We start from the raw sequence: 72089 nt of genomic DNA, 5'->3' as shown, positions 1-72089 counted from the left end.
TTGCAGCTGCTTCTGTCCGATCTGGTTCTGTAAAGCCTCCTGCTGCCGGGAGTGCTGCTTCATCAAGTACATCAAATTCTGCTGCAGTGAGTGCAGCAGCAACGGCGGCAGCAGCAGCAGCAGCCCCAGCAATGAGCTTCAACTACGCAAATATGACTGGGAATGAAACTCAGTATTTGGCAATTTTGCCGAATAGTCCATATCCGTTCCCAATTCCAGGTCATGTTGGTGCACCAGCTTATAGAGCAACCCATGGTCAGGCAATGCCATTCTTCAATTCCTTCTATCCTTCTCAAATGATCCATCATTCACAGATTCATCAGCAACAGCAGCAACCACCTGCTCAATCACAACAAAGCCAACAACAAGGTCATCAGAATGCAAGTATTTCCAGTGGTTCCTCGTCTTCTCAGAAGCACTTGCAGAATCAGCAGCAGAGGCAACATGGCAATGGAGTTAATGTTAGTAGTGGAAATTTGCAAGGGTTTCCTGCGCCCAAAAACCAGCCTTCACAGTCACTACAGCGGCAGCAGCAGCAGCAACAGCAGAATCAGCAGGTCCCTCATCAGGCACGCCAACTTGAGTCTGAAATGGATGGGGAAGATAGTCCCTCAACTGCTGATAGCCGTGTTTCTCGGGCAAATATGAGTTTTTATGCTCCCCCTAATTTTCCAATGCCAATGCACCCATCTAACTTCGCTGTGATGACTCCTGCAGCAATGGGTGGTGCCAGTGGCACCAATAATGCAAGTGGTAGTCATAATGAAAAGAAACAGCAGCAGCAGTCACATCAGCAGGGCTCAAAGGCTGGAGTGGAGCCTCAAGCTTTTGCCATGTCTTTTCCTTCCATTAATGGTACTAATACCGGGCCTAGCATTGACATCTCAACCATTCCACAGAATCATCATTTTCTTCAAAATTATCAGTATATTGCTGCCCCGGCGCAGAAGAGGAATTACCGTGTTTCTGAAGAAGGGAAAACTGGAGGTGATTCTTCTAATGTTGAAGAAGAAAGAAAAGCCATGCCAGGAAAGGGTCAGTCAATAGTTGGACAGTCTATTGCTTTCTCCTCTAGGCCAGATTTGCCTGATACATCCGTTACCACAATAACGGGCAGTACTGTTGTTGATAGCTCTGCAAGAACTCTTAATCTTGGGTCTGCTACTGCACGGGCTTCTGGTTCTGTTATGCCTACTTCCATTAGCAGTGTTACTGCTTCTCAGCAGTTAATGAATCAGCGGAATCCACAGCAGCAGCAAATGATTCTGATGCAGAAGCAGAATCAAATTGTACAGAATCAAATTGCGCAGAATCAAGCAGCAGCAGCAGCTCGGAGCAAAACTCAAGCAACGAGTAATGGTAGTGTTTACTCGGATCACCTTCCTTCATCGTCTTCTATGGGCACAAAGTTTGCTAATGCTCTCTCTTCTTTCCCCCAAAACCTTGTTCAAACCAGCTGCAGCCCAGCTCAATCTCCTCAGTGGAAGAATTCTTTAAGGACAACCACTTCCCAAGTTCCTTCTCCGTCTCTGTCCTCTTCAACCTCCTCATCCCTTAAAAACCATCCTCAACAGCAAGGTAGGACCCAACAAAGCCATGGGCAGATATCATTTGCGGCTAATACGAAATCATCAACAGCACAAGGGCAACAACCTCCCAGTAGCAACCAGTCTCCATCGCCACCAATTATGGTTGGCTCGCCCACAACTTCTATGTCAAAGAGTGCTGGTGGAAGCCCAAGGACAACTGCCTCCACTTCCACTGCTAACAAAGCTGGCCAAGCTTCTACATTGTCATCCCAGCAGGGCAAGAACTCACCTTCGGTGCCTAGCCGGAAGTCATCCCCGGTTGGGGGAAGGAATGTTGCATCAATCCTTGGAAACCCCCATATCACCTCTAATTCGAGCACTTCAACTAAATCTCAATTGCCACAGCAACAGCAGCAGCAGCTGCTGCCCCAGCAGTTATCAAAGCAATCGATCCCGATCCAAACCCAGATCCAAACCCACCAGATGTACTTAAATGGTTATTTTCAACAAGCCCAAGTAGCACAGTCAACTAATAACGCTTCCTCTGCATCAACTGCAAGTGGGTATTTTCATCAAAGAAACCGCCGTGAACAGCAGCAGCAGCAGCAGCCAAATGTGTCATCGGGTACATCCTCAACTGGGATGTTGTCGTTGTGCCCTCCAGTCACACTTGCTAACACCAGCACTTCTGATCCTGCCAAGGTAGTTGCGGCTAATAGCAACATGAAAGGTGGTATATCCTCACACATTCTCCAAGTTAGCCCATATGGTGTTGCACAATCCTCTGGGAACCCGCATCAGCTTTTGCCTGCTGGCTTCCCCTACGTTCATGCTGTTCCCACCTCAGTTCAGGTGAAGCCGGCAGAGCAGAAACAACCTGCTGGTGAGTGAAAATACCATTTCCCTTGGTGCTTTACATTGCAAATCACCCCCATATGGGGAAAACAAGGAAAAATAAATATGAAAAAAGTTCAATGAGGCTAGTTTGTATAAGGAAGCTGTTTCTTGCCTAGAACTTGACAATTTACATACCTTCTGGCAGCCTGAGAAGAAATGCAAGATGCTTACATTCGAGGAATCACGCCGCAGAGAAGGCATTAGGGACTCGAACCCACAATTTTGGGAACTTAGTTGAGCTGAGTGGGATAAATTGTCCTTTGTGGAATGTGCTTGGGAATGTGTATTCATCTGTATACGCTTGTGTTCATACTCTGACTGGGTTCTTCATGGATTCTAATTTAAAATTTGATTGATTTTGATGGGGTTGTGGATGGATGGGGGGCAATGCAAGGGAAAAGAAAGTGAAAGTTATAAAAAAAAAGAAAAAAAAGAAAAAAAAAGAAAATTGATGTTTTGTAGGGCAAGGGAGTAAAAAAAATGGTGTAGAAGGCTGAAGAGGAAGTTCCAAGTCTTCAAAGACCAAACTTCTCTTCTTTTTGGGGGCTGTAATGCAGGTTCTTTGCTTAGGTTTCTCTTTCCCTTTGTTTTGGGTTATTAGTTTTTAAGGAAAGGGCAGTAAGTAAAACTGTTATCTTTTTGACATATATATGCAATGGAGGGTATATATGTATATCCAATTTTTTTATTTAAAATTGCGGGTCAATCTTTATTGCCTTGCGTGGTGATGGTGCTACTATATATTATCTTACTAGTCTTTATTGTGCTGATGATGATGATGATGGTGATGATGATGATGCTATTTTTTTTCTTTAATACGCGTGTGCGTGTGAGTGAGTGTGTGTCTCTGATCATTTTTATTTTTTGACTTTACTCAGTAAATGATCCAATCCTTGTCCATTTTTGGAAAAAAAAAAAAAAAAAAACAGTTAAAGAATGGAAAGAAGATGCGTGTGAGTGAGTGTGTGTCTCTGATCATTTTTATTTTTTGACTTTACTCAGTAAATGATCCAATCCTTGTCCATTTTTGGAAAAAAAAAAAAAAAAAAACAGTTAAAGAATGGAAAGAAGATGCTGAGAGATTTGTGAGTTTAGTGTTGTGACCTTGGGTGCTCTCTGGCTAGTGATAAAAGAGATATGCGCAGAGAAAAAAAGTTGAGGTGGGTGCATGGTAAAGCCTAAGGAATTTCATATATTTTGGACTCTTGCTTGGTTTTATATATGGGAGAGAGTTGGCGTGGGCCATAATTTTTCTCTCTCCCCAGTCCTCACTATATTTATCGATACTGATTTGCCAAATAGTTAATACCACGAATGCTTAGTTCTCTCTCGTTCTTTTCAGACTTTGACAAAAAGTAGGTTAGGTTATAGAAAGGGTGCGTCTCTTTTCTTTGTTGTCAGTATCTTACACGTCGCTCATTCCTATTTTGCCCAAACTTTATCTTATCTTATGATTATATGTGTTTCGATATTATAATATTATTATGATAATTACTCTATCTATTGATTAGATTTAAATAATATCTATGCTTTTGATTTCACATGATTTAACATTCAGATTCCAATTTTGCCCCTACCTTCCTTATAGTGTGGTCCCACCCATTTGGGAAGATCAGGCTTTGGGCCCTATCTTTCTTTCTAAAACACAGAGCAGTTGGGACCTTCCAGAACTCTATTCAAAGTAGGACATGTAGTTCTGAGAGGCTTCTGACAACTTTGCCTGTATTGTGAATTTATGTTATGTGAGGATGACTTTTTAAGCTTTATCCTTGACTACACACGTGTTCCCACCACCTCTTTTTATATTCTTTCCAATTTTTGAAGACCAAAAAAAAAAAAAAACCCAACCCTATTCCACCTCACTTCATTTAAAAGAAAAAGTTCCATATTATATTTACACAAAAATGGAACCCACCAACCTTTCATTTTTTTTAAAAATATACTTAAATAAAATGTAATTTGTGAAGTGTTTGCCAATTATTTATTGTCAAAAATTTAATGGTGTGGGCCAAATAAACAAAATGGACCCAGAGAGAGAGAGAAGGGTGTGATTCTTTTTGAAGTTCTACCCCATCTCACCCAAAAGAAGGGAAATAGGATGTACCTTACTGCATTTTGAAGTTGCTGGAATAAAGAGGAGGTTAGAATAATTGAACGGTTCCATGTTACAAATCTTTCACTTGATTTCTCTTCTCTCTCTCTCTCTCTCTTTTGATGATCAGAAAGACAAAAGTATTTTCTTTCTTTTTTTATAAAAGGGACCCCACAAAAGGAATCAATCAACCATGCCGCACTAACCTATATTCAGCAAATTCAAATTTGGAGGATTAGGTTATCACTCACCTAAAGTCGGGTTATCACTTCCCTACTGTCTCCACAACCAAGTCCCCACTCCCCAATAGGTCCTTCCCTCAATTTTCGACTTAATTATTTTTTTTTTTGGACCTAAAAGGACAACCCTAGAAGCGAAAATTGAGAAATTCTTTATTAATGTGCTAAGTTTTGATTACATCAACGTCATTTTTATGGGTAATTATTGGATATTTTCGGAATACCAAAAATGTGTACTATTCTCTCTCATAAAACTGTAAGTTCCAGATTTATAGTAAGACTGACAACTTATGTGAGAGGGAAAAATACATATTTATGATACTCTCAGAGTATTCAATAATTTTCTCATTTTTATATATCAAAACTCATCATAATACGTCATAACAATTATGATGAAAAAAAACTTATCAAAATTTTATTGCAACCTAATTTCAAAGTGAAGATCTAGTATAAATGTATAATAATGGAAATACATGGAAGGTCAAGACACGTACAGTGGTAAGATGGTTTTTGGGTTTCATTGTTGTTTATGGGATATTTAATAATACACACTATCTTAAACCAATCATTTGTTAGGAGAGAGATAATGAATGCAACATGATACCGATACAATATTGAATGCAACATAGCCAATATAAGAATGATGAGATATAGGAACCGTGAGCAAGAAATTTCGAGGAAAATGTAGAAGAAAACTAGTGAAAAAAAAAAAAAAAAGTCAAAAACAATGAAATGAAAGTAATTGTGGAAAATTAAAGCAGGCATCAATGGAGGATAGAATGAAATAAAGTTGTTTTAGATTGGTCTAATTCATGTTGAATTGAATGTACTAAAACAGTTTGAGTCACGATAACTAAAAGGAAATGATGACCTTTATAGTGTCAGCAAAAGAAATGAAAACATTTATGAAAAGTTTGAGATGGCATCACTTTGAGAATTAATAAACAGATAATGATAGGAGTAATTTTACAGTATTTTGGTAGTAATATATTCTCCTATAGGATAATAATTTGTTTCTCTAATTGAATTTATAGTAGTATCTTTCAGTTATGTGAGAGAAGAGAATATTACTTCTTGAGTATTGACTAATGTTCTCTCAATTAGATAATTTACTCATATTGTAAAGAACAAATAAATTTTAGTAACACAAAATTTATCACAATAACTAAATTTCATGTTGAAATTAATTTATGATAAAAGTAGTGTTAATGATACCAAGAGCTTTGTAATTTAACTAGTGATGATGAATTGATCGTCAGTTGATTACGATCGTCCAGATGGAAGCCGTTCCTCGCCAAATCAATCCCCTGCAATCCGTGGACGAACGAAAGGAAGTAGTTTGCCGGCGTTGTGCTTGCAAAAAGGTCTCCGATGCCAAAGTCAGAAAGATTGACAAAGGAGAGCAATGAGAGTATTATACTAGAGTGTTTTTCTTACCCCACCCCTTTTGGGGTTCATTCTTTATATATGTGTGCTTGCAAGTCATTCCTTCTAGCCGTTGGTGGAGTCTTGATGGAGGCTTTAATCTAGCCTTGTAACGTCCATGCTGGGTGTTAATGATGAGCTGCCATTCCCAACGGTCTGAAGGTTGGTTAATGTCTTCGTAACCGATCCGCGAGGAGTGGGAACGAGTGTTCAGGTCTTTGGGGGACGACCTTCTCTTTCTGGACGATTTTAGTAAGGTCGTCCCTATCTTGCATCGTATGGACGATTTCCATTTTGGTCGGGCGTATCAACTAGCACTTCGTAGTATTTTAAATTGAGACGTCAACTGTTTAAATCTCCTCTCTCTCCTCTCCTAGCTATCGAACCATCAAAAAGAGAAAATGAAAAATTATCTTAATAGTAATTTTATATGAAATTAATATTGTATCAATTATAACTTGTCATCATATTAAATTTTTTTGCTAAATTTGTCATCATATTAAATTAGAAAATAAGTTGGGAAAATAATTATATCCCTATCCGTAAAAGAATCTAATCTTTAGTATACATACCACAGTTAAAAAAGGGTAAATAGATTATTAGTTGTGGTAGTGGAAAAGGCAAGACTGACTTAGAGCACCCACACTAAATGTGGGATATGTGCCAAATGCTAAATATTTGGCACATATCCCACACCAAACCCAATTTTAGCCCATTTAGGAGATGTGGTAATTTTTTTTTTTTTGCAACATTAAACAGTACCGTGGCAAATTTGCCACGGTACGGGAAAGATGTGGTATATTGTTTGTTGTTTGTTTATTGTGTTGATGTGTAGTAAATATTATTTTAATGTGTAGTAAATATTATTTTAATGTATAGAATTGAATTATAAAACATCTGATAAATGGGATGTTGTAAAATGATGTGGTAAAATAATAAAGTAGGCATTTGATGTGGTAAAATGACATAATTTTTGGAACATCTGCTACGGATGCTCTAAGATTTAGGGGTTATTAGTATTTAGCTTCCCAAAAAGAAAGAAAAAGTATAATGTGAAGAAGAAAAGGGTAAACTAGAAAAAGGAATATATCATATATGCTAATCTTAAAAGAAAATGCCTTTTAGGGAGATAACTTGAGATTATCATTTGTGTTTGGTTGCAATAAATCTGATTTGGCATTTTAATTCTAATATAGTACTTGAAAAACTTTCTGACTTTTTGAATTTTACCTAAAAACAAAATTAGTATAAAATGGCAAAATTAAACAAATATCATATATGCCAATTTGAAACGAAGAATTTTTTTTTTTTTTTTTTTTTTATAATTTTGTTGAAATAGTTATATAGTTTAGTGGCAAGTTGAGCAGAAATAAAATGAAGAAAAAAGATGTGGGCAACACTAGCTAGGAAGCATAATTATGGTACCTGACCTAATTGGAGGGCCCAGGTTTTTTTTGATATTTAGGTAAGACCAGATCGGTGGCATTGTTCCCGGTGGACATTGTGGTAGATTCATCAATGATGTAATTGGATAAGCAAACAAGAGTGTAAAGCCTTGTCAACAATGATGCAACAATTTTGTGTGAAAAGGAAAGGTTATGTTAGGAACGCAACTGTCAATTGCTGTTTTTGTTTTTGTTTTTGCTTTTGCTTTATTTCTTTATTTCTTTTTAACCTTTTATTATTATTATTATTATATTGCTTCAGCAAGGTCAATTCGTTTAAGTAGTAACCAGAGAAACTTCCTAAAATTTATTTGGGTAGGTAGGAGAGAAACTACCATTGCAATTAATTTAGTATTTAATGGTAAATTATTTCATCTATATGTAACTTCCAAATTTAAGAGGATGTTTATTATATAACTTAAGAAGATGCTATATAAAGTGGTTCTTTAAAATTCTTAAAACGTCACTGCGTAGTCTTAGTGTAATGGTCACTTTACTACCAAAAGTACAAAATTTTTGTGAGATAAAAGAGTAAGGGTTGGAGTTTAAGTCTACAGGAAAAGAACTTTATACATATATACACTTAGATTAAGTTAAAGTAGAATTTTTATTCTATACTTAAAAAAAAAAAAAAAAACTCTTGTTGAAAGACAATGCTTAACTCTAACAAGACCCTATATAACATGCTCGATACTATTTGATTTATTCAACAAGGACTTCTTTTAAAAAAAAAAAAAAAAAAAAAACAGTAGATATATAATTTCAATAGAAAAGTGAGATCCTCACGTATACATTGAGCTATGGAGGGAGGGATGCCTCTAAAGATAGGCTATTACTAGCATGAAATGCAAACGATTTGGCACCTAGTCAACCCTCGTCCATCAACCTTCACTTTCCATTGGAAAAGCCTAGGGGTCAATTGTGTGGGGATCATGCTCTCAGAACTATTGTTTAACCTTAAATCGGTTGCCATGCCCTCTACGGTAGAGTTGCCATTTCTGTTCAATTGATGACGAGTCTCATTCTCCACCATCTGACTTGAGTGGGTCGAGTTCCAAATTGATTCCAAAACTGGTTCAACCTGACTTGTGGACACCCTTAAGTAGGACACGGCCCATAGTTCTATAGGGATATGATATTTTGACAGTGTCCTTATAATGTCCCCTTGCGAATAATAGAGGACTCCCTATGAAAAGGTATGAATGAAAAAAAAAAAAAAAAAAAATAGCAACTTTGTTCTTTTGAGTACCTTTGATCAATCTCCTGAGTGTAGTGAGTAGGTGTTCTATTTCTTGTCGTTCATTGGTGTCCAGAGTGACCCCTTGAGAAAGCTGGAAATCAAAATAGCAACTTTCGCAAGAATCCATTTTTTCTTCGACAAGAAAAACTGGTTTTGCATTTCAATTCTACCATACTCAGACCTCGCATGCACTAAGTAGACCCAGAAAGGTTCATCTACCTTCATATTCCTTTAGGAGTACCAAATGTTTCTCAAAAGTTTTAAGGACTCCGACGGAGGACTCGTACCAATTCATCCCTATTTTGGTATGCAAATAAAAAGAGATTCGCTACTAATACCATTTACTGCTAAAAACTGATAATATTATAATAAAATAATTTTTAAATGTACACCGTAAAACTTAATTTTAAAGTTTAATTTGCTAAGTTCTGTAAACAGTGCACGTACGGGAACCACACAAAAAACTGAAAACGCCAGCACAGACGCGTTTGTGTTTGTATCCAAACTATGAGGCTGTTGGGATTTAGCGTTTTCTGTTAAATCCAAGCTGCGTTTTCTGAAATTTTTTTTTTACTTTAGCCGCACATTTTGACTAAATCAACTGTAAACAGTGCATTCGTGCACGGTTCACGGTCCATAAATTTCACTTTTCAGTAACTTTTTCATTAAAAATAGGTCCCATGATACTATTTACATATTTAAAAATTATTTTGCTACAGTATTTTTAGTTTCAGTAAAAATAAGCTCAATCCAAACGGAGTCTATTATATAACACTACATGGCCTCTGTATTGCCTTTCTTCTCTGCGGATAGCTTCTCAACCAAAACTCCTAGCTAGTTCTTTAGAGTAGCTAGAGCCTAGAGGCCAGAGGGTATCCTCACCTTTGTATGGACAAGACAAAAGCTCGTACTGGTTGTCAGATTATTCAACAAATTAATCATACATAGGCTCAGCCAAAAAAAAGTTCATTAGTTGCCCATATAATAAAAACGAAAAATGCGAGCACTGAGAATTGTCCTTCAGGTTGGTGAGAGGGTCACTTTCCTCATTAAATTGTCTGAAAACAAAATCCAGTAACATCTTGTCATTATTTTAATACTATAAATGATGTAACCACAATAATTTAACAACAAAATTTAGGTAATAAGTTATTTTTACACATAATATTATTATAAAAATACTCGATTTATAATATATTATTATAAAAATATTGTTGATACCATATTGGTTAAAATTAGGAAAACTTTGGATCAGCTTAGAAATTGAACAGTGATTTGACCAAAACGAAGAGGGAAAAAAAATGTGGATGGTGCTGTTGCTTAAGTCTTGACAGCACTTCACTAAGTTGAATTCAATTTGAACTAAAATCATTAATCAATGGGCCCACAAAAAATAATAAATAAATCATTGATCAAAGATAGAAAGAGACGCAACCCTCCAACTAATCTCGTTATAATAATAAATAAAATAAAATAAAAATTTAATGGATTGGCCATGTTTAATGGAATTAAAGTCCAAATCTACACATAATTAATAATAGTAATGCACTTTAACTTTGGTGTTTATTTTCGATCTGAATTGGACACGTGGAAAATACTGTTTGGGTTCAAGTCATGTGGTCAACAAAAAAATGTTTCCAAGATTGTTAAGAATACATTTTTTTTATTCTCTCTTCCATAGACAAAAGTTATAATTTCTAATTAAAAAAAATTCTTTACCAGAAAGAAAATGTTTTTAATATAATATATATATATATATATATATTATCATAGTCCACCCAATTCAAACAAACTTTTGCTCAATTCTTTATGGCTGGGCTGGGCTGGGCTTGAAATCCGGACCTAAGGAAACATGTATCGGATCTGCCACAGCCCATTTGCATTTAACCCGGTTCAGTGTCAATAACTCAATATTACATAACAATGATATCTTCTTACAAAAGAATAGAAGTCTATAAGTGATAATATATTAAATAGAAAATCAATTAAATATATTTTTAATTGTATTCCATTTTGATATCAAGCCTTTTAAGATTTTAAAATGCATTCAAAATTTTATGTCAAGGATTATTCTAATTACATTCTAATTTTATGTCAAGTGTCTTTACAAGTCAATTCTTGCATTTAAACCTAAAAAAAGAATATAAAGATCCAATTAGAATTTATTAGGTTTCTATATATATATTTTTTTATGTTTCTATATAATAAATCCCTTTTTTTTTTGAGAGAGAGAGAGTAATAAATCCTCTTTCCATGGTTGTGGTACATTTGATAGACTGTAATGATAAGTACATAGGAATATGTATTACAAGAAATATAAGATACTTTAATATAATATAATATTTATTACTATTCATTTGTTTGGTGACAACATAATAATAAAACCCTGAAGACAATGGAATGAAAGTATTTTAAACCAAACTTAAGATATATTTTAGGAAATATCTTACTCATATAATTATGTTTCTTGAAAAATAATATTTTTTAATTTGAAAGAGAGATTAGTTATTTTATTATGATTTTTTATTTTCATAATTTTTATGTGCATATGGAAAGTTTGTTTATTTGAAAATATATTAATTTTAGAAATTAATACACCTACTAAGGAATAACTATTACAATCCTTTTAGAGATAAATAGTTATTCCTCATTTTAAAGAATAACTATTCATAAGAAACAATCATTCCCTATAATAAAAACATAACTAAATTGCTATATAGTTAAACCATAGAAATAACTATTACATTACAGTGTCTATTACAGTTTACCAAACGTACCTTTAATATTTCACTAATTGCAATATGCCATTTTTTTTAAACTTGTAGCAAGTTGTGATTAATAGAGTTTAAACTATAAAGTGAAACATTAAGAATGGAACTGATGATTTTAAATCACATAAAAATATGATTATCTTTAATTGTATTTCTTGCATTTGTATTGGGTTATAATCTAGTGTATTATTATTATATTTTTTAATAAAGTTTTAACCTATGACGTCCGTTTCTAATGATAACTTTTTATCATCAGATTAGGACACCAATCGGTTTTTGGTGTAAGTGGGGATTGAAGTCCAAATCTCTTATTTAACTATCAAAGACTTTATCAGTTGAGCTAACTGGAACCCGCTCTATCTAGTTTATTATAGTTTCTTAAAATAAAAAAAATGTTTATCATAAAATACCTTTGTGCTTATGCATTTTGTCGTGCAGCTTGTTCCCCTGGGATGTGAATCCAGTGATTGCTGCCATATTAAAAAAGAAAAGAAAAGAAAAAAGAAGAGGTAAGAATTGAAAATGATTTAATGCAATGGTGATGGTTCTATCACCATCCTTAATCCTTGCAAGTGGCTATATTATATTTTTGGTAATGGTGCTCTTGCGATACAGATGGAAGTATCATATCTGGGTTTTTTTTTTTTCGGCTAAGACCATATGACCATATCTGCTAATCTATCTATCCCTTTATAAAATCTACTTGATGATCTTACTTGTATATCATATATCATAGAGTAGAAATTAAAAATGGACATTTTTGGATAATGATGTTATCAACAAACTTTTGGTTCTTCCTCAATTTCCGAATACTTTTTTTGTTAGTTAAGTAAATTGCATATTTGCAAGTAACTGTGGACCCAAAAATTAAAAATCCAACTTCACTCATGAAATCCTCCTCAGTTGGTATAGTTAAAGTTCAAAGAGAAACCTCTTTAGGTGCAAGTGGAACATTATAGTCTACTTGTATGTTTAAGGGGAAGGAGAGAGGAGTAGAAGGAAGAAAGTGTGAATAGTTTAATTCACTTTTTTTTTGGATTTTTTTTTTTAAAGGGAGGGGGAAAAGGGATTGATGGGATTTGGATGGCATTAAGATAAGTTTGTTTGTTTTTAATAAGATTTTTCTTTATTAATTGATCTTACAAACTTGAATATATGTTTCTGGTTGATTTCAAGGACAACCCAGCCTCCGCAAGAAAAGGGGTGAAGATTAGGAATGGTTAAGAGCAAAGAAGCATTACATTTCACATAATCCCCTGCCTAACCTTACAATCTTCTCTTATACTCTTATGCCCATCTCTAATTGACAAGTAACAGCCTAACTGCCTAACTACCTAATGCCAATGCATCAACACATGCTTCCTACAATTAGCACATGCTTATTACAATCGAGTACCCTTCCAACCAATCACATGTCTAAATACAATCTCAGCACATGCCAGCTATACAACTTGGTGCAGACCTGATGCAGCTAACTTCTTAACCATTTTTCTTTTTCTTTTTTTTTTTTTTTTTTTGATAATTTGATAGTTACAGGAGTGGAGAATTTGAACCATAAATATCTCATTTGAAAACACCAAAATTGTCAACTAATTGAGCTACACTCTTGGCTCCCTAAGATAAGTTTTTATTCCCCCAAATTGGGGCAATCTAGAGGAGAAAGATTGATGTAGTTGCACGATTTTCCTGGCCCAAACCCTATTGATCAGGCCTTGGCCCAAGGCGCAACCCACAATAAAAATTTGTAGAGGATGGGTCAAAGAACTTAGCTTCAGTGAGCTTATTCGGTCTGATGCATGGACAATATTGTTGCAGGAACAAGAACACAATGATGGATATCTAACAGAAGATTCTATTTCTTCAGTTCCGAATACATTTCTCCGTCCCCCCTCTTTGAGGAACTCCACTACATTATATAGCTCTCTCATTCTTATCTGAACCTTACACTTGTTGATCATCTAAGCCTCCACTTGAGCACCTGTCCCATCAGACACCCCTATCACTCCCTTGTGAGTTGCAGTGGCCAAGGTAGTACTGTTCAGGAGTCTTTTCCTCATTAATGCGGCCAAGAGGGTGGTTGTGGCACATTTAATGTGGTGGTGGCAGTTTTCCATGAGATATTTTGGGTTTTATTCTTTTTATATGCTGGGAGGATGAACTGCAATGGTTGGGGCGAGATCTTTGACCGGACTTCGTAATGTCCGAGGAGGAGTTACTCCTCGGACAGCTTTCTTTTACCACAATTGGGCTTGAATAATGCTTTATCTGTGACTTTTCCTAGGACAGGATGCTTCTCGGACGGGCCTGTGGTTTAGACTAGCCCATTATTTTGGGCCGGGCCCCACAATAGCCCCTCAAAACTCCGGTTTTTGTCTCCTTCCGAGGAGAAAAGCGGGGTTTTGATGTTAGTGAGAGGATAGAAGTAAGGAGGGCTTGGGGCGCGTGTGCGGACAGTTACTTTGGACACGCTACAATTTACGAGGCGCGACCATTTACTTCTGGAGGCTTTATGTCCCCCTCATCCAACGGTGTGGCGTGGATCGAACGGCCATCGTTTTTTCTCGAATTTTTAGGCAGGAGCGATCTTTTCTCTCTCCTCCCGGCTATATAAGGTGTCAGAGGGGTTCAGTTTTTCTTTTTATCTGCATCCCATAAACCCCAGAGGATTCCAGAGAACTCCATCGAACTCCAGAGATCTACGAATACTTGTGTCCGCTAAGCCACCGTAGCCGTTTTTCGTGAGGCGTCTCCTCCAAGAGAGATTTCCAGGCATCCCATTGAGCGTTTTGTGAAGGTATCAGTAAATTTCGTTCATTTCGCCGTTTCGATTCCCTCCTCGGACTTTACTTTTCTTCTCGGTCTTTATTTTCATTCCTCCAGTTCAGCTCAGATGGGTAGATTCGAAAAATTAGTAAAAACTCCGGCCGCTATGGAGGCCTTTAGGGCAAAATACCGCATCCCCCCGAGGGTGGGGCTGCAGTACTGTCCTCTCGAAGGAGTATTGACAGATAGAGGCGAGGGAGAAGTTGTTATCCCCATGATTGCTTTCATAGAGGGAGGGATGACACTTCCCATGCGTAGGATTACTAGGGAATATCTGTTCAACCATAGGTAGACGCCGCATCAGTGTGCCCCGAACATGTTCAAGATACTAGGCTGCGTAGATGTCCTAGACGAGCGGATGAATCTAGGCCTTACCTGGCACGATGTGGCTTATCTGTACGAGTGTCACCATATTGAGAACGGAGGGTATTATCTTAAATCCCAATCCGAGGTCATTAGGTTGATCTCTTGTCTCCCAATATCCAATAAGACCGTGAAGAACGATTTCCTTATTGCTTCGGGGGAGTGGTTCGATGGTATCCATTGTCCAACTCGGGAAGGAACCCCAGGTGCGGCGTCTTTAGGGCCAATCCTTTTCGGGAAAGGGTTTAGTATTGGGGGGTTGTTTTTCTCGCTTTCTTTACAATTGGAAAATTTCATGAATTAATCCCACTTTTCTTGGGCATTTGCAGATAAAGTTCACGTCGCTCCTCGGATAAACCTCGTGAATGTGCCGGCGTTGAACTACCTTCTAAGGTCGGAGATCTACGTTACTGAGGACGGACAGTTGCGTGCGGCCCATCTGGTTCTGGGCTATCAACCTCTGAGCCGTTCTTTCCAAGCTATCGGTCACGCCATAAGGGCTGGCAGTCCGAGGTTGGCTAGGATTGACGTGTCTAAGACCGGGTTCCTAGCTCAACGTGATCTACCACCAGTCGTGCTACCCAGCGTTCGAGATCCCTACCTAGCAGAGCAACTACCTCCGCCAAACGAGCCCGGCGTTGCTGTTCCGGTTGAAGGGGAAACTGAATCATCTCGTCTTTCCCTTGAGGAAGAGATAGACGAGTTTTATTTTGAGGAGGAGGTTCAGCAAACCCCCTTGGTTGAGCTTTCTGATCCTGAAGGAGAGTAGGACCAACACTCCGCAGTTGGTGTTCCCTTAATCATCACCTGCTCGGACGACACCTCGAACGAAGAGATAGAGCCCATGGCCGGGAAGGGAAAAACTTTAAGGGAGTTGATGGCCTCCCGAGGGAAAGGTCAGTCATCAAAAGGTCAGTCATCAAAGGGACCAACTCAATCACAGGCCCAGACCCTTCCTCCTGTGGTCCCTCAGGACCCCTCGGACCTCGGCCTTAAGGTTAATCCGGACCTGAAGAAGAAAAGGCCGGTTGACACTCCTGAGGAGGGTGAGGTGGTTGCCCAGCCGACTAAGCAGCAAAAAACCACCCGGGCACCAAGGAGCAGAAGGGGTAACTCCGCGGAAAGCCAGGATGAGGAGAACCTTGCTGAGGTGCGCACTACCCCGCGTACATGGAGCCCCAAGTTAGAGCTAGATGGAGTTGCCATCCCCTACAATTCGTCAGTCCGAGAGTATAACCGAGGCCGAGCAGGGTACGTGGCTGATGCCTTGGAGCAACCCCTACTCCTTCCTCGGGATATGGAGGCCTATAGGCGGTTTTCTCAGCCCGAGATTTTCCTATCCCTCAAAAGGGATCTCGCGATGGTAAGTAGTCCTTTTACTATTTTATTAATTTATTTACCCTGTTAAATTTTAAACCAATCTTATTTCGTTCGCAGATTACTCAGCAGGTATTTGTGGCTGAGGAATTTTGTCGTGATAATCGAAGTTGGGCTGAGGCTGAGACCCAGTCTCGGACGGAGATGGAGAAAACCTTGGGGTCCCTCAAGCACGATCATCTTGAGCTCACAGAGAAGTTCAAGGAGTCAGAGAAACGGTGCAAGAGTGCAGAAGCCGGTTTGAAAAGTGCTGAGACCTAGGTGGAGGATCAACGCAAAGAGCTGTACTCGACCCAGATCAACCTTGTCACTGAGAAGCAAACAGTGCTGGATCTCAAGATTGCCCTGCAAAAAGTCGAGGATGAGCTGCAGCGGGTCAAAGAGGAGGCTCAGCTGATCCGAGAGGCTGCAGAGGCTGAAAAAAGTGCTGCTCGCCAGCTCGGGGTCCAAGAAACGGAGGCCAGGCTATCCGAGGAGATCCCTGAGGTGTGCAGGGACTACTGCAGCATCTCATGGGCTCATGCCCTTGATGCTGCAGGAATTCCTGCAGATTCGGCGCTGAGACTGCCCGAGAACATCTTCTATCCTCAGGAGATCCGAGAGAATCCTGAGGGCGCCCAAGCGGCTTCGGAGCAGGATCTGGCGGTGCCTGATACCGTCCCTGTGCGTGATAAAGCGAAGGATCCTGCCACGGACCCTACCATCGAGGCTCCTCCTCCTCAGCCAGAGCAGAAAGAAGATCCTCCTGCCAAGGCTTAGCTTTTAGGCTTTTAATTTTTGTATTCCCTTTTTTTTTTTTTTTTTTTTTGAATGAGAGTCGTCCTGTTTTTGCACTCTTTTGTAAGGACCTCTCTTTGTATTGTCCTTGGAATATTAATATAGAATGTTTGCTTTGCTTTCTATGGATGTATGCTAGTACCGCTTCCTTTTTTTTTTTTTTTTTTTTAAACATTTGCGACATAAATAAATGTACACGGTCAAGATAAAAAGGATGCTGGGCAGCGAATTTGAATGAGAGTTGCAATGGTGCTAGACTGTGCACACGCCTTAAAATGATTTCCCTTAAGTAATAATTTCCCCTAAGTCTGTGGTCCGAGGAGCCATGCAGGACTTAGGTTCCGTTTAAAACTTGTATAAATTGTCATGAGTAATAATTTCCCCTATGTCTGTGGTCCAAGGGGCCATGCAGGACTTAGGTTATGTTTAAAACTATGAATAGTTGCCATAAGTAATAATTTCCCCTAAGTCTGTGATCCGAGGAGCCATGCAGGACTTAGGTTCTGTTTAAAACTTGTAGAAATTGTCATGAGTAATAATTTCCCCTAAGTCTGTGGTCCGAGAAGCCATGCAGGACTTAGGTTCTGTTTAAAACTATGAATAGTTGTCATGAGTAATAATTTCCCCTAAGTCTGTGGTCCGAGGAGCCATGCAGGACTTAGGTTCTGTTTAAAACTATGAATAGTTGTCATAAGTAATAATTTCCCCTAAGTCTGTGGTCCGAGGAGCCATGCAGGACTTAGGTTCTGTTTAAAACTATGAATAGTTGTCATGAGTAATAATTTCCCCTAAGTCTGTGGTCCGAGGAGCCATGCAGGACTTAGGTTCTGTTTAAAACTATGAATAGTTGCCATAAGTAATAATTTCCCCTAAGTCTGTGGTCCGAGGAGCCATGCAGGACTTAGGTTCTGTTTAAAACTATGAATAGTTGCCATAAGTAATAATTTCCCCTAAGTTTGTGGTCCGAGGAGCCATGCAGGACTTAGGTTCTATTTAAAACTTGTAGAAATTGTCATGAGTAATAATTTCCCCTAAGTCTGTGGTCCGAGGAGCCAGGCAGGACTCAGGTTCTGTTTAAAACTATGAATAGTTGTCATGAGTAATAATTTCCCCTAAGTCTGTGGTCCGAGGAGCCATGCATGACTTAGGCTCTGTTTAAAACTATGAATAGTTGCCATAAGTAATAATTTCCCCTAAGTCTGTGGTCCGAGGAGCCATACAGGACTTAGGTTCTGTTTAAAACTTGTAGAAATTGTCATGAGTAATAATTTACCCTAAGTCTGTGGTTCGAGGAGCCATGCAGGACTTAGGTTCTGTTTAAAACTATGAATAGTTGTCATGAGTAATAATTTCCCCTAAGTCTGTGGTCCGAGGAGCCATGCAGGACTTAGGTTCTATTTAAAACTATGAATAGTTGCCATAAGTAATAATTTCCCCTAAGTCTGTGGTCTGAGGAGCCATGCAGGACTTAGGTTCTGTTTAAAACTATGAATAGTTGCCATAAGTAATAATTTCCCCTAAGTCTGTGGTCCGAGGAGCCATGCAGGACTTAGGTTCTGTTTAAAACTATGAATAGTTGTCATGAGTAATAATTTCCCCTAAGTCTGTGGTCCTCTGATAGCCAGAAACGAGGAGCATTCCTACGTATCTTCTCGGCTTCTAATTTTTCTTCCGGTAAGATGTCATTTTGGAGGAAGTACTTTATGGGGTCCATCCAGCTGGGACTCTTTCTGATCTGATGGACTTGGGCCGGATTCCTTCTGATGGGACTTGCCTGGACTAGATCTTCAACAAGGATCATTCGTGGCAGATTATGCGCTGAGGACGTGGCGAAAGTGGCCAGCGAGTCTGCATGGGTGTTTGCACTTCTGGAAATGTGCGTCAGATTGAAGGACTCAAAACTCGTTTGTAGGCGCTTGACTTGTCCTAGATACTCTTGCATCCTAGCATCTCTGGCTTCCAGCTCACCCATCACTTGTCCGACGACCAACCTGAAGTCCGAGAATGCTTCTATTACTTTTCCGCCCAATTTTTGAACCATCGTCATCCTTTGAAGTAAGGCTTCATATTCGGCTTCATTGTTCGTAGCCGAGAACCCGAGCCTCAGTGATTTTTCAATGGCGGCACCGTCCGGTGATATTAAAACTATCCCAACTCTAGATCCTCTCTGGTTGGCCGCGCCATCCACGTAGACCTTCCAATGCAGGGTTCCCCCTGTTGAAATTGCACCAACCGATTTTCCATCCATGTCTTTCTTCTCGGTTACTGTTTCTATAGAGGGTTCAGCAAACTCCGCTACCAAGTCTGCGAGGACCTGACCTTTGATGGAGGATCTGGGCATATATTTAATATCAAAGGCCCCCAAAAGTGCGCTCCACATGGCGATCCTTCCTGTGTAGTCAGTGCTTCGAAGCACTGCTCGAAGGGGAAGCTGAGTAAGAACAATGACCGTATGCGCCTGAAAGTAATGAGGAAGCTTCCGGGTGGCATGTACTATTGCCAGAATTGCCTTTTCTAAAGGTAGGTATCGCACCTCGGCCTTATGTAATGATTTGCTCACATAGTAAACCGGTCGCTACACCCCATTATCGTCCCGTATTAGTACCAGGCTTACAGTATGGGGAGCTACAGCAACATACGCAAACAGCACCTCATCTGCCTCAGGGTTGGACATGATGGGTGGTCGTGACAGGTATTCCTTAAGTTGCTGGAAAGCCTGAACGCAATCCTCCGACCATTCAAACCCTTTTTTATTTTATCAGGAGGTAAAAAGGTTGACATCGATCCGCCGATCGCGATATGAACCGGTTTAATGACGCAATCATGCCTGTGAGCTTCTGCACTTCCTTTGGGTTCCGAGGAGCCTGTAGGCTGTTAATTGCTTTGATTTGGTCGGGACTTACTTCTATTCCCCTGTGGGTTACCATGTACCCTAAGAATTTCCCAGACCCGACCCCGAATGAACATTTGGAAGCATTCAGCCGCAACTGATGCTCCCTTAAGATAGCGAAGATTATTCCGAGGTCTTTCACGTGCTCGGACACCCTTTTACTCTTCACAACCATGTCGTCTATGTAAACTTCAATGATCTTGCCCAGCTGTGGCTCGAACATTCGGGTCATCATCCTTTAGTAGGTTGAGCCTGCGTTCTTCAGCCCAAACGGCATCACCTTATAGTGATAATTTCAGATGGGCGTCATGAAAGCCGTCTTCTTTTGGTCCTCTAGCGCAAGGGGTATCTGATGATAGCCCTGGAAGGCGTCCAGGAAGCTTATTCGAGGGTGTCCCACGGTTGCATCCACCAATCGGTCGATTCGGGGTAGGGGGAATGGGTCCTTTGGGCACGCCTTGTTCAGGTCCGTGAAGTCCACGCAGACCCTCCACTTCCCTGTCTTCTTCCTTACCACCACCGTGTTTGCCAATCATTCGGGGTAAAAGACCTCCTTAATAGCCCCTGTTTTTTTCAGTTTTGCCACTTCGTCTCTTACGGCGCTAGCATGTTCTTTTGAAGGGCGTCGGGGTGGCTGCTTCTTCGGAGTGGAAGAGGGGTTGACGTTCAGGTAGTGACAAATAAGGCTAGGATCAACTCCCGGGGCATCGTAGGCGTCCCATGCAAACACATCGACATTTTCTCTGAGAAATCTGATCAGTTCCTCTTTTTCTTGAGAAGGCAACTTAGAGCCGACCTGAAAAAATTTCTCCAGGTCGTTGTTGACAACGATCTTATCTAAACTTTCACACCGTATCTCCTCGGCTAGCCCATCGCCTTACTTTGCCGAGGTGGCTGGTTGCTATAAGCTCTCTGGGGCCGATGTAAAATGGCGGCCACCATACACTTCCTGGCCACGGCCTGATCTCCTTAAATCTCTTCTTCTTGTCCTCTGGATGGGTATTTTACTTTCTGGTGAAGTGTGGAGGATATGGCTTCTAGGGCGTGGATCCATGGCCTGGCAACTATTACGGTGTAGGGTGAGTAAGCGTCGACCATGATAAAATTCACCTCCACCACCTCCGACCCAGTCTGTATGGGTAGTCGGATCTGCCCCTTTGGCGTAACGATCCTCCCTTCGAAACTGAGAATGGGGGAATCATAAGCTGCCAAATCTTCCGGCTTCAAGTTCAGCCCCTTGTATAGATCAGGGTACATTATCTCTACCGCACTTCCCGAGTCTACTAACACCCTTTTTACATCGAAGCCCCCAATTCTTAACGTAACCACCAAGGCATCGTCGTGAGGTTGAATAGTTCCTCTCTTATCCTCGTCCGAGAATCCCAGTATCAAAAAGCTTCCCATTTTTGACCTTTTGGGTTCCCTTTGCCTGTCCTCGGAGGGGAGCCGATCAACAGCCAGTACCCTGGGGAGGGGTGGCCTAGTTCTCCCTAGTGCGGCGAGGATGACATGTATCGTTCCGATGGGGGGTCTTAAGGACGCATCCTTTCGAGACTCTTGTACTGCTTGACCGGGATGGCCGCTCGAGGGGTGTAGCAGGTGACGCAACTTCCCTTCTCGGACCAACTGATCTAAGTGATTCCATAGATTCCTGCAATCCTCAGTGGTATGCCCATGGTCCTGATGATAGTGGCAGTACAGGTTCTGGTTACGTTTGGAAGGGTCTCCAGCCATCTTTCCCGGCCACCTGAAATAGGGCTCGTTCCTTACTTTCTCCAGCACCTGTTGTACTGGCTCCCTGAATATGGCATTCATTGTCTGTGGGTTGCTCTGTCTAGCCTGTCGCGAAAAATCTCTCCTTGGCTGGCTAGGGTTATACCGTTTCGACCTAAAATCACTTACTTTAGGGGGGATGACCTTCTCCTTTCCCCTTCCTTGCAGCTGATCTTCCTCCACCCTTTTGTACTTGTCGATCCTATCCATCAACTGATGAACGTCGGCAACTGGTTTACCAGTGAGGGATTTCCTTAAGCCATGCTCGGTGGGGAGACTGCTTTTGAACGTGCTAATAGCAACATCATCATGGTTGTCATCTAAGTCGTTATACACCTCCCAATATCTATCTGAGTAGGCTTTTAGGGTTTCTCCTTCGTGCATGGATAAGGACAACAGCGAACTGAGGGGTCGAGGGACTCTGGTGTTTGTGATAAAGCGCGAGCAGAAAGCCTGAGTGAGCTGCTTGTAGGAGCTTATGGAATTTGTCTTCAGGCTATTGAACCACCTCATCGCCATTGATCCCAAGCTGGATGGGAAGATTTTGCACACTAGGGCTTCATTTTGTGAGTAGATCGCCATTTTTTGGTTAAACTGACTCACATGCTCTACCGGGTCTGCTCGGCCGTTATAGATGGCGAACACCGGTTGGTTGAAGCGTCTGGGCAGCTTAACCCCTTCGATTCTATACGTGAAGGGTGACCTTGAAACCTGGTCCAGTGCCTTCTTCATAGCATCGTTCCCCGAACCCTTGCTGGAAGGGCTCTCATACTTCCGTACAGGGCGTGGCTCCCTTTCGTAGGAAAAGGTTTCACTTGGGGGGTCCTTGACCTCCGTCGGTAACTCGCATCCTCCGCATTAGAAGACTCGCCTGAGTCAGAGGGAGATCGTTTTCGCTGCAGACGTCGTAACTTCCTTTTCAGGTCATCTATCTATCGCTGCATGGCCTGGTGACTATTTCGCCTCTGGGACATGTGACTACCTATCTGAGTGTGACTCTGGCTCGTCCGGATAATATGCACACTTCCCTCACGATTTCCCCTGCCGCCTGGGTTTGCGGGGTTATTTTGCCTCTGGGACTCGGCGGGTTGTGTCTGTTGGGAGTTAGCCTGGTGAGGATTCTCTTGGTGTGGACCTAGTTCTGCCATGCTCGACCGTTAGGCTAGCTGATGCCCTAGTTCTTCCCATAGACGGCGCCAATTGTAGGTGCACGATTTTCCTGGCGCAAACCCTATTGATCAAGCCTTGGCCCAAGGCACAACCCACAATAAAAATTTGTAGAGGATGGGTCAAAGAACTTAGCCTCAGTGAGCTTATTCGGTCTGATGCATGGACAATATTGTTGCAGGAACAAGAACACAAGGATGGATATCTAACAGAAGATTCTATTTCTTCAGTACCGAATACATTTCTCCGTCCCCCCTCTTTGAGGGACTCCACTACATTATATAGCTCTCTCATTCTTATCTGAACTTTACACTTGTTGATCATCTAAGCCTCCACTTGAGCACCTGTCCCATCAGACACCCCTATCACTCCCTTGTGAGTTGCAGTGGTCAAGGTAGTACTGTTCAGGGGTCTTTTCCCCATTAATGCGGCCAAGAGGGTGGTTGTGGCACATTTAATGTGGTGGTGGCAGCTTTCCATGAGATATTTTGGGTTTTATTCTTTTTATATGCTGAGAGGATGAACTGCAATGGTTGGGGCGGGATCTTTAACCAGACTTCGTAATGTCCGAGGAGGAGTTACTCCTCGGACAGCTTTCTTTTACCGCAATTGGGCTTGAATAATGCTTTATCTGTGACTTCTCCTCGGACAGGATGCTTCTCGGACGGGCCTGTGGTTTAGACTAGCCCATTATTTTGGGCCGGGCCCCACAATTGACTTGTGTTAAAAAAAATTAAAAATAAAAATTGTCAATTTTACTATAATGATATCAATTTATATATGTTTTTTAAAATTGAACAAAAGAGGGGTATAATTTTCAAAATATATAGTGTTTTACAATTTCCTCTCATTGTCAAAAACTCATATCCCATTTTGTCGCTTGACTTATAATGGGACATAGTAGGGTTGTTGAAAAAACAAGTCGATTCTTGTGAACTTAAATTTTTTGTTATAATTATTTTATGGATTTTTGTTAAAGGAAAATCTAGTTCCAACTTTATCATTGTTAAATTCGTTGCTGTTGCTATTTTGTCTAATCAATTCCAAAGAAATTCTTGGTTCATGGTTGAAATGGATTTTTGGGTTTGAGAATTTGAGGGAGAAAGTTTTGGAGGGATTTGAAGAGGTTCAAAAGGGTCCATTTAGTTTGTTGCTTGCTAGTCGCCACTTTTTGTGTGGCCATTATTGCTCGTTTTGTTGGGGGTGGAGGGTGGGGGGGGGGGGGGATGGAAAAACAAAGAAATAATTGATGAATAAAGTCTTAGAGGCGAGGCATAACTTGACATTGTCCTTACATAACATTTCCCCACACAAGTGCTACAATAAGGTTACTATAAATTTGTTTCTAGGATACAACTAAGCCAAGAATTCTACAAGTAGTAAACTTGGAGAATTCTTGCAAATTTATGAAAAAAAATGATGTGTAACTGATAAAAACTATATATGAAATCATTATTTATAGACAAGGGGTTATAACATTTCAAAAGGCACCGTAAATGGGTAACTATGGTTGATTTAAGTATAAAGAACCATTATAAAGTTGTTGTAGACAAGAAAATCGCATAAAATTCTATGTAGAAACCATTTTTCTCTATCCAATACAAAGTTACCAATTGACACTTTTGTCGAGGAAATAAACACCTTGGAGAGCTTCATTGAGTAATTAATATAACATATAGAGACACACTTTAACCCAAAAGGCCTAAGCCCAATAGGTATGTGCTCAATTATGTTAATATTAACCACTCATTCTTCTCATCTTTATTCAATGTCGGACTTCACTCATACGTGTAACCCAATAATCTCCCTCTCACATGTGAGTCTGCCTCTCTATGGGTTTCAAGACCTCTCTGTGGGCCATGAACAAATCCTACTCACTCCCCCTTGCCTAATGGGCTTTTTCCTTCACTAGTGCATCATCCATGGGCTTTCATGTGTCAATCTCGCACCTCATCGTTGTCTAGCACCATTGGTAATAATACTCCTTTGTTGGGCCTTTTCCAAGATCGTTTGTGTGGGCTTTATGGGCTTGCTTGGTGTAATATACCGTCCCGGCTCTAACTGCGAAAGGAACCCGCCCTGCTCCATTTTCGAAAGGGCTTCAAGTACACACACCCTGTTCCTGCTCCAACTGCGAAAGGAATCTCAATAAGCTTGCTACACTTGCTCCACACCACCATGGGCTCTGATACCACTTGTCGGGGAAATAAACACCTTGAGGAGTTTTCTTGAGTAATTAATATAACATATAGAAACACACTTTAACCTAAAAAACCTAAACCCAAAAAGGGCCTAAACCCAATTTGTATGTGCTTAATTATGCTATATTAACCACTCATTTTTCTCATCTTTATTCAATGTGAGACTTCACTCACACCTGTAATCCAACAACTTTCTTATAGAAATAAAAGTAAATTTACTCTCAAAGTAAATTCTCTATATTTTCTTTACTTTCCCAAATAAATTTACTCCGTATATTACAATCTGCATTGTATATGCCTCTCTCTCTCTCTCTCTCTCTCTCTCTCTCTCTCTCTCTCTCTCTCTATATATATATATATATAGCAATTTTGATGAAAATTGGCCACTCTTCATCTAACAAATTGCCACCCATTGAATTCGACTAGTGTGATCTCTAATTCGAAAAACATTTGACGATTGAAAATTTGATGCATATTAGTCAACATAAGATATTGAGGGCGTTTGGCTATCGTGTTTTCCTGCGTCTACGTTTCTGTTCTGCGTTTTCTTTGTTTTTTTTTTTTTTTTTCTTTTCTTTTGCCCGCATATGTTGACTTTGGTGCACAAAAATTACTGTTTTGCACTGTAGCAGTACTGTTTATGTACTGTAGCAACACTGTTCACACATTAAAAAATATTAAAAATGGGTCCCACGGTACTTTTCACACATTTAAAAATTATTTTGCTACAGTGTTTTCAGTTTTCAGTTTTCAGTTTCAGCAACAATAAGCTCAATCCAAACGGACCCATTAAACTTTGAACTCGATTGTATTCGAGTTGTGTGAAGAATTGGCTCAATTCGAGCATGACCGATCCACGAGTACCGTCAGAACATACAATGAGTGGACACCCACCATTTTGTAAAAATATTGCACTTGTATGTGTGTGTATCAAAATAAATAAGTCCCAAAATTTGAGAAATAGACTTATAAACATTTATTTTTCTTTTCTTTTTCTTTTTTTTGATGAGAAAACATTTATTTTTCTAGCGGACTATGTCATGAAAGGTACGAATAATTATAAAGTCAGTACTTTAGGAGTAGAGCAAAGTGAGATTGTGAATCTTATTAAATTATTGGATTCTTTTTTCTTTTTCTTTTTTTTAAAGGGGGAATATCTGATTGTTATGCTCAAGAAATACTTGATAATTTGAACCAAGAAACTTGAAACTCCAATCCCTTTGAAGAGGGATGGATGGATGGAGTCATTCGACCAACTAAATGATTTACAATAAACAAATACATTTTCCCATCAAAAAAAAAAAAAAACATTTTATTCTATTCGTTTGGAATATAACCCTTTGGTTTCACATCCAGAGTAAGATTTCAAGCAGGGCTTCAAGTTGGTCGAAGGGATAATTGTATAACTGTAGAATTGTCTTTTTGGTAGCTGGCTAGCACTTACAATGAAGTCTTAAGGAGATTGATTTATGTCAAGAATCAAGATATAAATATAGAAAGGAAAGGGTTAGATGGAGAATCGAGAAAGTCTGAGTTTTGATAGGATTGTTTGAGCGAATATCAATGTCAAAGGCACACCAAATCAACCAATGGGGTAGATTTCAATATTTCATATACCAAACAAACAGTGCATTTCTTTCTTTAAAAATGAAAAAGAAATAGGAAAAACAAGTGCCAATAGGAGATTAAATTTTATAAAGGCCATATACTTTTATAATGTTCAGTCTTGATCAAAATACCTTGAGTAACATCTATGAAACTATGCCACATTCCTATTGGATCCAACATAATCTTTTCTATGATTTTATGATAGTGATATCTAATAGCAAGAAACGTTTAACAACTCTAGGTCAAGTAGCACCCTGGTCCCCCCATCGTTTTTAAGAGTTGGAAAATTAATAAAATTCACAATAAATACAATGTCAATGGCTATTCCTAAAACCAAAATTGTTTTAGATTCTCTGGGAATAGCCAAAGTCCTCAAGGAATAGTTTATTTATTTAGTTATTTAATGAATACAACAAAATTTGAAATCCAAGATATTTGCCCCCATGGTAATTGCTCCTTACTATTACTCCAAGAGTAATGATTTTTTTTTTTTTTGGTGTACTAATGTAGGTGGAATTGAACCCAAATTTTACTGGTTGAACTTATTTTATGAAGTTGAATGCAGTGGACATGATTTCCATGTAGCACAGAATTGTGATTGTAAGTTTTGTACTGCTACTAAACTTTATAGTGACATGACACATTGTTGTAGAAGAAACAATTTTGTACACCAAAATGCACCATATCTTCCTCTCACAAGTGGTTCTATGTGCAGGACTGATATGTAAATCCCATCTCTGTCAAAGAAATATGCATTAATACATTATTTGAAAAATATCATGTTTTTCTTGCAATGACTAAAAGAGACAAAAAATTTATGCTGTAAAAAAAAAAAAAAAATTATTTGGTAAAATATAGAAATTCATCTATAATAGGTAAAGTATTGATATGACAACTCCATGCAAAATGATAATGTGGCAGCTCTATCATGGTAGACTAGAGATTGGCCAAGACTAAAAGAGCCTAGTGTAATCGAGTTTACTTTGGCGAGAAAACGATAGAAAATCTACTAATTCCTTATATGGAAAGGTATTCGAAACCCAATCGACTTTCGAGATTTATGAAATCTATCACCATTCTCACATAATATTATTTATAACGGAAAATGCATGCGTTACGTTTTGATTTTGAAACGGAGCAATCTATTTTCCTCGAACAATCATGAAATGAATGTGATTAATGAGGGAAGTTATGAACAATCTTGACTTGAGCTCCTTCATGAGAATTCTCCTACGCATCTTTGTTGACTTAAGTATTGAGAGTCCCCCATTGGCCAACTCCCGATAAGCCTTAGGTCAAACTTATAATCAATTACACCATCAACCTATATCTTTAATTAGAAGTTACTAGCACTCCTTTTCACTATTTTAAAAGAATATATATATAAACTTCAAACTAAAATGTATGTGAAAGGGGAAAAATTTTGGAGAGAGAATCTAGAAAGAAAAATAGAAAGAGTCACAAGTGAAAGTCACAATCGGTTTGGTCGGGAGCCCAAAAATTGAGACCCAAAACAGAGTCTGGCTTTGGACCTTAAATACTTGATAATCAGAGTCGGCCAGGACAGACAAACTGTACCAATGGGTAATTAAAAAAAAAAAAAAAAAAAAAAAAGGTGTGTAGGTGTAGGGCCCAAGTTTTTTGTTTTAACCGTGTCCAAAAAGCAGACAACCAAAAAAAAAAAAAAGTTTTTTTACTCAAAAACAAGATCACAGCCAGAAATCTTGGGGGAATGTGGGACCCACCCCTAATATTAGTCAGTTGTTGTGTCAGCCTTTTCAAAATTCCACAAAGTCCTTTTTATATTTACATTAACGAAAACAGCAACATGTGTGTTTATGTGCAACGTGTTGTTCACATATCACACACAGAGTTCCTTACTTCCTTCACTCTTTCTCACATAGAAATAATAAATTCCCCATCTATTCTGATCTACGAGGCCCCCATTATATATACATTCATTATCTGTATCCAATTCAATGTTAGCGCCGCCCCACCATTTAAGGGGTGGGACCCTACTGTTTCTGGGACACTACTTTCTTAGATTTTGCTTCCTGTGTGAGGGGTCCACAACCACGTCCGTTTAATTAGAAGTGAGTTTACTTACCCGTGACAGTTCTGTCAGTTTACCACAACTTGACTGACCGACCATGTTTGGCATAATGGCATGGGCCCTGCCCTGAATGGGTCCACTCCGTACGGGGAAGCTCTAAAACCTTTTAGAGCATTGTAACTACTTTTTTTTTTTTCCATTTTTTAGAATTATTTTTGATGTTCACACTTTTTTTTTTTTGAGATCAATGTTCACTTTGAATTAAAATACTAATCGATTTTTAATATATTAATTATCTATTTTTTTAAAAAAAATTATTAAAAATTATCAAAATAATTAATTACTTTTTTCGTTTTTTTATAAAAAGTGAAACCCTTTTTAATATAGGTGAAATATGAGCTTTAAAGGTGTGTTTAGATATTGTTTATTTTATTGAAATTGAAAAATTATTATTGAAAATACTGTAAATAAAGGTAAAAGTTAATTGAAATAGTACAGTGAGACCAATGAATAGTATTAAAAAGTATTGTGAAACTCATGAATAATAATAAAAATAAACTAAATAGTGAAATAATTTTAATTTTTTATTTTTACCCAAACGCATGCTAAATATCCCAATTTTTTTTTTTTTAAAGTAAACTTCAAATCTTGTATTCTAAAACAAAAGATTGAGGACAAACAACTTTACCTATTGACACTTAAAGCTAATTGAAACCTAAAGCACCATTTAGGAATAGTTGTTCTTTGAATGAAAATTAAATAAACTTGTACCAAGTATTGTTTCTGTGGGTACCTGCCCCCCATTAATCGGTGTTTGTCTGTTTTGGGGAGCCAGACTCTCACGGTTTTGTCACGAAGGGGTGGGAGCTAAGGATTTTTGCCATGAAGTGATTGACACCTAGGCTCACCCGAGTCCCACATCGCCTAAGTAACCCTTCCACTCATGGTTTATAAGCTTCTGGAGCGACCATGAGTGTACCACTACTTAGGCATGACAAAACCGTGAGGGCCTGGCTTCCTAAAGCGGACAAACACCAATTAATGGGGGGCAGGTACCCACATTAAAAGGAATTAACGTTCACTTTATCCAGCCCTAGTTCTGTAACCCGCTCTCTACAAATTCATTGTCCAGGGTCTTTTGGGCCAGAACCACTTACTTATTGGGCCTGGGCCCCAAAAATGCCCCTACAGTTTCCTAAGCTGAATTGAACAACATTGTAAAATATAATGGAAAAGAATACTATGACTCTAAAATTCAATTGATTTTTAATAGGGTTCAGTTAACGTATATTCTTAGGACATATATTAATTATTTTTACATTTTTTTTAGTTTATAAAAAGTTACTTAAAATAATTTACTAATGTATATCTTAAAAGTATATATATATATATATATATATATATATATATATTTTTAGAGAGTTTTTAACCTATGACGTCCGTTCCTGATAATAGTTTTATATCATCAAATCAAGACACCAATTAGTTTTAAGTGTAGGCGGGGATTGAATCTCAGATCTCTTATACAATTATTAGAGATTTTACTAGTTGAGTTAACTGGAACCCACAAAAATATATATTAATAAAACCCTTTTTAATATAGGTGAAATTCAAGATCTAAATATCTTATTCTAAAATGCAATGATGGAATTCGAACTTCAAATTTTTTATCTTAAAACAAAAGATAGAGGACAAACAACTTTTATCTTTAACGATTTGAACTAATTGGAAGTCAAACTCACGTTCAAACTTCAAAGTCCATACACAAAATCAGGTCCTTCATTTACGTGATGAAGGACGGTGATGTGATTGGTTTTATATACTTTGTCTTTTGGGATTTTCTTTTTCTCCAAAGGGTGACCCAAGTAATTAATAACATTGCCACATTGGAATGTCACAGGAGGGGTAAAAGCCCAAGATTACAAATTTCTCACGTTAATATTTTGCCTCGCTTTTGCTAAATCACGTTTTTCTTAACCTTTTTTGCTCTAGCTTTATAAAAATAATCTTTACAAGTTAAATGTATCTCGTGGGTTTGGGTACATGCATTCTCCCCTTTATAGCATAGGAGCATCATTTTGCTTCACAATGTGATATTGTAGGTTGTGAAAGGGATGTTGCATATATTAGATATATAGAATGATAAACTTCTCTTGTATGAGAGTTTTGTTCGGCCGCTCTTGATTCCAGACAAAAAACTAAAAACTTGAGAGTGAAGGAAATGAAACTAAATTCTATTCTAGAAAAGAATCAATGGGGTTTGTCAAAGATATTGTTATATTAGAGAAAAGAAAATAGCATAATTTTAGAGTGATGGACCCACAGGGGGGCCAAGGGGGGGTGAGCCCCCCTGGCCCAAAGGAAAAAAAAGGAAAAAAAAAATTTTGGGCCACCATAGCCGAAAGAATATTTTTTTAATGATTATATATATATATATATATATATATTTTAAGAGTTGAGCTTCACTCTTCCAAAAACTTAAAATTCCTCTTTTTTAATTAGCCTAACTTAACTAGCAACTATCCAACTCAAAAATATAACATAAAAAAAATTTTAAAATAAAAAAAATTAAAAAAAAAATCTCAGTCAACTCAATATTAGAATACTAGTATTAGGTATTCTAAATGGTAAATATTTAGTATTTAGAACACCAAATACCCAAAACACTACTTTACGAGACATTTTAAATACTATATTAAAGTAGCAAAAGTAAGTTTTGATCTGTGAAAAAAAAAATATATATATATATATATATATATTTTTTGCAACAGTTGATGCGTTTAAGAAACAATATTATTATTATTATTTATTTATTTATTTTGTCTTTGTTGGTAAATGATTGCATAATTTGCATCCTAATGTATTAAGAAACAATGATTTTGTGTATTGATCTTGGTTGATAGTTTATTAGTATTACATGGATATCTATTTGGATTTTTTCTTCTTCTTATACTTCGGCCTCCCCTATCTTGAAATTCTAGATCCACCCCTGTTTTAGAATTTTTATAGATATCTCTTTTTTTTTTCTTGGGGATGAAACTAAATGCACTTGATAACTCATCCTCCTCCTTAGGTTAGAGCATTTGTATCAGCTCGTGCAAAATTTTTTCTATTTTAGTATAAGAACTTACTATTTTATTTTTTTTACTCACTTTTCATAACACTCTATATCAGATTATCTATTTTACAATATAATTCATTAAATTTAAAATATCAATTTTCTTGATTTTTTTAATTATTATCATTTTTTCATACATGACAATCATGATTCATTCATTTCCTTCAATCTTAGGATATGTATAGAAAAAAAAAAAAAAAAAAAAACTAAATGCAAAATAAATAGTACCAATGTAAATGTATACGATTACAATAGCAACCGTGTATTTTTACACAACTTTACATGATCTAATATGGGTGAATTTTGGACTTAGTTGGCTAAAACATAGTCATTTTTTTTATTATACAAGTACTCATGAGAGTGTTCTTAGTTGCAGTAACATGGGGTGGGTTCCAGTCAGCTCAACTGGTAAAGTTTCTGATGGTTGTATAAGAGATCTAGGGTTCAATCCCTGCCTACACCAAAAACTGATTGGTGTCTTGATCTGATAATAAAAGAGTTATCATCAAGTGCGAACACCATAGGTTGAAACTCTCTTTCTTTCTTTTTTTTTCTTTTTTTTTTTTTTAGTTGCAGTAACATGGGGATCAGTTGTTGTCCCCAACGGTCCAACCATGAAGAGAATCCTTTTCGAGAAATTCCATTTCAAGGTTAAGATTTTTTTTTTTTTTTTTCTTTTTCATTCTGGATCTAACCGACTACAAAACTTTTTAGGACGAGTAGCCAGACTAAGATATGCAGCCTAGTACATGCCTTAAGAGATTGGCAATGTCTTCAAAAGTAATTCTTGAGCAGCTAAAATGGAAATATGAGAAACCATTGTAGATAGTGTGAAACTTCGGCATATTCTTGAAATTTTTAACATTTTGCTTGAAATTCTGCTGACATATTTAGGCAAAAGTCTTAAATCTTAAACTATACGTGGGTTGGGTTATACAACCTTTGTAAAGTGTTTCAATGTAGCCATGACTATCAAGAAATCTATGCATTATTTTCTGTCTAGGACACAAAACCTTGGATCCAGCACTAGATGTAGTGCTTCCTGACTAATTCAACCAGTGAACACCCTCAACATTATTTACATGACTAGTGGACATCCATCAACTCATATGAGATATGACTAATTTTTTTTGAATTTCTAATAGATTATTAAAAGTTTAGTTTATTTTAAAACCACCTTCTCATAGTATTTGGTACTAGGTATTTTATTTAATCTGTTGCCACCTCTCTCTGTCTGTTGAGATTAGAGTCAAAACATTTCTTGAGAGGGCATTTTTTTTAATAAATTATTTAAATGAAAGTCATTAGGGGCTTTGACTGTCTGAAGTGACTCAAAACCAATACATGCCAAAAAGGGTTATATTCAAATGATATACATAAGATTCTGACCTTGTGGTTTTATTTCTTTAATATAAATTTATGACAAGGGTATAATACCCTCTACGTTATATTTAAATGAATTTTTTAAAATAGAATAAAATAAAGGTTGTTAATTCTTAGGCCAAAGCCTACCAGAAACTTGATTTTCCATATAGAAGCTGCCCCAGTAGAAGCTTATCTTTTGCATCCACAGAATATTTAATAAGCGAGGCTAAGATCAGTATCAAACCCCAAATCTTTTAGGTCTTTATAGCCAGTTTGACACAAACTTCCAAGCACCATGCTGACTGGACAGTTTCTCATATTACTGGTGGAACTTTTTATATAATCATATTCATCATAAATAAGTAATTCATACCATTATAAGGCTGATGATTAAGTTAGTCTAATCATAATTGTGATTCTCAATCTAAAAAGAATATTAAGATATAAACTCATTGCTAGATGCCCATCATGCATCCACTATCAACCTGTTTAGTGGAGAATCCTTGACTAAACATGATGTCTAGGATCACTAAAAACAATTTTTATTATCAAGGTAACGTTATACTCTGACTCACTTATAATGTCCTTTCTAATACAAAGATGGAAAATAAAACTATCATCTTATTAAGAAAGAGGGTTTTAAAGAATATCAACGCATTCATGGCTGCATTTGGATTCCTTACAATAGCATTTTCATACTCTACCATGTCAATAATATACCATTATAAGGGACAAGTTGGTTTCTCATGAAGCAGTTGTATGTAATCGTTTTCTCATAGCATGTATTCCTCTGAGGGTAGGCTTCATGCTTATTCTAGACATGATAATTTAATAGCATAAGATAATTTTCCATAAGAGATAATTGGCTAGTTTGATCCAAAGCAAAAACCATTTTGCGATCTTTCAATGACATTTTCTAGGGTGTTCGTGGTTCTAGGGGAATCAAGATATAACATACATGATGATCATAACACCACAGAGAGAGAGAGAGAGAGAGAGAGAGAGATCATATACTTGAGTTTTTTTTTTTTTGGATTATTTCAATGTGTTAAAAGCTAAAAGATTAATGAGCTTATAATCTGTTTTCAGTGCAAAAGAATAGCAAGATTCCAGTTTCCGACTTAAACAATAGTTAACAATGGGTTATAAACACCACCCAAAATAATGCTTTCCCCAGCACTAGCGGCTAAATAAACCCGCAATTTCTCCTGTATTCCACCGTGTTAATAATTCTATACAAGCTTCTAACAGGGACTACTAATGCAGAGAGTTTTGGGTGACATCAATGGTAGCTTTTGCTGAAAATTCCATCACTTGTAAGAGAGTACAACTGTTACTTCATTGAGCAGTACAGGCTCATTTTGAATGTGCTTTTGTAGATGACTGCTTTGCTAGCTCTATTTCATGTTGTTTCTTCAGATAGCTTTGAGCGGTTGAATTCACAATCTTGACAAAAAAGTTCATGAGCATGAGCCAGACAACAGTATTCCATAGTGTGGCAACTGAGAAATCCCACTTCTTCACCTGGGAAGGTTTAGAAGAAAATTAGCAATGCGATGCTCTACAGTGCAGACCATGCCAAAATTAAGATAAATAACTTGTTCACATGATGTAATACCTTCATATTTGAGGTCGCAGGAGCAGATGCTATTAGATACTTATCTCTCATTGCATTGAGCTTGGCAATAACATTAGGCAAGACAGAAGCAAAACCAGGTATAAAGCTCAGTATCCATATCAACTCATTTTCTATCCAGTTAAGGAGTTGATTATTGCAAACTGAGATGATGAAAATTGTCTGCAGGGGGCAAAAAAGAAATCAAACAAAGAGCCAATAGGAATCCAAAACAAATTACGGCTTATGAGATTAACCCCTCTAGCTGGCTTTGTAGAGGCTGCTAAAGTTTTGTACTCATCATTTTCCCCTGTTGCAGTCCATTCACATAAATAGATTTTTTTCCCCCAATTTTAAATGGTAGTCTGTTTGACTATAATGTTATAATTGATATGAAAAACATACTTGGTAAGGAAGAAATAAACAAGTTACAAACTAGAACAACTAAGAATGATATCTGAAGAAAGTGAGAATTCTTGAACCTGTATGTGAGTTTTAATAATTGCCTTTCCAATCAATGTTGCAAGAAAAAATTCCCAAAATGGAATCCCGAATTGTCCACACATAATGCCAGCAAGGTCAAATAGAGGATTTGGAACCTGAAAAATACTTGAGTTAACTGACAGCTTACATGATAGAAAACAATAATTTTGCTTTCAAAGAATGAACATCACATAAAAATTACCAGAGAACCTGAATTCTCAGAATCAAACATGAGAACCAACAAAAATAAGCAAATAGCAAACGTGATATTATAAAATAACAAGAAAATACAGTTTCCAAGGAAATGTGGAAGCAAGTCAAATTCATATACAAAATTTCAGAAATTACCAGCATGGACACATACAGTACAGATTCTGGCTTTAGAGATATCAAGGGGTTTACATATTTAAATTCACAAGGGATCTTCACTAAGGGATCTTCAAATGTGTGTGTGTGTGTGTGTGTGTGTGTGTGTGTATTCTTTTCATGATTCTTTAAGGGATCTTCACTAAGACAGAAAGAGGTAATTCAATTCCCAAGTCATTTAGAATTAGGTTTCCGAAGTCAATTAGAATTAGGGTTTAGTTTTAGTAGTTATAACTTATAAGTATGCTATGCACTGGAGAAGATTACAGTTTCATTGTTTAATAAAACTTCTCGGAATTTTTCCTTCCAATTGTCTAGTGCTGACTCCAACCAACCCTAGGTGCTGACTCCATGAGGTTTTGTTCTCTCTTACTTGGTGCAGATTCCAAACTAGCCTAGGTGCTAACTTCTAGTTTATCTATCCTTTATTTCTATGTTCTTTAATTCTATTGATGCATCGTTTTGGTTTTATCCTGCATCGCTAATACAGTAAAGTGATCAAGAGAAACAATCAATAACTTTTGCTCAAGTGGAGTGTCAGAGAACATGTATACAAATACAGTGTCAAAAAGATTCAAACAAGCATATTTTATTAAAGAGTAATCAAGTGATAAAATCAGAGTAGGTCCAAACTAACCGAAGCAAGCACTAAAATTGTAAAGAAGTTCAAGTGTTGGGAATGTGATAAAAGCCAGTGCTTGATTTGATTTAGGCGAGTAGCAATGAATCCTTTTCCTTCAGATGAGGGGGCATCCAATTTGCTTGACTCGCTCGCTGCATCCAATTGCTTACCAGACTCGCTTGCTGCGTAAAGTGGCAGATGAGTATAGGAGCAGAATGAAATCATTAATCAGAAGAATAAAGTAAGACTATCAATGCCAGTCCTTAACAAAATAAAGGGTGGAAACATGCCAAATCAAAGTAACTTGAAAGCATCTAATTCAGGTAAAAGATCTATAATTGGTATTCACTAATACCCACTACTTGAAAATCAGCAAGGATCCATAAAAGGTCCAGCTGAACATTGATCATGCATATTCAAGCTCTCACCAAATTAATTTCTTTAAAATATAATAATTTCCAATTGAGCTGCATAAATATCCAGATAAAACATGTCTTTTTTTATTGCCGAGTTACACACACACCCAATAGTTCTAAAACTCATGTCCTCACCCTCCACAACCTTGCTCTTACAAAAGGAAAATGTGCCATTTGAGCTAGAGCTCATAGGCTCTAGAGGAAACATGCATTACAAACTACAAAGCAGCCAACATCAGAACTTTATATAGGATGCTTCAAAGAGTTGCTGATAAGGTAAAATAATTACATTACAGAAACACACAATTACCTCTTTTTGCAATTGGTAGTGACAACCATATGGATTATCTAATATAAAATACATATTCATAAGCTATCACCCTCCATATGGGGTATATTTCCAACTCTAACCATATGTCATCAATTAGAGTTGGCAACAAGCAAGCTTAAATTAAACTTCATAGCATGGAATAAGATCATCCATATTGTACATTACATAGACCCTAGTACACATGTTGAGTTTGCCCCTACCATCAAATGCATTAGACTTCCAGATGTTATGAACCAGCATAAAGCATACTTGTTGAAGTAATTCAGGTTCTTCACCCAAATTTTGGGACTAAATGAATTGCATCCATATTGTATATTTGTTCATTTCTCCATAATGGGACAAATGCAAGTTGTTGACATTGTTCAATTCCTTATCATATACCTTGGGCAAATGATTTATGTCCTAAATGAAAACTTCAGTCATCTTTAAAAATTTAACATCACAAAAGAAACATTTTAAGAAAGGGTCATGGAAAATATATGTGTTGAGCACTTTTTTCTCAAGTTTCAGTTCATTATCAATATTCAAATCATTTGAGCTACAACTCACTTCCTGAAATGAGGTCCTACCCACAAAAACTAAAACTAGTCCCGGAAGTATTACTTAAATAGGAAATATAAAAGAAAAACTATAGTCCTCATACCTGCCCTTGAGATGAAGTACGGAGGAAGCTCTCCAATAGCAGTCCCAACACCCCAAAGAATAGCCTCAAGCTGAACCTGAGGCAATATGCTGCTAAGCGGAACCCGCAAACCATCTAATAACTGGAACAATGGGGGCCCAAATTCAGAGCAATCCTTATCAAGCCATGATGGACCTCTTTCCAACTGAATTGTATCATACGGAGCACTTTTTAAATCCACTCGGCCACACTGCATTGCTTTTATCGTGAAAAAAGCGATGTGGGGGCCCAGATAAAGGACAAAAGTATGCAAACCAGATCCTGAAGAAAAACAAGTGGAATAAAGGTTGATTTTACAATACCAGTGCTGATATAGTACACAAACTATGCTGGTTTGGTTGAACATTCAAAATAGAGATGTTTGAATAAACAAAAGTGCTTTTTATCAGAATATACTATCTACATGCTTCAAACAAATATAAAAGAGAAACTTATTATTTTCCTAGCCCAAAACATCATAGCCATATCAAACCAAAAAAAAAACAAAATCAGTTATTTACATGAGCACAAAAAACACTGATCCAGCCACTAAAATGAATTATCTATATGCACAAAAAAATTACTTACCAAGACCAATTGAAGATGCAACTCCAAGAGCCACCCACCATAGTCCAAACCGGAAATATCTCGAAATCTCCTCAACATGCTGCAGAAACATTGCATGAACACCATTTTATCCAAGAGTCAAAAAAATAAGAGAAATGTCAGAAATTAAATAAAAACTCAAAAATTCAAAATCAAAGGCTAAAATAAAATTGGCACAGACTTATCATCCTAATAATAGGAAAGTAAAGAGCTTTAAGCTTATAACAGTTTGTCCACAACCTCCTGAACAACCAAACATTAATGAAAATGGCACAAGGAAATTGATTTCCAATAAAAAGTTATGATTATTTTTTAGAGAATGACATTGTACACATTTAATACAACTTAGTTTTCAGCTTTTTGAAAATTTGGTGTTTAATTGTACCTAGAAGAAAGTAAGGTTTTAAGAGGTTTGTACTTTGAAAAATTGCAGTTTCAAACCGCTGAAATAAACAAATTCATTATATGCACAGAACTCTAGGGTGCTAACGAGTCATTTGAACTAATTACACATGCAGGATGGAGTTGGGAAGTCAACATTTGCATCATAACATGGAACAGTACAGCTTTTTTCTTTGAACTCTTTAATTTATTTGCTTATGTACAACTTTATAAAAGCCTCACTTTTTCTAGGTTCAATTGTGATTTTGCCCTCTTTCAGCAAATAAGCAAAGAGCTAATTCAAATGCACACGACTGACAGAAATATGAGTATTAAAAATTCTGAACTACAATTACAGAGATTCTGCAGTCCATACATAACATTAACTTGCTTCTGAAAATTGAAGCCACAATGAGAATTCACAAAGCAAAATACCTTCTCATGAGGACCATCAATTGTTACAACAAGAATTCCAATAGCAATTGCCACGGTGCTTAAAAGCATTAGCCATCCTCCTTTTGCCAACAAATACGATATTGAGCGCTTAATATATTGAATAACAGCCAATACAAAGAACTTCAAAGTTCTGACAGGTTGCGTTGTTATCGTCAAATTCTCAGATTCCTGTTGATGCCTCTTGTGGAGTTCTGCAAAAAGCAGCAATTCTATCAGTTAATAGGATTCGACAGGACCCTCAAACCCCAGAAACAGGTAATCATTCTACTCACTTTTTATTACCATTGAAGCAAAAGCATTATAAACACCGCTACTCGTCTCACAGGAAAGAAAAAAAAAAATCATACTGACTTTGTAAAAGCAGTTCTAGAACAAGAACAACAACAAAAAGCATTATTCAACTGCATAATTACAATTTTAAACGCTTCAAATTTGGATTACCAAGTGCAAAGTAATTATTTGGATTTTCATAGATTTGAAACTTATGGTGTCTGCTCCATGATAATTGCTAATTACCATAAGCCCAAGATGCTACAGGGTTTCTTTTATGTGTAAGGGGGATTTTCAATCCCACGTTCCTTATTCGACAACAAAAGACTTTACTCAATCGAGCTAACCGGAACCCACGAACACAAAGTAATTATACAACATTTAGATTGCCAAGATTGAAACTTCAGTTCAGAAAACAGCCTCTATGAAACAATTCCTTCTATAAAGACTTCATCAAACAGTTCCTAACACAACCCAATTACATGTTCCACACTTGGAAAACCCATTGAAACGTGGATTAGGAAGCAATTACAGAACCCAAAAAAGAATTCACAAAAGGGTTTATAAATTCTGAAACATTTCAAGTAAGCAAACGATATTAGTCCAATTTCACACTTTTTGATTCAACAATCAGCTCAAACTTCTGGGTTTCTTCGAATTTAAATTTAAAATTAAATAAATACCCAAAAAAAAAAAAAACATACAGATCCAAAAACAAGAATCCTAGGTTTTTACTCCGAACCCTCAAGAAACTAAAACGAAAAACCAATGTTTCATATTAAAAGCCGAAACTTTACGAAAACCCACATATGAATAATAACAAAAAACAAAGAAAAAAAAAAAAAAAACTTGCCTGAGATCGCCACGTCAGCAGGTTGAGAGGAAGAGGGAGAAGATGAAGAAGGAGGAGGAGGATTTGATTTTTTGCGAGACCCCATTACTAGCACATACGGGACTCGCAGGAATCCACAAGCTCCAACAACATTGTGGTGGGTGTGACTGCAGAGAATGGAGGACAAGGATCAACAGGAAAATATATTTCTTGTAGTTTGTTTTCTGGGATGAATTTTTTTTTTTTTATATTATTATTATTTATTAAAATAAAAAAATAAAAAAATTGTGGTGGGTGTGAGCTTTTTTTGTGATTGGTTGCAGAGAATGGAGGACAAGGATCAACAGGAAAATATATTTCTTGTAGTTTGTTTTCTGGGATTTGGAATTTTTTGGGGTTTGGTTTGGTTTGAATAAAAGCTTGAGAGATCTATAAAAAAACACAAGGATAAGGAGCGAAATAAACACAGAGAGAGGGAAGAGTTACTTAGGAGATTGGAGGAGTTTGCGTGAAGATGAAATTCTGTAGCTTCTCTCTCTCTCTCTCTCTCTCTCTCTCTCTCTCTCTGCGTGTGTTTGTCTGTCGATGGAGTCTCTCCACTCTCTCCTCCTTCACAAAGCTACCCAATTGGAAATGGAATTTGGAATTTGGAATTGGGAGTTAATTTATTCTAAAAAAAGGTAAATATATTCAACTAAAATGTCAAAAAATTTTAAAATTTTGATAACGGGTGGGTGGGTTTAGTTAAGAGAGTAGTAAATTTGCATTTTTAGAAAGGGTGAAAAAAACGAAATCGCAGTAATACCACCAAAGTTTTTTGGGTAATTATATTTATAGCTACCATTTATTGTTCCCAAAACTTTTTAAGCATTGCCAACAATTTTGTAACTACCATTTATCGTTGGAATTTTTTTTTTTTTTTTTTTTTTTTTTTTTTTTGTGTTTTCAAGTAAAGTTCCAATTTAGTAAGAATGAGGTGTAAAATTCATATTTTATACTATCTAATAAAAGATTGTCATATCAATGTTTTATTTAAAACTCAATATATCATTCCACACATAATAATATCAAATGAATTCACAATTAAGTTGAATTTTCAAATGGATGTTAGAATTAATGGTGTGTGTTTATGCATATTTCTAAAATAGATTGAATAAAATTAATTTAAACTAAAATAGTTTGCAAGACTTTAGAAGATCTCAATTACTATATGTTCGACGACAAGGAAATAAACCAACTCATATCTTGACACAACACGTCAAACAAATTGATAATTCTGTAATTTGAATAGAGGAAACTCCATCTTTTATTGAGTCCTTCGTGATTCAGAATGCTTTGTATCTCTTCTCTTTTTAATAAAGTTAACAAATTTATATATATATATATATATATATATAAAATAGTTTAACAAGATGTGTATGTATATATAATATTTAATAATGACATAGAAAAATGTTGGGTTTTGAAGGCTTATGTGAAAAAATTGGAAAACGATGAAAAAAAAATCAAAATCTTTCATTTTTTATTAATAATAATAATATATTTGAGCTTTAAAAAACGTATATAATAGAGTAAGAAAGAGTTTGCCAAAAATTTGAGAAATTATTATTTATATCGGGACCACATCTGACGAATGAGATGATGCTATCTATACAAATGTATATGTGAGCTTTCTAATCAACACAAGGAATAAAAAATAAAACTTACTATATGATGTCACATTTGCATAAATAACAACATTTTATTGGTTGAGAAGTCAGGGAGGACCACGTTACCAGTCTACTTGGTGGACCTAATAATTTCTCTAAAAATTCAAAGGTTCAATTTATTTTTCATATAAATAGAATGAATTTAAGATGGAATTTAAAATTTTTAATTGAATTTGGTGGATAGAATTATTTATTAGGGATTTTGAGTTTGGAAAAAAAAAATTTCCATCCAATCCATTGACATTCCTATATTCCTACATGCTTCCCCTAACTTAGATTAATATTGTTTTTCAAATAACCTAAAGCTTATTTTCTTAGAGGCATTACCAGAACTTGGATTCAAACTCTGTAACAATTTACTGTAGCAAGAAGCAAGTCTTCATTACAAATTTATAATTATTTTTAATATTAGTTTGATGTTGAGAGTAGATTTTTATTTTTAATGTGTGTGTTTTCTTTCCAGATTTGATCTACTAATCCATTTGATTTTTTATTTTATGAAAACATAATTTCATTATAATTTGATGGTGAAATGGATGCTAAAATTTAAAATAAACTATAATAATAATAATAATAAAAAGGTATTCATTTGGTGAGGAAAAAAAAAAAAAAAAACAGAGAAGAAAGGTAGTCACTTGACATAATGTAAACATATACACTTCATGCAAAACAATGTATAAGACATGATGTGTGTATGCATGTTTTACAACTTATTACCAAATTTGTTATATATGTAGGCTAACAAATATCTGTCTCTGTGGAATTGGAACTTAGGAAAGACATACTTGTAATCTACCAATGAAATTTTTTATTTTTTTGTAAGAGTAGAATATTTTTTGTAGTTTTTTGCATTGGTTATGATTTTTTTATTTTATTTTAATATTGTTATATATATAAATAGAATGAATTTTCAATCTTATAAGTAAATTGTGTCTTAGCACTTACTACGTAGTAAAGTGAACAAAGCTAGTAATGGATCTTGAATTCAATCCTTATCAGTAGTAGTAGGAACTAGGAAGATACAAAAATATGGTTAGAGAAGATATAATAAATAATAATGCCATTTTTTTTCCTGGTAAGTATCAAATTTTGTTTTCATAGGTGAGAAATCATGTATTTATTATTATTCACATAGTAATTATAAGACGAAGACATTGCTTGTACGATATGTGGAAACATTGGCATGCTTTTAAAAGCAAGAGCTCATATATAGATGCCTTTTATGTGATCCCATTAGGAAGAGAATATGCTTCCAACGTCCAGAACAAGCAAGATGTCTCTTCCAAGAGAGAATAGCCTAATAGGTTCCTTGTTGTTTCTCAAAAAAAAATAGGTTCCTTGTTCGCTATTCTTATTCTTATCGGTTTTTTCAAGTCCACAAAAACAATCTTTCGAGGGAAAAGATTAGGACTTTAAAATTAGTCCATCCAAATCAAGTATTAAAAATTAAAAATTAATTTCTAAATTTTTTTAAAATATAAATCAATTTCGAGTTCATTGAATTATATTAAATGTCTAAGTTTGGTTTAAACGATCTCAAATTTATTTACAAGATACTTGATTAATTTATTTTTTCACCATATATATATATATATATATTGTTTACTCTTTCACAATGTATACTAATACTTAATAATTAAATAAATTATTTGAGTTAAATGATTTGCATATATGAACTTAAAAAAAAAAATCACATCTTTACTAAAAAAAATGAGATATTTATATTGTCAACAAATTACAAATATAATTTTATATGCTATGAATTTATTTGCAAACTTATAGAATTCAATTTCAAATTTATATAAGCATATATATTTTTATACATGTATATAGATAAATAAATAAAAAATTATAATTTATATACCTAGAAGCCTTGTAGCTCATCTAACACTTTCTAATGTTTTCAACAAAGATGTCTAGAGTTTAAATCTCCATTCTCTCAACTATTCTATTATCCCAAAAAAAAAAAAAAAAAAAATTCTTAACTTGTTTGCATTGACTTTTATAGTACACCCAAAACAAACTACTACAACAACATTAATAAATAGAGGGGTAATGCATACCTTTGGTATGAACACACCCCAAGTATGAATATATTGAAATCCCAAATAATTGGCGAAGTTCAAACTAAAATTGACAAGTCAACGTGCAAGTCAAGTTACAAAAAACATGGAAAATGTATAGAGATCGATTATGATTGATTCACTTGTCAAAAACAATGGACATAATTGCATGTCTTTATCAATGAGTTGTATTTTGTAAGTCATACATGAAGCAATATCACATGCTAGCTAAGACAGTCAAACATGAAGCAATCCCACATTCCCATAGACTTTTATTTCGCATCTCTCTATATAATACAGGACAAATTACCCTTTGAAATTGTCGTGTTTCATGGTCTCTCTAATACTTTATTGGCCTAATTATATTATCTTAAAGCTAAACACAATGACATCAAGCTCATGCACCCTTTATCATCTCTGATGTCAGCCATTCAGTATTATATTATTTCATCAAAAAGGTTACACATGTTATCCAATATTTTTTGTTGTTTCAAAGTGAGAAAAATATTATAAGTTTGCAACATGTAGATTAAAATATATACTGTAATTTATTGAAGACCTGGTTTGCAAGTCTGACCAGTTCAATTTATAGATATTTTCATTACCGTTATTAAAATAATTAAAGCAAGTTCGGTCTTATCACGTGAAGGATTAGTGACTAATCAAGCACCAGGAAATATTTTATTGATGTACAAAAGCTACATGAATAAACAAAGGCCTCAATTTTAAGCATTTTCTTCTCTAAAGCCTGGTAACTTCAACCCCATAAAGCATTGCTTTGGCATCTCAATTAGATAAGTAGATTTTACTCTTAAGGTTCCAATTGGACTTAATTTCTGTACATAGTGGGGGAATCTTTTGTTGAAAGTTGTTGGAACGTGAGTTGTGTCATTCCACTTTAAAACTAATTGGTGGTCTGTTTTTTGGAGTGGTTGTAAAGAGTTGAATTGTGATCCCCCAACAATCTCTCTCCCACAATGACACTCCCCCTAGCAATCCCTCCCTTACAATGACATTCCCGTAACTCGAACCCATTACTTTGGCTTTGATATTATTTATCGAACCGTGAGTTGTGTCATTTCACCTAAAAACCAATTAGTGATAAATAAGACACACTAAAATCTTTTATGGCATTTGATATCACGTCCTGCGAGCTTATTTTTAAAGTGATTGTAGGGAGTTGAATTGTGATCCCAACTAAAGTGAATGTTAGATATGGTGGTATAAAATTCAATCTATTTATTTTAAATGCATGGATAGGATTTTAGAATTTTATGGATGAAATTATCCTAAAAACTTTATAAAATCTTAATTCTTATATAGCAAATCAATCCATGAGTTGTCTTGCTCATTGTTCATGTATCTTCCACAAGATTCAAATGTGTGAAATAATTTATATGATAAATTAACTACAAATTTGGGGACCTTTTTCTTGGATGGCAATCACAATTGTTATAAGAAAATTTTGTAGATTATGCAAGTCGATTGTTAATTTTCTTAATTTCTATTCTTCATGGGCCTGCGGCATATTGTGTAAACACATATTCTCTGTAACCAAGGTTGTCAAAATCGGGATCTTATGTAGGATCGTAGGAGGTAGGTGGGATCGTGGATAGTAAGATCCTACATATTTTCAGATTTAAAGCAAAAAATATATTGATAATGACTTTGTATGTTAAATAATCATATAAGATTTGAATTCATTTATAAAAAATTAAGATTTGCATCATATGATGTAATTTGCATGTCATACATCGCTACGTCTATACTAACAAAACAAATATATTTAAGTTTTGACCTAATGTATCTAAAAAGTTCAATAAATGTCTAATTAGCAACTAAATACCAAAATATTTATCAACACATATGGAAAATATTTTTCAAGTTTAAAATCCAAAATAAGTTAGAAAATGGAAACTGGCTAACTACAATATGAAATCCAAAAGCAAGATGAATATTATGGTGAAATTAACATTTAATTATTCTCATTCTAAGGCTCGTATAACCACCGTCCTAAATTATCTATGTAGACATTGTATATTTGCATACTAGAATTGTAAAAGATATTAAGATACAACTTCACACTCAACTATTCAATTTATACCACTTAGAAGCAATTACAGAGCATGCTAAAAAAAAATCAATCAATCAATATATAAATACAAGCATAACAGATAAAATTATATATAAAAAACATTTTTGTAATATTAGAACACAAATTAGTATATTGATCAAATAAATTTAATAACATTATAGCTTAAAAGGCAGCGAAACCAATATCAAATTCTTCATTTAGAAATGATGAAACATTTCTTCATTTTGAATACAAGTGAACTAGAAACTAGAAAACATTTACTTAGGTTAACATAATTTTATTAAAAGAAAGTAAAAAGTCATACAATCACAACATGGAAAAATAAAAACCCTTAAAGATTTATCAAAACAAAAAATTTATCCCATTAAAAAAAAAAAAAACTAAAAAATTATGTTTTGGTAGGATTGGTGCATGGGATCAATAGGATCCATCCTACTTACGATCGTAGTGCGATCCTAAATGTTTTGGTGAGGTGAGATCGTAAAATCGTGCAATCTTATGATCTAAATCGCGATTTCGACAACCACGTCTATAACACTGTTCATTTGCTTTGTATCTTAGATGTTTTATTGTCAATTGTTGGTAATGGGTTTACAATTGCAATCATTTATTAAAAGGAAATTTGGCGTGCGTCTTTTATGCATGCATTGGCTATTGGTAAGGTTAAAACTATTTTGTTTAAAATTTTTTAAAGGATCTGATTGTTTGTTTGGGGTAAAATTGGTTGAATTGACTTAATTTTATTTTTTAGTTTTGCTATTGGTAATTTTTATTGTTAGGCTAATTTTTTTGGGCTTGTTAATTTATTTATTTTAGATTTATACATTTGTTATGGCCATTAAAAAGATTAATAATATTGTTAAGGGGAACTAAGTGTAATTTTATTGAAGCAAATTGTTAAAATTAGTATATTAGTAAAAAAAAAGTATTGTATTGTAGATTGGTATTGTTTTTATTTTGTGAATGAAAGTATATCCGATTCTAAGTTCTTAGACGCTAGAGCTTAGGGCTTCGCCCCTAGACTCGGCTCTGTAGTATTTGTGTTTCCTTTCTCTTAGAGAAAGAAGTGGTTTCTTCCTTATAGTAACACTGTTACTAGTAGGGCTTAGGGGTCTTCCTTTTGTGGGGTGGGGAAATAGGTTAGATTAGGGATGGAGGAGTTAACTTGCAGATGTGATAACTTGTCGCTATTAGCGAGGGAAGGACATAAAGTGATCTTGTCTAAGAAATGTCATGGGTTGGAGCATGTATTGGCAGTTAAGTTCTACACTAAGTGAGCTCTAAACATGGAGGTGGTGGCTCGCACCTTCCGTCCTCTTTGGAGAACAAAAGAGAGTTTCCATATTATGAATACAGGGAATAATATTTTGCTTTTTGACTTTAATTTGGAAGTTGATGCCAAAAGATCATTCTTGGTGAACCATGGTCTTACGATAGGCATTTAGTAATCTTTTAGCGTTTTGATGGCAGCAAGGCTCTAAAAGACATTTAATTAAAGTTCTGCTACTTTTGGATTCAAATACATGACATTCCATACAAGTTTATGTTGGAGGAGACCGCAAAGGAAATTGGCGAGACAATAGGGCCTCTCATTAATCCACGCGATGCTTCTAAATGGAAGGAAGGGACGTTCTTACACGTCAGAGTGAGGATTGATACCACTCGTCCTCTCCGTCACGGAAGGAGAGTTACCTTTGAGGAGGGACTAGAACGGTGGGTCTCCTTTCAGTATGAAAGACTCCCCAACATTTGTTTTTGGTGTGGAATGTTCTTGATGATAAGGAGTGCAACATCTAGTTAAAAAGTAAAGGCTCTCTCACTGTGGATCAACAACAATAGTTTGGGCACTAAATTAGAGCAAATCCATTTGGCTCGAGTAGAAGATAGACCATTGAAGTGAAAGGTTTTGATTCAAGTAATATAGAGAAACGCACATCACAATTAGGACCATGAAGGGAGGTGGAGCAACAAAGGAGTAGTGGCCTTGAATATCCTTCACTAACTTATGATGGAGGAAGGAACGGTGGTGGAATGGAAAACCTAGTCAGTGATGGAGGCGGCGAAAAACATTGACCAAACCCAAACAGCTTCACAAGTAGAGTCCGTGATTAGGGGGATTTCAAATGCAAACAATAAGACAACAGATTTTGAGGTGGTTATTGAGGAGATAGATAAGGACCTATTAGACATGCAACCAAGCTCAAATCCCACTGTTGCGGAGATAGTGCGTGAGATTAAAGGAAGATCTTTAGAGGAGAATAAACATGGGAATCCAGCATACATGGGGGAGGATTTTGAGGAACATTTAAATGCTCAGATAACTCAGGTTTTAGGGAGTCAGAATAAGGATGCTGAATTGATGGGATTCACGATAAGATGGAAGGCAACTGACAAAATTGGAAAGGGCGCCAGATCAAGGAAAGGCAGACCTTCAAAAGTTTTGGGTAAGAAAGGAAAGAAGGTTATTGGGCCCGTAGCACAAAAGGAAATTAAAAAGGGTCAGTGGTCTAGATTGACTAATAGGCTTAAAATAGATGTAATGGAGGAAGTCCAGAATATGAGGGATGGCCCAAAACGTAAGACAAGTGAGAAAATGGACCAAGGGGAAGTAAACATAGATAGGAAGAAAAAACTGAAGGTGGAGAAGGAAAAAAAAAAGGTTAAGTGCGCTGTTTGCTACACATTTAGGATTGGCGGAGGTTGCTAAGCAACACCACTGGGAGCAATGAGTCTCCTTAGCTAGAACTGTTGAGGGCTTAGGAACCCTCAGACAGTAAATACCTTAGAAAAGGCTATTAGGATAGAAGATCCCACTATAGTTTTCTTGATGGAAACAAAGTCAGACGTGGAATGGATGAAAATAGTATGTAATCAGTGTGGTTTTAAGAAAAGTTTTGTAGTCCCTCATGTGGACCTTAGTGGTGGATTGGCTTTGTTTTGGAAGAGTGATATCAAAATTGAGATTCATAAATCCTCCTTGTCTCATATTGATGAGTTGTAGAGAGGGGGTGACAGATTTGGTCCTTGGCACCTTACGAGCTTTTATGGAAACTCAAATACTTCTTTGCGAATAAATTCATGGAATTTACTTAAGGAATTAAGCACTGTTACTCAGCTACCTTAGACGGGATGTGTGTGATTTCAATGAGATAACTTGCTCTATGGAAAAGGAATGAGGAGCACCAAGGCCCAACCATAAGATGGCCCGGTTTAATAATGCTATTAACTTTTATGGCTTAAGAGAAGTGGGCTTTGTTGGGTCTAAGTTCACGTGGTTGTATCAGAAGAGGGATGAGACCTAAATACGTGAAAGACTAGATAGGGCTCTAGCGACCTAAGAGTGGTTCTTGTTGTTCCCTGCGGCAAGGTTGTTCCATAAGTCCTCTGTATCTGATCACAGTCCACTGCTCTTACATTTTCTGAACAAACCTGAGAAGGGGAAGAAAAAGAAGCTGTTCCGTTTCGAGTCTATGTGGTTCGGTGATGCGAAATGTGAGCAGGTGGTCTCAGAGGCATAGAGTGAAGGTCTGTCTTCTACTTCAAATTTCTCGATTGTGTGGTGTCTGGAATAGTGTAGAACGAAGCTGGAAGCTTGGAATAAGACCGAATTTGGGCATGTAGGGGTGAAAATTGCCCAACTACAGAAACATCTAGAACTAGGTTGCATCGACATGCCATTTTTGGCGTTGTGTCGGTGTCCGACACGTGTCGGACACCGGAATGGGGACGACGCGCCAGATTCTGGTGTCCGGCGGTGTCCCTTTTTTTTCTGCTTCTCCAACACGGCACCAACGTGGCTTCGACATAGCGCCGACATGGTTTCGATGCATCCGACACACCAGCAGTAAAAAAAAAAAAAAATCACAGATTTTGACAGGTGGGCTTACCAATACCGTTGATTCTGTAATAACCCTAAAATAATAAAGTATGTTTAGAGTCTGAAAATTGAAAGTTGAAACCACACATCTCAACTCTCAAGTTCCTCTCAACAGTCAACCCACCCTCCCTCTGTCGCTGCTGCTACCCTCTGTCCCTCGTCGGAGTTAGATCAGGCCGATCGGCGAGCTCTGACATCGACGCCGTGCCCTCTGTCCCTTCCGATCTCTATCTCTCTCAGTGCGGACAATAGGTCCGATTCTCTTCTCTGTTCTATTTTTTTTTCTTTTCTTTCAGATGTTAATTTTGGTGAATGGGTGGGTGTACTATTACTCACTTATTTATAACACGTTTTGTTTTGTTTTTTTTTTTTTTTTTAACTGCTACTGTGGCCTGTGGGTGCCTTCTGTCGTGCCCTTTGTCCTTTATATATATATATATATATATTAGTTATAACTTATAATTTATAAATTTGTTTTTGTGTGTCTTGCTATAGTTTTATTTATTTATTGAAGTTAAATATTGTAGGTGATTTTACTAAAATGAATACTGAAAATGAAAGTGAGAAATCATCAGCTGAGACAGCTGCTGCTCCTCTATGGAAATATGTTACTAGGTTAGAAAAGGCAAGTGTTGGTGGTGGGAATGTTTCTTTCAAATGTAACTATTGTGAAAAAACTTTCAAGGGGTCTTATTCAAGGGTGAAGGCACACTTGTTAAAACTGCCTAAGTTTGGAATACAAGCATGTGCCAAGGTTGGAGATGAGTATCAGAATGAAATGCAGAAATTAGAAGATGCGTTTGAGGAATCTTCGCGTAGATTGAAGAAGCCTAAGCTAGTGTCTTTATCAACTGATTCTCCTACTAGTCCTAATTTGGGTAGTAGGGAGAGTAGTACAGCTACAAGTCATCCATTTTTTCCAAAAAAAAAAGGGGTTGGGAATTCTCCTTTGGAGAGGGCTTTTAACAATCAATGTCGAGAGCAATTAGATTCTCTTATTGCTAGGACATTTTATTCTACTGGTTTACCCTTTCACTTTGCTAAGAACCCGTATTGGATTGAGATGATCAAGTTTGTAGCTAATAATAATTTAGTGAGCTATATTCCTCTGGGTTACAATAAATTAAGAACAACTCTGTTGCAAAAAGAGAGGGCACATATTGAGAAGTTGTTGAGGTCAATTAAAGACACTTGGGAAAGAAAAGGGTTTGAGCAATGTAAGTGATGGGTGGACAGATGTACAAAAAAGGCCACTTATCAATTTTATGGCTACATCACAGAAAGGGCCAATTTTTATTAAATCCATTGATGGTACCAAAGAGTACAAAGACAAGTACTTCATTGCTAACTTGTTTCTAAAGGTCATTGGTGAGGTTGGGCATCAACATATTGTCCAAATTATTACTGATAATGCGTCTGTTATGAAGGCTGTAGGATCTATTGTTGAAGCTCAATATCCTCATATATTTTGGTCACCTTGTGTTGTGCATACTCTCAATTTGGCTTTGAAGAATATATGTGCACCTAAGTACTCTTTGCAGAATGAGGTTGCATATAATGAATGTAACTGGATTGCACAAGTTTCAGATGAGGCAACTTTCATTTGTATTTTCATCACAAATCATTCTATGAGATTAGCAATTTTTAATTCATATTCCCCTTTGAAGTTACTTGTTGTTGCTGAAACACGATTTGCTTCAATAATCATCATGCTTAAAAGATTGTTTCAAGTAAAAAAAAATCTTCGAAATATGGTCGTTTAGTGAGGAATGGATGTCATATAGAGAAGATGATGTAGGAAAAGCTCAAACTATGAGGGATTATGTTTTGAATGATTTGTGGTGAGACAAGGTTGCATATATTCTGAGATTCACAGAACCTATTTATGAGATGCTTCGAGTGGCTGACATGGATGCACCTATTCTCCATAAGGTGTATGAAATGTGGGATTCCATGATAGAAAATGTGAAGAAAGAAATATACCAGCATGAAGGCAAGAAAGACTATGAGGAGTCTCCATTCTATGATGTAGTACATAATATACTCATTGAACGGTGGACTAAAAATTACACACCACTTCATTGCCTAGCCCACTCCTTGAATTCAAAGTAATTTTTCTATCTCTTTAATCTTTTCGTTTATATTCTTTAGGCATTTCCAAACAAATAAACTAAACTCATTAGTTGTACTTATTTATTTGCTTTTAACTAGGTATTATACTAGTAAATGGATTGAGGAAGTCAGAAGTTGTGTTGCGCCACATAAGGATGCTGAAATTTCAGTGGAGAGAAACAAGTGCCTCAAAAGGATCTTTCCTGATCCTGATGATAGGCAGAATGTTAATGTGGAGTTTGGTTTGTTTTCAGCATTTAAGACTTATGATGAGGATAACATGGAGGATAGGTAGAACTACGATCCAACGTTTTGGTGGTCAACTTATGGGTCAACTTTACCACTGCTTCAAACTTTAACTCTAAAGCTTCTTGAACAACCTTGCTCATCATCATGTGTTGAGAGGAATTGGAGTACATATGGCTTCATCCATTGTATGAGGAGGAATAGAATTACTTCTAAACGTGCTGAAGATTTAGTGTTTGTTCATTCTAATCTTCGACTTCTTTCAAGGAGGAGGCCCGAGTACACTACAGGAGAATCTAAGAAGTGGAACATTGGTGGAAATAATTGGGATGAACCATTTGGAGGACTTGGGTTGCTTGAGATTGCTTATCTCACACTAGATGAGCTAGAGATGGAGAAAGTATTGTTGAGAATAATGACTATGTTAATGACGATGATGTTGTTGTTCTGTGATAATCTTGAAAGTTTAAAACTTGTTATCCTTTTATGTTTTTAGTTTGATGTTGAACTTGTTATCCTTTTATGGTTTGTACTCTAAACATTTTATGTGTATTATTGTACTACTTTGGGTGTTAGTTTACTTATTTGTAGTTCTTACATAATTTGAATTCTAGACATAAATGTATTTTATGTCTAAAAATATTAAAAAATGTGCCTAAATATAAAATTTAATTAATTATTTAATCGCCGTGTCGCCGCTTGTCGCCGCCGTGTCGTGTCCTTATTTTTCAAAAATTGTTGTATCCCCATGTCCGTGCAACTTAGATCTAGAATGGTTGGAGTTGCAATCATCTTCCCCTGATGTGAACAAAAAACTCAAAGATACACGAGTGGAGCTCAATTGTTGGCTTGAGAAATAAAATGAAATGTGGAAGCAAAGGTCTTGGTTGAACTGGTTTCAAGATGGAGACCGAAACACACAGTTTTTTCATGCTAAAGCTTTTACTCGTTTTCAAAAGAATTTGATTAAAGGGGTGTTTGATTGTAAGAAGTTTGGCAGGAAGATCGAAAGGAAATAGAGAGGGTGTTTGTGGACTATTATACCGATTTATTCACTTCCTCAAATCCCTCAAATATTAAGGATATTGTGAATACCATTCAACCCAAGGTCATGGATGCTATGAATGGCAGACTGATTAAGGAGTTCCAAGCCGAGGAGGTGCAGAGAGCATTCAAGCAGATGTACCCACTAAAAGCCCTGGGCCCCGATGGTATGTCTTCCCTTTTCTTTCAACATTTTTGGTCTATGGTGGGTAATATAGTCACTAAAACAGTACTAGATTTCTTGAATTTTGGTATTTCCCTTCCAAAGTTTAATGAAACCCACATTGTTATGATTCCTAAAACAACAAATCCTACTAGAGTGACTGAGTTTAGACCAATTAGTTTATGTAATGTGATTTATAAATTGGCATCTAAAACTTTGACAAATAGGCTTAAGAAATTTATGCCTTCTATCATTAGTGAGTCTCAAAGTGCTTTTGTGAATGGGAGGTTAATCATCGACAATGTTTTAGTTGCCTTTGAAAGAATGCACCACATTAATCAAAGAAAATGGGGAATGAAATGAGAGATGGCGTTGAAACTTGACATGAGTAAGCCGTACGATAGGGTGGAGTGGAAATGTTTGAAAAAATTATGAAGAAGTTGGGTTTTCATCCAAGATGGAAAGGCTTAATGATGCAGTGCTTTTCATCAGTCACTTATGCCATCAGAATCAAAGGCAAGCCGAGTGAACCTTTTACCCCTTTGCGAGGCCTCCGTTAAGGTGACCCTCTTTCTCCCTACTTATTCTTGCTGTGTGTTGAAAGCTTGTCAACCTTGATTAAAAATGTGGTGTCTGAGGGAAAGATAGAGGGTGTTTCTATTTGTCGGGGTGGACCTAGTATCTCTCACTTATTTTTTGTAGATGATAGTATTTTCTTTTGCAAAACTACCATTGAGGAGTGTGATGCTCTACAACAAGTTTTGAACACCTATGAACAAGCATTGGGTTTGCAACTCAACCGAGCAAAAACCTCACTCCTTTTTATTTTTATTTTTTATTTTTTTTTCTCAATCTTAACACATTTGAAAGCATTCAAGAAGGGGTTAAATCGAAATTTGGGGCTCAGGTGATTAAACAACATGAGAAATATTTGGGTTTCCCATTGCTGGTTGGAAGAAATAAGAAGAACACATTCAGAGAAATAAAGGAAAAGTTGGCAAAAAAGTTAGCTGTGTGGAAGGAAAGGCTTTTGTCTAAGGCCGGAAAGGAAGTACTGATAAAAGTTGTTCCACAGGACATTCCTACTTATTCAATGAGTTGCTTCAAAATACCCGACTCTCTATGTGATGAGATGACTAGCTTAATCAGGAATTTTGGTGGGGACAATGTAGAGAGGAGCATAAAATGGCTTGGATTAGCTGGAATAAGTTGTGTGCCCCTAAATCATGTGGGGGTATAGGGTTTAAACAACTAAAATAGTTTAATCTGGCGTTATTGCCGAAACAAGGGTGGAGGTTGCAGTTGGGTCGTGGATTCTCTAGTGTACAGAGTTTTCAAGGCTAGATACTTTCCTAATTGTGACTTTGTTCAAGCCGGGATAGGGACTAATCCTTTCTTTGCTTGGAGGAGTATTATGGTTGCCCAAGATGTAGTAAAAAATGGTATTAGATGGCAGGTGGGTAATGGGTGTAGTATTCAGATTTGGAAAGATAAGTGGCTGCCTACTCTGCCTTCACACAGAGTTGTTTCCCCGCCCTCTATCCTACCACCTGATGCCACAGTAGCCTCTCTGATTGATGCTAAAGAAGGAGTATGGAAGAAGGAGGTTGTCTAAAACCTTTTTCTTCCTTATGAAGCCGAGGGGATACAAGGAATAGCATTGAGCTCCAATTTGTTAAAGGATAGACAGGTTTGGGCCATAACAGCAAATGGACATTTCAGTGTGAAAAGTGCTTACAAGTTGGCTATAGAGATGAACTTAGGGGCTGCTTATGGGGCGGTTTCTGATGATAGTAATTTCAGAAAGTTTTGGAAGTATATTTGGAAGGTAAATGTTCCCTATAAAATCTTCCATTTTACATGGAGAGCATGTAAGAACATTTTGACTACTAAAGATAATTTAGTGAGAAGGAAGGTCTTATCTGATGGTTGCTGTGACGAGTGTAAAGTTGAGGTGGAATCATCGGGTCATTTGTTTGGGCTTGCCCAAACACTCGAGACATTTGGGCATTGGCAAATTTGACACCTTTGAATCCGAATCTCCATTTCAATTCTTTCTTGGACCTACTGTGGTATGTAGTCATGATAGCTAAATGGGAACAAGACATGATAGAGAAGATCATCATGATTTCATGGATGCTGTGGACTAATAGGAATGATGTTAGGAATGGTGGGGTGAAGAAATCTGGGAAGGCAGTAATTCATGGTGCATTAAATTATTTAGGGGAGTATCAGTCCAGTCAAGCTGTCAAGATTATGCAAACAACGAAATGCCCTGCCTCATGGACTCCTCCACCTCCAACTTCTTATAAGATCAACGTGGATGGAGCTATCTTTGTAGCTAATAAATCGGTAGGTGTAGGCATTCTGATCCGAGATGAATACGGTAGGCTAGTTGGGGTTGGTAGTAAAAAGCTAAGGTTGTGTTTGGTTCAATGTAAATTGAATTCCAAGTGTAAAATGAATGCAGGGGAAAGTTAATTCTTGTAACGAAAATAAAATCCGGGTATTTGGTTGTGCAATGGAAAATAGTTCGGAAAACGATTTTCGGTGTTTGGTAACATTCTAAAAATGCTATTTTCCTACAAATTTTTCATATTTTCTCAGCATCTAAACAAATTTTATTACAGAAAATTTCAATATATACACTTAAAGAAACAAAAATCTGCTCAAACACAAGTCATTAAACTAAAAAATTTAGTCAAACTGATAGAGGAAGGAAGAGAAAGTGATCGAAAACTGAGGGAAAGAGAGAGATCGGTCATGGGTCATGGGCGACGAGATCGAGACGACGAGATCGGTCATGGGCGATGAGATTGAGACGACGAGATTGGCGGCAACGAGATCAAGACGACAAGATCAGTCATGGGTGATGAGATCGAGAATGATGGCGCCGATGAGCTTTGGGTCAAGAATGAGATCGGTTTTGGGTGGATCGGTCTTTTGTGGTGACAATCTAGATGGCGGTGTCGGTGCTGGGGTGCGATCTTGGTGGGACGATCTCGGCAACGCGAACTCGACAGTGCAATCTCACCGGTGCGTCTGAGGTTGGGGCGTGATCTAGTTCACTATCTTCTCTCTCTCTCTCTCTCTCTCTCTCTCTCTCTCTCTTTGCGCGTCTGTGAGCTTGGAAATGATTTGAAGGTAAAATAGAAGCTGCATTCATTTTTCGAGTCAAAGGCCTTATTTTACGGTCAAAGTAAATGATTTTCCGGAAAACTCTATTTTCCATGCACAACCAAACACACGGAAATGTGTAAAAGGATTTCCTGAAATTGTTTGAAGCCAAAACAAACGCAGCCTAAGATTCCCCCTTGGTGCTATTAAAGCCAAAGCAAAGGCCATAGAATTTGGACTACAGTTTGCCAAAGATATGTTCATCTAGGACTTTGTGCTTGAATCTGATTCTTAAATCCTCTTTAATGCTCTGAAGGAAATGTCTCCACCTCCCACGGCAATGGCTACTCTAGTGTATGGCTCACTGTCTGTATCATATAAGTTTAGGAAGGTAGTTTTCTCAAATGTAGGGAGACAAGGCAATAGGCCGCTCACATATTAGCCAAACATGCTTTTAGCATTGTTGATTTCTCTATATGGATCGAGGAGACTCATTGTTTTCTTGAACAAGCCCTTCTCCATGATGTTATTGTTTGTTTGAAGTATTAATGAAGTATGAAAGTTTCCCATCAAAAAAAAAGAAAAAAAAGTATATCTGTTTACCCAAAAAAAAAAAACTATAAAACGGGAGCATCATGCCATCAACGTCAAAAAACATATTCGGATACAAGAATATGCCAAAAGGATATATATTATTACACTTAATTAAATTTTGATACCATTTTATTCTAGAATTTAATTCCTATATATGCTCATACCACCAAAATGTGGACTGACGCTATTACAAAACAAAAGACTACTCTCATATTGATATAGTTTGACGAGAGACTATCTTGAATTCGAACCCTCTATTGGTTTGAATTTAATTTTCATTCACTTAAGAGAGTTTTTCATGTGTTGACTGGGTATTAAAGTAGAACAATCTTCAAATGATTGGACCTTTGATGGATTTCTTAGCATAATTTGTAAAATATGTGTGCTATTTCTTAAGGGGTACGTAGCACACACAGTTCCCATGAAGAAAGTATCATCACTAGTTTGAATCTCTCATTTTCTCTTATCCTATGTTGCAAGACAAAATTGGCCTTTGCCTTTTTTAAAAAAACAATCTGGCATTTTGCTCCATTTCCCAAACTAATTAGAGAAATGCCCATTTTTTGAAACTCAACTTTCTCAAAATCAAGTTAAAAAAAAAAAAAAAAAAATTCCTGGAGGCCTATAGTTGCATTTTAAGGAGCCTATAGTAACGTTTTAAGGACTTATAGTGGCTTTTTGTAACTCGATCTTTATGAACTCGAGTTCAATGCAAGTTTTTCCTTTTTTTTTACCTATAACTCGAGTTCATGGAGCTCGAGTTACAAAATGCCACTATAGGCTCTTTAAAACGTCACTATAAGCTCCTTAAAACGCTACTATAGGGCTTAACTCGATTTTGAGAAAGTTGAGTTTCAAAAGAGGGGCATTTCCCTAATTAGTTTGGGAAAATGGGCAAAATGCTGGATTGCTTTTTTAAAAAGGGAAAAAGCCAATTTTTTCCCTATGCTACATGATACAATATGTTTTAAACTTTTTTAATAATGTGTAAGAAAAGGTATTTTGAAAAATACAAGTTTTTTAATAATTAAATAAATTTAAAATTTTTATTAAATACAATTGTAGAAAAATGACCCAATTGAAATAAATTAAAAATACTCTTATTGACACTATAATTATTTATTCTTCCAAGTTATAATACTATATATAACAATACAATAACCAAAATCAAGACTTTTTACTTCCATGTTTTATTATTTAGATTTAAATGTCAAATAATTTAATATTTTTATTTATAGTATTGAATTTTTTTTCTTTGATCTCTTAAGAATGTTATAATTTTAAAAAATAGATCTTGATTTCATATAAATGTGTGTAAATATATATAAATATATATGTACACACACTGACACACACATGCGTATATATGATTTAAAAAAAAATTTAAACCATTCTAATTATAATAATGTGAGACTAAGGGTGCGTTTGGATACCGCTGAAAACTGAAAACTGAAACTGAAAACTGAAAAACACTGTAGCGAAATAATTTTTAAATGTGTGAATAGTATCGTGGGACCCATTTTTAATGAAAAAGTTGCTGAAAAGTGAAATTTATGGGTCCGTGAACAGTACACGATGTGCTGTGATTGGTCCAAAAAAATTTGAAAAGTCAAAGTTTGCGGCTACTGTTCATTGAACAGTGCATGAACAGTAATCGCGTGAAAAAAAAAAAAAAAAAAAAAAAAAATAGAAAAACGCAAACGCGGATTGGGCAAAAAACGCCCAATCCAAACGCAACCTAAAAAAAAAAAAAAAAAATATTGTCACTTATAAAAATATACTAACTATATTCAATACTTAATTAATTAGTTGGTTTTGACCTAATTCCATAGGAATATCGTCAATATGAAAACAAAGGATTTAGTTTTAGCACATCAAATTCCACCTATCTAAATAGATTAATTAGAGAGTAGTTAATGGAAGAGACACTTTAACTCCTAACGAGACACTTAAAAGCAAGCATTGCAAGTCCAGGAATAAAAAGCAAATCTTTGGGTGGTGAGGGTCACAATCTCACAAACGACACTTGCTAGTTGGTTTTCTTGTTTATTCTTCGGTTTTACTAATTAGCGGAGGCTATGTGACAACTCGGTTGAGATCGATGGGTCTTGTTCTGACTACAGTCCAAGGGCTTGTGCGTAGATTTGTTTTTTTCCTTTCAATTTGAGCATCTTTTATTGTTATGCCCGACCGTTTGTTGGGCTTGCTAAAGTTTATGAGGAGGACGTTTATTGCCTCTCCTATCTCTTTCACATTGTACACATTGATATTTCTTGAATAAAACTCTTACTATTGTTTCTTCTTAAAAAAGAAGAAGAAGGGATTAATGATAATAGTTGAACTAATCAACATGTGCATGCAATTTTTTTTCTTTTGGTTACCCAAGATGCAAACAGTGACAGCTCTAAGAAGTTTTTTGAGGGTGGTCATTAAGAAATTTAAATTATATAAATTCTAATAAAAAAAAGCACTTCATATATTGAAAAAATACACACACATGCAAACACATAAAATCTTACAATTTCTTTCTATGAATTTTCTTATTTTGAAATCATTACATGATAGTTTTATTATCAATATTGCAAACTACATCTTTTTAAAAGTTTAGTTAAAAAAAAATTTCTTGGACTTTATTTATTTATTTGTAAGGACCTAATATATTATATTAAGGAGACCAAAGTTTAAGGTCAAAGTTTAGTTACAAACTTAGTTGTAGCCTAAAACTACAACCCTCACTAAATAAATTAATATTGCTACATATTTTGAAAATTTAACAGTTAAATGGCATGTTTTCTATATTCTTAAAACATGTGTCAAATTTCATGCCAATCAGACATTTTTTTATGTATAATTTTAAAATAAAAAAATTCGAAATTTAAACATTTTATTGATGACATAACTATTGATATTTTATCTTCTTGAAATTTTGTAAGGATGGAAGATATAATAAGAAAATGTAATAAAATGGTGGATTCATTAAAATTCACATCTAATAAAAAAATATTGATTGGAGTTGTAGCCTTAGTCTTCAACCAAGCTTATTGCCAAATTTTGTGTAAAGTTTAATTATGTTGGGTCTAAAAAAAATTTAGGATGGTCACAAAGTTTTTTTAAAGATAAAAAAATCATAATAATTATTATATTTTCCTGGTGTGACCACCCTGGACTCTATGTAGAGCTGCCCCTAGATGTAGTGATCCTTTTGGTCCATAGGCTAAACTAGAAGAGGTAGGGTTCGTCATGTCTGAATCCCCCAAATTAGGTGTAAATAGGATTTGATCATAATTCTCTTATTCTATAATGTAGTTAGATGTATTATATATATATATATATATATATTATTTTAATAAATTTCAACTGGGGGAGAGAGGATTTACTGATTAGTGTAATTCGATGTCATCAACTGCAGGATTAGACCACCTAATTGTTTTATTATTATTATGGCCATAATTGTTTACCTAGTAAGTAACTAATTATATAAATAAATCTAAGACAGGCCTTCAAAATTGAGGCCCGAAGCAGCCAAACCTCTTTATTCGACGAGTAAGGCCCTTTAATCAGAAAGAAAAAGTTTCGTATAAGGCCCAAAAAATAATAAAGCAGAGAAAATAGGCAGGTTAATGGCCCTGGGCAACTTGGAAGTGGACTATGTTTAATTGTAAAGTCATTGCCTCCTGAATATAGTTTGAAAAGAACGTTCTTCTTAAAACTCTCTTCTAAAACCTAATGCATTTTTAATTAACAAAAAATTTATTTTCACTATATTTAATTTTTTGGAAACAGGAATTTTTCTGAAAAATTACTATATTATGCAAATTTTACTAATTAATTATTGGACTAAGTTTAGATTCAAATAAGTTTGGAGGAATCTCCTTTAATTTATTACGTAGCGATTTATAAAACTATCTATGTGTATTATTTAAACAAGTCACATGATTTCTTAAAAAAATTATGTGATTAAATTATACATAGATAGTAAAGATAGCTTTAAACTACACTTTTTTCCAATTTACACTGCTTTAACTTTTAAAAATTAAAAGTAAATATGGATAGTAAAATACCAAAAGATCAAATTCTAATGATTTGGACACCTATTTATTTTCTACGTTGTGTTACTAGTTTACTACCCAAGCAGAGCATAAATGCACATAAAATCCAAAATTTCCTCTGTTATATGTGGTATATATTAATTAAACAACAATTACTTCAATTTATTTTATATATAAAAAAAAAAAAATTTGAGAGAGGAAATTGATGAAAAATATCCAGAGGAGAATCGAAGTTGGTTATTCTTGAGGATTGTGGAATATTATCTTTCTCTAACATAAAAAATTCTAGAGATTTGTAAACTTATCTTATATTTAATGTTTTTAATAAATTGACCCCACAAAAAATGGGCAAGCAACCAATAAAACCAAGTATTTTCCCCTCAACAACACGCAACAAACATGTTATGTTACAATTAAAGTAATATAGGACAGTATCATAAAAATAATCAAAGCATATATTCATACATTTTTTTAATCATTCAAAAGGTTGTTTATTACACACACATTGGTAAAAGTAAAACACATAGGCATCACATAAAAAAGGCACCTTTCAAATCCAAGCTAATAAGAAAAGCATCACGAGCTCAACACTTCACCAGTCACCACCCACTAAAGCCTCCAAAGGGCAAAGGCTACTTCACCTTGAGTACGAGGATATATTCCTGAAATCACAAACCGTGGCCCTAGTTCTCGTCGTAGTAATTGTTAGGGTGAAAGTGTTTATAAATGCGTGTTGGCAAACTGTATTTTGACGTGTCCGAATATAACTTGAATCACTTCACTTGTAAGTTTTGACAGGGCGAATTAAAAGTGATGCTAGGGACATAGTCCCTCCGGCCACATGGACCTGGTCACATCTAAATCCACACACTACTTTTATATCAATTTCTGATTAGACTTCAACACTTTCATATAGTCCTTAGTACATGTGTAAATTTGAGTGTGAAAAAAGGGTGTGTCCCTAACATTATTCAAAAATTTATTCCCAAATTTTATGTCTTGTGATAACATGTCATATGTTATACATATTTGAAGATCACATTTGAACTTTGAAGATGTATAAAGTGATATAGGATACAATTTACTATTTAATTATTATAATTTATTATTTTTAGTATTTTTATTTAAAAAAAAGTTATTTTAGTTTTAGGTTATTTATTTCTTTATTTTTAGGGGCTTTTAATGCTTTTTAAGTCAAATTTGGTTCCTGTTATAGTTAGGTATCAATTAAGAATTATTTTACATTATATTTTCTTGTCAGTCAAGTTTTACGAAGTCCTTAAATAAGCCCCTAAGTCTGTATACATTTTTTGAACAATAATTCAATCAATAAAATTCAGACTTTTGTTTTTTTTAATTTTCTGGTGGATTCCAGACCATTTCTCCGCATGAATTCAAGGAACCATCGTAGATTCGAGGTTATTTAAAGAAGCAAACGTGTTTTGTTTCTTGTTTTCTAGAAGTAGACGTGTTCTGCTTTTTGATGCTTCCGCATCCCGTTTCAGTTGGTATCAGAGCCTTGACTTATCCTGGTCTGGTGGCTGATGTATGAGATGGTAGCAATTCTGGTGATAGAAACTTAGCAAGTACTACATGACGTACAGTTAGCACTCACAAATATTTTTGCTAAGATGTTGTTGTTGGAGCATGGAAACAATAGGGATACTTGTTGTGGAGACATAACTCACGGGCAATCTATTGGTAAGCAAATTTCATATAGACCTTATAGAAGAATTGCAAGTTTTAATGGTCATTTTTATAAAGAAGATTTTCTTGATTGGTTACTTGATCTAGAGGATTTATTTGACTGTGAGAATATTTATTATGAGAGAAAAGTTGGACTTGCTTTGTATAAACTTAGTGAGTATGCCTTACGTTGGTGGGAACGAGTACAATTTGATAGAATCCAACAAGGTAAGGACAAAATTCATTCATGGCCAAAGATGAAAAAGATGCTTGCTATCAAATTTTATCCTTTGGATTTTGAAGAAATCTTGTCATATACAATACAAGATTATTATTGGCCAAGAAGTTTACACTTGAATTATTTTAAAGAGCCATATATCCCACTACTAAGAGAAGAATTACATGTTGAAAAAAATACTTTTCTTGAAGAATATGTAGAAGTCAGAGAAGAAAATATAAAGATTTTTGAGAAAATTAGTAAACACCTTTTTATAGAAGAAAAATCTGAAATCAAGATTGTGGAAGAGATTAATGAAGACCCTATTATAGAGAAAGATCTTGATGTTGAGATAGTAGAGACCATTAAAGAAGAAATTATAGAGGGAGTTGTCAACAATCTCAATGAAGTCAAGTTAGATGATTGCAACGTTCAAGCTCCTATTGTTTTGGTGGGAGATATCGAAACAAAGTTTATTGATTTTATTGGGGTTGATAGATTTGATTCAATTGACAGCTCTTATTTGGTAAATCTCTACAATTAAATGAAGACAAATGAAAAAGAAATTAAAGTTGATTTGTTTATTCCATTGATGAGTTGCAAGTATGGAAAGAAGATCAAGGGGCTCAAGCATTCGAAGTATTTGTTTATTTGGAACAGAAGATTTTAGATTTCAAATGTGAGCTCAAGGACGAGTTTGTTTCAAGTGGATGAGTCTAATGTAAGACACAATTTACTATTTAATTATTGTAATTTATTATTTTTGGTATTTTTATGTAAAAAAAACGTTATTTTAGGTTTAGGTTATTTATTTCCTTATTTTTAGGTGTTTTTAATATTTTTTAAGTCAAATTTGGTTTCTGTTATGGTTAGGTATCAAGTAAGAGTTATTTTACATTATATTTTATTGTCTGGCAAGCTTTACGGAGCTCTTAAATTGACCCCTAAGTTTGTACAAGTTTTTTGAATAATAATTCAAACTATAAAATTCAAACTTGTTTTTTTATTTTTTGGTGGATTCTAGAATTTTTCTCCTTGTAAATTCAAAAAATTCTCATAGATTCAAGGCTATTTTAAAAAAACAAACGTATTTTATTTCTTGTTTTTTAAAGGTAGACATGTTCTAGTTTTTTATAATTCCACATCCTGCGCCATAAAGACTGTTAAATTTGCAACTGCAGCCTTTACTGCAACTTGACTGATTGAGCCAAAGCTCAATATACATTCCTGATGCCTCAATACCACTCAAACCAATCGAGTATTGGGAATCCAAATTTTCAAATTTAGGTCCACGATGACTCATGCGTTGGGACTTGTGCCCTAATTAAGTAGTCCAAAACATAGATAAGGTTCTCTTAGGTCATCATAAACACAGAGAAATTGTTGCGACTTATGTGTGCCTAGGGTGTTGTACTGAGCGAAGTCTTTGACACCGCTATTAAAGATCTTATGGCGTTTTAAAGTGTCCTTGCAACATAAATACAACAAACAATCAAGCTATTCTTGTGGTGAGTTAGCCATGGGTTGGACATTTATGCATTTAAGAGATTCATAAGTGTAGAAGAGTTCAACTGAAGTTTAAACTACATGTGGTCACGTTAATAAATCTTACTATAGCTGACAATAAAAGAATTTGGTATATAATTGTTTTATTATACTTTTATTATATCATTGTGAATTCTTTCGTTGGGTGGTTATCAATAAACTCCCAAAGAGTTTTTCCTATCAGAAATTTCTCTTCATAACTATATATATTGTCTGTATTCTTTAGATTCCGCTTCTTATACTATTTGCGATATGGTTGTGTGTTTAATTCACTAAATTGGAAGTCATTGCAGAACTGTTAAATTAATCAAGTTGGCTAATTGTGTTTACTGAGGCGCATGTAAATTCACTTTCAGTTACCTTCATATGTTTGGCCCTTTGTTTACCAACCCTTTGAAATACACAAAGTCAGAAATAATAATGAAGAAATTAGAAATATGCATAAAATAAAAGAAAGAGAAATCCTTTCATGAGATAATAAAATTTTAAATATAGAATATAGAATATTACTATAATAAATTTAAGAGATTTTGAAACATTTAAAGTGTGTCTTGTAGCACTACCAGAAAAGTGTTTTAAAGTCTTAAAACCCTCTATCAGCATAAATAGCCAGACTTTGGCAATTTCGCTAATGAGCTTTAAGGCTTAAGCTTTTAAAATTTTTTCTACAATTCATACTTTATAAATCCAAACATTAAACATACTTTCCACTATAATTTTTCAAACACTCAAAAAATTAAAGAGCTTTTCAATTAAAAATCTAGATAGAAAAAACTGTACAAATATTAAAACCCTAGTCCACTTTTCTTAAAGATTTAACTCGTAACGTTTGTTCTTGATAATTTTTCATTATCATTAGGACAATATATCAATTGATTTTTGTGTAAACGAGATTTAAATTGAACTTCCTTACTCAAGGACAATATACCTTACTAGTTTTTTTTTTTGAGAAAGTTACTAGTTAATGCAACTAAAACCCACTTTATCACATTTCAGATAATACTGATATTATGATTTATCATTTTCATTAATGGTGACATTATGTATCAAGTTATTATACTATGAAAATGTCATTTTGTGGCTTTGTGGGTGGGGCAACCCCCGAGAACACTTGAGATTTTTGTGTTGGTTGAAAGTTCTTAATTTGTACAAAAGAAATTTTCCTTTCCCCTTCCCTTTCTTTCACTCCTTTTGGCCTATGGTAGGAAACACCCCTATATATCTTTTAGTCTTTGTACATTAATGCTAAGGACCCCATCGGCCTTGGTCCCAAAGAATTTGAAAATTATGTAACAGTTCAGAGTGGACAATATATCAAATCAGGCATAGAAAAGATAGCACTATTTCATATATAATAAATTGCGTTTCAACTTTCAACTTTGTTCAGTAGATTGTGAATGTGATGCCTGAACCAATAGACCAAAAATTTCTGTGCAATATATCAAATTAGTGAGATGGTCGTCTCAAATTTTTTTTTTTATGCTTAGTTCAACAATCACTGTCCTGTCTGTCCATACACTCCCATGCACTTATTTTAGAGCACATTGCCCCCACACTGAACTCACTTTATTATCTTGATAATTATCAAAGTAATATTGCATTGCATGGTGTGTTTCACACGGGATAGGGTTTTAAATTATTAGCATAGCCAATGGGGCCAAAGGTTGAAACATGATCGAGTACCGAACGAGAATTTCATGTCCCATTGTCCCATTGTCCCATTTGTTTTTTTTTTGGTACTCTTCCCAGTTTCACTCTATTTCTGAGGGCTACAGAAATTGAATAGGCATTAGGCATATAGTAAAAAAGAAAAGAAAAGAAAAAAAGAGAGTAGGTACTTTTTCTGTGCTAGCTGGGTTCTTAAGTTAAATTAATAATTTGACATTTGTGCATGTCGTTATGCATGTAAAATCGTGCATTGGGTATTCACGTGCATCTTTAAAAATGAATAAATAAAATTAGGCATGCAATCTACTTTTTTTTTTGACTAGGGCATGCAATCTACTTTTTACCATGAAAGAGACGTTAAAATTAAATTATAAGCTTTCCCTGCAGTGTACTAGTGTTATCCCTTGCTATTTCCTTGTAAAATTAACAAATATGTTTTATTAAAAGAAATTAACATTTTGCTTTCCTTTCATCTTTAAGACATGAGGGAGATTATCGAGTTTCAAGTAGTTTAATTGGTAAAGTTTTTAATGGTTGAATAAGAGATTTGAAGTTCAATCCTTACCTACACCAAAAACTAATTGACGTCTTGGTTTGATCATAAAAAATTATCATCAGGAGTAGGGGTGTCAATGTTTGACCCAACTTGCGAATACGACACCAACCTGACATTGGTTTTTGCAGGTTAGGATTGGGTCTTAGGTGGTTAATTTGGGTTATAAATGGGTTGACCTAAACGCGATACGTTAAGAAACATGTTATAAGCGGGTCAACCCGCGTGACTCGCAATAGACATTTTTGACATGTCAATTTATTCGTATCAACCCAAAATGATACATTTAACACAACCAGTTTAACTCATATAACAAATAAATAGTCATTTTATTTTAAATTTTTCAAATAACTTTTATACCTATATTTTAAATTTAAAAAGAAAAGTGAGTAATTACAAAAATTTACAAAGGATATAATTAGAAATTGAAATGGGTTGAAGACTTGAAGTGTATGCACTACTTTTGGAATGTAAAATTTTTTTTTAAAAAAAAAATTTCTAGATGGATGTTATATTTAGTATTAAGCAGGTTAAAATAGATTGTGTCACATTTGCGTCAACCCTACACAACCCGTTTATTAAGTGTGTCAAGTGGGTTGAGTCATGTCAACCTGTCTTATTAACAGGTCAGGTTAGAGTTGAATGATCATGACACAATTATTAAATAGGTCGGATTCGAGTTGAGCCATTTAGTCGAATACTCATACCTTGACACAACACGAATCCGACCAGTTAACTTGAATTGACACCTCTAATCAAGAATGGATGTTATAGGTTGAAACTTTTTTTTTTCTCTCTCTCAAAAAAAAGAAAAAAAAGAAGACTTGAGGGAGATTAAGTAATCATTATGGTTTTGAACAAGTAAGAAATGTCTTCCGTTTCATATAACGAAGCCAACTCTTTTTTTTTTTTTTTGAGAAAAACCAGTCCAACTCTTAATTAGTATATATAGTAACCGTTTGGATTATGCGTTTTGCGCGTCTGCGTTTAGTGTTTTGGGTTTTTTTTTTTAGCCCATTAACAGTAAAATCACATGAATTTAGTGCAGAGACAAAAATCACTGTTCACGTATTTAAAAATATTAAAAATAGGTTTCACGGTATTATTCACACATTTAAAAATTATTTTGCTACAGTGTTTTCAGTTTTCAGTTTCAGCAAAAATAAGTTCAATCCAAACGGACCCATAATTGACAAACTTCTTTTTAAATTTGATTTGATTTTTTTTCAAATTTGGAAATATAGTCCTATCCTAAACTAGTTTCAGATTTAGTTCGTTAATCATATGTGAATTCCAAAAAAAAAGAAAAAGTTTACAAATTTTCTTATACACATGCATACTTTCACAAAACAAAAACTGCTTTTTTAAATTTGGTTTTTTCACATTCATGTTCTCATGAGTCGCAAAATTCATTTTAAAATTTTTATTTTTTTCTTTCAAAATTTCCAGAAATATATTTTACCTCCAATATTTATGAGAAAATTCAGTTTTTTTCATTGTTATTTTTTAATATATTAAATGTTGGCTTTGACGATGAAATTTGGATTATATACTATACTAATACGTACGCATGTGCTAAAATAGTTAAAAATTAATTATGATAAATAATATTTTAGGTAAACAGAATTTAAAAAATTGCATGCTGATGACTAGTTATAATTTAAGTCCAAACAAATTGAATATAAAATGAAATGTTTTGATTTGATTTTTATTTTATTTCAGGTTTATGTTGTAACAAAATCGAACTAGATAGATGAGTTTACCAACAATCCCTTTATTTTAGTCGATTTGGCACTCATATTTAGACTGGTCCGTGTGTCTCCACTTGCACAATGTGGAGCACAAGGCAAAATCATTTAAGGGGGTCCTTTCCTTCCCATGTGTTTTGGCACTGCCCCTCTGTGTCATTAACTTATTGTATTTGTCTATTATTTTTTTTCGTTTTCCTGAGCATAGGTTTCGGATTTTATTTATAATCTTCTTTTCTTGGAGTTGAGGTGCTAGCAGAGATCTCTTCATTCAAATCCTGATTTCAAACATTAATGCCCTTCCCTCTGATTTCATATCGTCCTGTCTCATTGTCTCCGCTGATCATCTCTTTTAAATTTTTTCTAAAATAGTTTATTAATAAATGTCTTAAAAGTACCCATTAATCAAATCATTTTTAAAAATATACTTTTTAATTCTAATTGTTTAATGAGCGTTCACATTTAATTTTTTTTTTTTTTTGGCTGCAACATTAATTTATCATCATTCGTCTTTTGGTTATACCGTTCAGTGTTCACAGTTATTTTTTAAAACCACTTCTCTAAAATATATATATATATATATATATATATATATATATTAAGGCCATGCATCTGTTATATTTGCGGAACTTCCTATTTTTGAAACATTTACGTGGGAGGTTGGACCCTAGCTCACAGGCCCAGTAAAAGATGTGATTTAAAAAAAAAAAAACTAGATTAGACACTAACGTGGCCCATCTTGACATTAATATGGCAATGTGTGATTAATTAGGTGAAAAGCATGCTGTGCGTGTTGGTGTAACCTTAACCTAACCTTTTACTTTGATATTAAACACCCCCCCCCCCCCCTCCCCACCAAAAAAAAAACCCCTAACCTTTTACTTTTTGTAGAGGTTTCGATTTAGAATAATAAACCCAGCTTTGATTATTATGGTCTATTACTCAATTAATTTAAGCATCCTTCGGTTATATTGCCTTATTGAGGTTTGAGACTTTAAGTATCATGAATATGATAAAGTACTGGTTATCCATTTTCCTTTTTAGATGCATTATACTAAAACTTTCATACCTGCTAAAGCATAGAATATATCTAAGAATTTTTTTTTTCTAATCTTCCTTTTCTTTCTTCTTTTTCCTTTGTAATAGCTAGGGAGGAAGGTCTTCGGTGTGCTTTTATATTGCCTTTTCTTTCTTTCGGTTGGAGCGGTTGAAGCCTTAGGGAATAATATATTGTGCTCACATTTATATATTGTAATTCCATTTTCTCATATCTTTTCCTCTTTCCTTTGATTCCTTGCATGGCAAAGAAGTAAAGAAGAGTATCATAAACTCAGAGATGAGAATATTTGATCAATTAGGATAATTTCATTGTAAATAAACTGATAAAAATTGACTTAGAAAAACAAAAAATCAAAAAGGTACCTGAAATTTGACATGGCAATTAATAGAAAAATGGTAAATAAAATTTAGCTTTATTTTTTATTCTTAATTTTTATACTATATGCATTCCACAATATATTAATCATGCAAAACCAAAATCCACTATACCAGACCAAGCCCAAAAAAACAAGTTGCAAAAGGCCAACTAATCAAAGATTTGACTTGAGTCACTTGACCCTTACTTTCGATTCTTAGTGACATATATTACTTTATCAAGTCGTGTATCATGCATGGTATAGTTTAAATACTTTTCAATTTCAAAGCTCTTGTTTTTGTTGCCATTAACTAATCAAATGAAAAATCAAGTGGACCATCCTGATGAGTTTGTCCCCGTAATTATCCTCATCATACTTGCTAGCATTTTTTGTCGTAATTAGCCTATAGCCTGGGATTTTAATTACTAGCTTACATAATAAGACTTCATTACTCATCACACCTGACCCAACTCATTGTGATTATATTTGATTCATTTGAAGGTTAAATATCAAGACGCATGACAGCTTGTTGTTAGGTAAAGATTGATTACCAGTTAAAATTACATTAAGTGATACACATATCTCTTCTATTTCTTTGTCCTTTCCAATTTATAAGAAAGGGATTTGAGTAAAGCAAAAAATAGATATGAAAATGACATAAAGTGAAAGACCCAATCCTTGTTTCTCCAGTGTGTGACTGTGTGTCAAAATTGGAAGATTAGTTTTCGTATATCTAGAAGTTGTGGTCTTTACTTTTTACTATTTAGATGCTTCCCTATCGACCTAATATTATTAAGTTAAAGTGGAATTTGCCCTTTTTTACGTAAAAGTTATCATCCACTTCTTTCATATATTATCTTCTTGTAATCTTGTTACAATACCTTAGCACATAATCTTGATGAAGTTTAAGGCATCATAGAATAAAAGAGGGAAACATTTTGTTTTTCCTTCTTAATAGTAAAAGAGCTACACTTTTGGTGTTCATTGCGTGTGTGGAATTCAGTTTTGTTTTGCATTGTTGTTTTCTTTTTTTGGTAGTGAACAATTGTCAATCTCAGAATGAAAGAAAGGTCAGTAGTTATGGCTGAAATGAATGCTTGAATATACTTACCTTAAAAGTTATATTTTACTTGAACTGATTAAGACAATTTCCATATATATATTTATATACTACGGCTTGATTGATAAGAGCACGGGTATCTTAGATTAAGAGAAGCGTATCTAACTATTTTTTTTAAGAAACAAGCTAATTGTTAAATACACACACTTAATTAGATTTCTTCACCAAGTTCAAACACATTACTTAACCCAAAATACCACTACAAAAGCATATCTAACTATCTATTAATCGTTTGTGTACGTGTGTCATGTCTCACCACATCATAAAAGGAACATTGCCACCCCAAAAAGTATGCAACTCTCAATCGTTTGTTTAGAAGAAAAGTATCCAACATTTGAGTTTCATGCATTGAATAAAAAAAAATTGTGTTTAATTATCTAAAAACAACTGGGGGAAAAAAAAATACTAACCCCATATGTAGTTTTCGCGTTAAACACAAAACATGTTTTGTATTGTCTTATGTCTAAGCTGCTAATAATGTAGCACCAAACTTCTTAAGAATTGGAGTGTAGTATCAAACATTCCTTGTGATAGTATTTTACGTGAAAATAAAATGAAAAAAAGTGTCATCATATGAATAACTCAATTTATGTTTTCATTACTCTTTTACGAGTTACACAAAAATAATAGTCAAGGGACGTTGGATGTTACCCTAAAAACTTCATGGAATTCAGTGTTTTTAAAGGAAACCACAAACAGTTGGTGACATATATTGAAGTATTGCTGTATTGGTAATCTTAATTCCAAATTATTATTAAAAAAAAAAAAAAATGCTAACGGACATTGCAAATTAAACAGATAAATCCAAATGCTTCATGACAAGAAATAAAAACCACTCAATGAGGGAAGGTGGCGGTGAGTTATGCCTGTACTCCA

General features: G+C 35.4%; 2 protein-coding genes across 9 annotated transcripts in view; one reads left to right on the top strand and one right to left on the bottom strand.

Annotated features, from left to right (window-relative positions):
- The window catches only part of LOC115995148 (protein TIME FOR COFFEE), a 7059-nt gene extending 3916 nt beyond the window's left edge, over positions 1–3143 (top strand). For 7 of the 8 annotated variants that reach the window (XM_031119599.1, XM_031119600.1, XM_031119598.1 and 4 more), the window contains exon 12: positions 1–3143. This exon is cut by the window's left edge and continues 40 nt beyond it. In XM_031119599.1, the coding sequence (XP_030975459.1) occupies positions 1–2420 (2420 nt within the window). In that variant the 3' untranslated portion in view covers positions 2421–3143. The other variant, XM_031119595.1, reaches the window with a different exon arrangement.
- A 31058-nt stretch (positions 3144–34201) lies between these two features.
- On the bottom strand, positions 34202–40337 carry LOC115994781 (vacuole membrane protein KMS1). The gene is made up of 8 exons (XM_031119044.1): positions 40214–40337; positions 39070–39281; positions 38236–38314; positions 37630–37929; positions 36255–36421; positions 35251–35367; positions 34772–34951; positions 34202–34677 (listed from the first exon to the last, which is right to left on the bottom strand). Exons 1-8 carry the CDS (start codon positions 40296–40298, stop codon positions 34510–34512), a joined length of 1308 nt encoding a protein of 435 aa, XP_030974904.1. The 5' UTR covers positions 40299–40337; the 3' UTR covers positions 34202–34509.
- Between the last annotated feature and the right edge of the window lie 31752 nt (positions 40338–72089).

Source organism: Quercus lobata, chromosome 6 (genome assembly GCF_001633185.2).
Source record: "Quercus lobata isolate SW786 chromosome 6, ValleyOak3.0 Primary Assembly, whole genome shotgun sequence".
Lineage (NCBI taxonomy): Eukaryota > Viridiplantae > Streptophyta > Magnoliopsida > Fagales > Fagaceae > Quercus > Quercus lobata.
The sequence above is the reverse complement of the archived record's forward strand: the minus strand, read 5'-3'. Positions and strand labels throughout refer to the sequence as shown.

Excerpts from the sequence above, each read along its gene's own strand:
- LOC115994781 (XM_031119044.1), bottom strand. The coding sequence starts at position 40,298 with ATGGGGTCTCGCAAAAAATCAAATCCTCCTCCTCCTTCTTCATCTTCT. Across the intron at positions 38,315-39,069 it reads TTGATGGTCCTCATGAGAAG|CATGTTGAGGAGATTTCGAG; the intron begins GTATTTTGCTTT and ends ATGTTTCTGCAG. Across the intron at positions 37,930-38,235 it reads TGCATCTTCAATTGGTCTTG|GATCTGGTTTGCATACTTTT; the intron begins GTAAGTAATTTT and ends GTTTTTCTTCAG.